Source organism: Trichomycterus rosablanca, chromosome 24 (assembly GCF_030014385.1).
Source record: "Trichomycterus rosablanca isolate fTriRos1 chromosome 24, fTriRos1.hap1, whole genome shotgun sequence".
NCBI lineage: Eukaryota > Metazoa > Chordata > Actinopteri > Siluriformes > Trichomycteridae > Trichomycterus > Trichomycterus rosablanca.
The window spans coordinates 3,956,915-4,018,600 of record NC_086011.1 but is presented as its reverse complement, the minus strand read 5'-3'; the positions used below and the strand labels follow the sequence as shown (position 1 = coordinate 4,018,600).

The 61,686-nt window shown below is 39.9% G+C and overlaps 1 protein-coding gene and 2 long non-coding RNA genes across 3 annotated transcripts; 2 read left to right on the top strand and 1 right to left on the bottom strand.

The window, feature by feature from the left end:
- Positions 1-16,343: 16,343 nt before the first annotated feature.
- On the top strand, positions 16,344-25,492 carry il17rd (interleukin 17 receptor D). Its single transcript, XM_062986657.1, has 10 exons — positions 16,344-16,422; positions 17,114-17,231; positions 17,398-17,442; positions 17,628-17,779; positions 19,688-19,753; positions 19,867-19,921; positions 20,803-20,913; positions 21,900-22,084; positions 22,822-23,773; positions 24,725-25,492. The coding sequence occupies exons 1-10, from the start codon at positions 16,375-16,377 to the stop codon at positions 24,841-24,843; spliced, it is 1,851 nt and encodes a 616-aa protein (XP_062842727.1). The 5' UTR covers positions 16,344-16,374; the 3' UTR covers positions 24,844-25,492.
- A 13,873-nt stretch (positions 25,493-39,365) lies between these two features.
- On the top strand, positions 39,366-42,808 carry LOC134302015 (uncharacterized). The gene is made up of 3 exons (XR_010007504.1): positions 39,366-39,472; positions 42,359-42,459; positions 42,573-42,808. It is a non-coding gene; the product is annotated as an uncharacterized LOC134302015 (long non-coding RNA).
- A 13,398-nt stretch (positions 42,809-56,206) lies between these two features.
- On the bottom strand, positions 56,207-56,642 carry LOC134301763 (uncharacterized). Its single transcript, XR_010007469.1, has 3 exons — positions 56,620-56,642; positions 56,438-56,481; positions 56,207-56,362 (listed from the first exon to the last, which is right to left on the bottom strand). It is a non-coding gene; the product is annotated as an uncharacterized LOC134301763 (long non-coding RNA).
- Between the last annotated feature and the right edge of the window lie 5,044 nt (positions 56,643-61,686).

Genomic DNA, 61,686 nt, shown 5'->3' with positions numbered 1-61,686 from the left:
GTTCAGCGTGAATGGAGCAATGTCATCGATAAATAGAAGTACACTGGAAGTAAATTAAAAAGTCCGGCCACTTTGGTTATCATTGGAAAGCTTGTGATTGGTCAAACACTTAATTTCCTGGTTTAGTTTTCAGACCCTTCTCATTTTAACAAATGTTCTACATTGATGCTCTTTCCCATCTACCATCTGCCATCAGTGATGGTGCTTCACTGATTTATGTTTAATAATAAGACCCCTGATGCATGTTTTTACTTTCTTTCAGCCCCAACCCCACATGCCAAGTATTTTGTGTTTTTAATTGTACTGGTATGAACATTTTAGACCATCTGGGGGGCCCAACCACTAGGTTTGGAAACAAAGTCTGTAAGATATTAAGTAAGTATTTGTAGAGTACCTCAACCAGAGACATTTATGCATTCATAGGTAACACTTTTTTGCTTTTTCCTAGCTTTGCTTTAAACTCACCTTACCTGGTACTTGATGGGCCATCTGAAGGGTTTGTGGACTGACGTAGGACATTAAAACACCTTTTCCAACCACGAGAGATGGCTGAACTATTTGTTTACTTTTAGAATAAACTACAACAACTTTTTAACCAGCCATTAGAAGACCAGAGGTGACCAGTGTGACACAGACTGGCTATCTAATAATCACTGTTTTGGGCTACTCTGTAAGTATAGCGTAAGCAGAATTTAGTAATAGCATAGGTCTCGACTTTATTCTTTTGACTCTGTAGAAAATCTACAGCCAGGGGTTATAATTTGGGTAGGTGAACTAATGTCTAATTAAATCAACATATGATCATTCCTCTTGAGGTAAGCAAGATGTTTGTAAAGAAATGTTATACACCGTCAGAGCTCTGCAGGCACGGCCACCCCTCGGGATGGTAATCTGATACACGTTGGTTATACTTGTACAGAGCTTTTCCTTTGGCCAACAGATTGAAGTCATTAAAATCAATTAGCTGTTCTTTCCTCTGGCCTAATCAAGGATCTGATGCTTAAGAACTTCCTGCTAGCTTTCGGCAATGATTTAAGATTGCAAAGCGTCTCCTTTGGAGGATGAGGTAAAATGGTACACTTAAAACATCAGTGCTCCAGGCTAGGCATGACCGTTTATTCTGTGAAGGCACTTTACAAGTGTCTCGTAACGTTTCTAACCTCTTACTGTGTTTGAAATGGTCATAAAGAGCCACGGTGTCTCAGTCCACCACCATTTGGCTAATTTGTGGCTGAAGCTTAAATAGTCGAGCAGGTTTTGTCTTATTTGGTTTTTTTACACTTTGTTAACCTAAGCTCGAGTTTTATCATCGCCAAGCTCACACTTTTCGGTTTAGGTTTTAGGCTGTAATTTTCTTGGATTGTATCTTTTCTACCAGATGAATTATTGTAATTATTTATTAACCCTGTCTAGAAGTACCATTCTGTCATCGTCTGTCTTCAGATTTCGCATATTCATAAATAGGCAATGTTTTTTTTTTATGTAGTAATGGCTCTCAGTAGGTCAGTGTGCAGTTGCAAGTGCATTGGCATGACCCCTGTTTTTCATTATAAAAGAGCAACCCCTTTTTTTGAGTTCTGTAGCTCATTTATTGTTCTGTAATGTCAACAGGCAGGTCTGTTCACTGCTGAATCACGACGGTGTGTCCACATCAGTCTTCGTTTTTGTTACATTTCTATTCATGTAGGTTATTTTTTGCTTAAAACAATTAATGGAGGTTTAGGAAAGTCAGAATGAAGGGCTTTGAGGAGCTTTGAGGTTCAGTTCCTCTCATGCCATTTCCTTTCAACTGACATGCCTGGACGTGTTTCTCACAGTGTACACGTCCTGTGTTTACACCTCTCTCATTGGCTTTCTTTCATTCAGCCTGGTAAATGGGATATGATTATACGAATAAAAGAAAGCAAACAAAGCCATTCTCTTCTGAAAGGATTTAGAGAGCAACTGTATTCATCTGGCTTGTTTTGTGTCTTGTAAACTGGTATTGTTAGTAATTGTGTGTTTAGAATATTCTCAGAAAGTATTAGGCAAACACGTTACGTTAAGAAGCCTGGGGCATACTTTAAATGTAATATATTATAAAATGATGAGTTTAAGTTGATATAAAAATGCTTTAGTTTCGCTAGGATAACAAAAAATAAAGTTATGTTAAAAAAATTTGTAATAAAAACTTTTGTGATGGAATTTGTTGGTACTAAATGACATTTTACACTGAGATCCAGTGTAGTTCTTGTAAACAGAATAGGTTCAACCATCCCATGCTGCACAATATTAACGTCATCCGTTTGGAGTCTGTTAAACTTGTGAAATATGGCTCCCTGGGTTCAGAGGACAGAACTAAGTGTGCAAGCACCTGTGAAGTTGCTTTGGTGTGGGATTTTTCTGAGATGAGACTGGTTTTTCCTGTAATCCATCAGGTTGTCTTTGTCATGTATCACTGCTTGGGGCAATGTCTGTCCGGGGCTGGAAAAGTAATCGGGTCAGTTGGCTCTGCAGTGAGAAAGTTTTTTGTCTGTTTAAGGAATAAGTACAACGTTCATGAGCTGATCTGTTCGTACTGTTTATACAATATGTCACCCAATACTCACTCACAACATTTAGCAGAACCTTAAATCCAAAGTACTTTACACTTCTGACTGAATACAATCCAAGCAAGTTAGGATTAAGGGTGCTTGCTTAAGGGCCCAACAGTGGCAGATTGGCAGTGGTAAACTTGAAGCAGTGATCTTTTGATTACTAGTCCAGTACCTTAATATTTAATCTACCACTACTAGTCCAGTAACTTAAAATCTAAACTACCGCTACCATTAAAGATGTTGTGGTGGCCAAGTTAAGGTTTTGGACACTGTGTTTTGACAGGTTTGGATGCTATTAAATATTAAATAGCAGAAAATATGACTTTGCATACCATTACTGAAATTCTACCTTTGACTGCTACAACCTTACGTTTATTTTCATCTTATTAGCAGTGAACTAGCTTCCAAGCTAACATAGATTACAATGAATGGCTTTCAAATTGATATTTACCAGGACTTAGCTAGCTTGGTTGATGTAAACAAAGGCTGGATCCCAAACCTCATCAAAACCGTACCACCCTTAGTAGTTTAATAATTTTATTTATTGCTCAGTATAGTTGTATATGGTTTGGAACACAGCCAAGTAGAGACTTCTGTAATTTGAAATAACCGAGTTGACAACAATACAAATAAGTCTGTTTGTAAAATCCTTTCACTTTTATCTTTAACAAAGCAAGCATAGTTAATTAACAGTTAACAGTTAGCTTACTGGTATAAGAAATTGTTGGATGAGTTTTGGTATCTTTAGTAAATGTAAAATATTCCGAGGCAATTTCTTGGTCAATGTCTTGCAGTGTTTCTACAATGATTTGTTATGTGATATTTTATGGATGGCCCTGCATTATGGGTGAATTCAAGGAATCATCTGGACTGTGTGTGAAAAAGTTCCATCAACAGGAATGAGCTATTAAGTTCTTAAGTGCTAATGTCATAGCATATGGTTGCATTTCCAAAAGCCCTGAGTGCGACGGATGGTGATTGGAGTAAAACAGGAAAGGCATTAAGCAAAACAGAGCAAAGGAACTATAAGCCAGACTGCCCTGCAGCATTTGATCAACTGCCATGCAAACCCCTCATCAGCACTGACCCCCTTGACCTCTCATCCTGTCTTTCCCTGTGCTTTCCAAATCCTACTTTCTCAAGAAAACACACCATGTGCTTTGTATCTAGAAATGCTTACCTAGAGCTGAGAGTATTAAAAATACTTTTTGTGCTGTAATGGGACTTGGAAGGAACATTATATCGGACAATCATAATTTTTGGCACTTTCTGTCTAGTCTGTGTAGAGTTTTAGTCATGGTTATCCTGTTGTGATCAGCACAAAACTAAGACAATTTTTTTATTTGCCTTATAAATTATTCGACATTTGAAAGACTAAAAGATACATATATCAATTTAGTAAATACTGACTGTTCAGTCTGCTTACATTAGAATTTTAAATGTTTGATTTCATTTGAACATTTACAGAGAAGATACAAATCTAGGTGGTAAAAATATGTTAAAAAACCCATTTGATTTGAGACACATACCTACAGTATAAACATAGCCTTTTATACAGCCTTTTACTTTGTCTTAATTGCATTTAGATTCCAATACCAACAACTGTTTTGATAGTGACAGGCTCACTATAACAGTTCTGATCATTGTGTGGGCATAAGATTAATTATGCTTACATAATTTAAATGCAGATTTTTGATTAGCCCTAATTTAAGACTACTGTTCACAGACCACAGATGTGCATGAGTGCCTAATGTCAACACCACTCCTTTTCATCAGGATGGCGGTGGCTTCTTGAAGTCATCAGGGTTTCTTTAAGTCCCCCGGTGTTTAAAACTGAGTTCGTGTATCAGGATGTTTGCAATTGCCATCAAGTTAAATACTGGTCCTGAGCTGGGTATAATTGCAGTGATTTGGGCATCTGATACGTAGCTTATTGGGGCCATATGATTACCTACAGCTATGGATGAGATGCAATCCTGCAAATTTATGCATGTGCAGTGCTTGAATGCAAGAGTTTGCATTTAATGAATGACAGACCATGTGAAATTGAGTTATTAAAGAAACTAATAAAATTTACTTTATCTCTGGTTTGTATCACTGAGTCAGTGCGTTTCGTATTTAGGAATGTAGGTGATTTAATTTTTACCCTACGTTACGTTTAGATGACTTAAACCATTCTAGTATGTTCATTAATCAGTGTGCGGCTTGGCTTCCTGTTCTAGCTGTTTTCCTTCAATTAGTCATGTGACTGCAAACCCACCCCCAACAGGCATGGAAAATAAATCCCTTTATCCAAGTGTGCCAGCAAGTCCCTTTAAGTCAAATTTGATTGTGTGCAGGTCCTGAACCTACACAAGGTACATACGATACATTGGATGGGGTGATTCATTTTTGTTAGAGTTTATGGTCTTCATTTGAGAACCTTAAATAAAAGACACCTGTTGTGATGAAGGCAGCATGCTGGTCGAGATTTGTTAACATAAATGCAAAAAATGCTCATTCTTTCACATGGACACTGAATAAAGCATTGGTGTTTATAGTGAGGGTTATGCCTAGTTCACACTACACGATTTTTGCCCTGATTTTCGCTCGGCGACTGGTCGGCGATTGATTTTCCGGGTCGGGAGCAACTCGGCGTTCACTCGGCGATCAAAACTCGGCTCTCAGTCGCTAAGTGTGAACTATCCAACAACTCGACCCGATCGAGTTTTCTAGCACGTCAGATATCTGATCTCAGATGGGCAACTGGGAATGAGTGACATGTCGAACAGCCAATGAGAACACAGGATACGGTGTGAGGGGAAATGCAGAAGAGGATATAGTTTATATCAGGATACACCGGCACACACACGTAGTATTTCTGATTTGATCGTCCTCTACAAAACATAACACCCACGCTAGCGTGCATTACAAAATTATTAATTAACATCCACTTTACTACAGAACAAGCCATATACTGTTTGTGTTGCCAAATCCACTCAGATTCATTTATTTTTCCTCTTTGATTTTACGCTGCACATCAGACCACAAACACTTTGATCACTCGCTACTTGTTGACGTGCATTTTTGGACGTGGTGTCATTAAAACCCTCGTCACTTCTCACGTGTGTTTTTGTTTAAAAGAAGAAAAAAAGAAGACCAGAGAAGCTCGCCTGCGATTCCAGTTGGTGATGGATCGTGTAGTGTGAAACCCCCTATCGCCGATCAGTCGTGTAGTGTGAAATATACACCGACTGAAAGACTCCCGGGTGCAAGAGATTCAGTCGTGTAGTGTGAACTGTACAGCGACCTGACGACTTGGAAAGTCGTGTAGTGTGAACTTGGCATTATAGGCAGAAGTCTTGGAACAGCAAAGAAGCGTGTTACTAAAAGCTGGATGTTTGATTATTTTATTGTGTACATTTTTGTAAAATTTTACTTTAAAATTGAGCTGATTAATGGATGAGTGTGGTTTTGTTCTGAAATAAACTAATAAGTGACTAATCTTTTTTAAAACATGACTTCAAATACCCAACTGTAAGTTTGGGTAAGTAGAAGTACTTTGAAGGCGTTCTTTGATATGGATGCTGGGAAAGGGAAATTCTTAGATGCCCTGCTTCTGCAAATGAGTGCAGATGGTAACATTTCCTCCACCAAATGGCTTGGAAGCAAAGCCAAAAATTCTTGTCCTTTTACAGAACATTTCTTTTTTGTTTTAATCAATGCCACATCCCTGGGCTGCAGTTTAATTCATAAATGTGCATCCCCATGGATTATGGGTTTAAAAATCTTTTTACTTTATTACAATCGATGTACATAGATGCAACATACAGAACCCTAATTTCAATTCAGTATGAATTATATTAATTAGAGTAACCTTTGGTATGTTTAAAGAAAGTGGGCAAAGTCTGGCCAAGTGATCTGACAGCTCTATTGTATTGAAAAAGTTTTAAAAGCTAATTAGTGTACACAACAGATTTAATAAAGAAACATCTCAGGAGATGTATTTTTTTAAACTGGTATAATGTATTTATTTAATATATTATTGGTACCATTGGTTTCTAACTAATTTGGATAATTACAATCACATCAGATCTTTATTGGTTGGATACCACTGGGCAGGGCATCACACATTCACTTGCTTACTCACATCTAGGGACAATTCAGAGCAGCCAATTCACCTCCATCCCATCCCATCCCATCCCACCTCTCAGTAAGAGGTGAAAAAACAATCGACACAAAAATCAAGACAGTCCATGCACTCATCAAAACCTGTTTTTATTTTGTGTCTTTTGTCTTGCCTTTCTCTTGTCTTGCACTATTTCCATATTGATTTTGTATCCAGTTAGATACTCCTGGGAAAACATTTAAATGGACCAAGCTGACTGTTTTTGCAGTATCTACTTTTTCTTTGGTTTTTATACTCTTACCACACATTCTGGTCAAACCTAAGGCTGCTCTGGTGCTGTTAATCTCAGAATCTTGGTAATTTGTTAGGCAAACAGTGATAAGTGGTTTTGTGGCCTTGTTTATTTTTACAGAGCATGGGACTAGCCCAGCGGGAGCAGCTTAACATCATCCGATCAGAAAGATCTAAGAAAGAATAATAGCGTACAACAAAAACTAACTGACTGAGGGCTACAACTCCACCTTTAACCTCATTTAGACCGCACAGCCTCGCTCTTCTTATTTGGACTGATGACTTCAGTAGGAAGTTACTGGTCTGAGCTGCAAAGCCAGTCATTCTAGGTCCTAGAAATAATGAATTGTGATTTTTATAATTTAGATGAGTTTTACTGATGGAAGATGAAGTAAAGTGATGCATAGGATTGATTGGGACATTAAAAGAGGCTCAGTTATTTGTGGTTTTATTCATTTTTCGTAGTTTGTATCATCTGGAAGGCATATGGAGTTGATCCACTGGGGTACAAAGCCACTAAGAGAAGCAGGGGCGATTATAAAGAGTTTGTGGTAGGGGTGAAGCAGGGAGGGCCGTGTTAGATTTGAACCTTGCACATACGTTTAACAAATGTTGCCTTCTAATTAAGCAAGCCCTCACTTCCCCCAGGGCTACCAGATTAGTAGTTGCACCGGCCCTCCAGTTGGGCCCCCTCCTTCAAAAAAGCAGTAATTTTACCCTAATTAATCTGTGTCGCCAGAGTATCCCTATGAGGCCTGTCTTCCATTCGCCAAATAAGAGATGATGGTGTACATGTTTCTTTTCTGAGTGGGAAAAGCATTCATAGCCCATTTACACTCCTTTTTTAGTTTCAGAGGTGTATGTGTATGCAGGATGGGGGGGTGTATAAGCTTTAGAAGCCTGAGGATCAAACGAAAACCTCCCCTTTTGAAAAAGTGGTTTGTTTGGAGTTGTCTCCATATGGCTTGCTGCTAATAGGGAATCTAAAGAGAACCATCTCCACTAGTAAAGTTGCTGGCTGTGCTGTCATTAAATAGTTTCACATGTGAGCTTGGATGCCAAGAACGGGCTGAAACAGGCTTTTGCAAAAGACATTTAACACAATAGGACAAAGTCTGAAATAAAACACTGAAATAAAACACTAATGTTGCTTGATAAAATAAACTTGCATTAAGATAGAAAACAGATTTGTAGACATGATTTCCACCAGGGTGTGGAATAGGAAGAATGAGAGTCTAGATTGACGTGCCGTGTTTTAAAGTGTCTCTCCTCGTATGATATAATTACTGTTATTATTCGACTCAGAGGGAACACCTGGTTGAAAAAAGGCTTTGGTGCGTACTACAGAAAGGACAGATCTGTCAGGCTTCACCTGCTACTCCTGTTTGTTCAGACATGTCGTCTCTCATGAGTCTGCATCATGTGGTACCAGGTCGGTCAAATACTGGTTCATTAGCCACCTAAAATATTCTCAACTGATAATCTTGCTTTGGCGTGGGATTACATAAGCTACCAAATTGTGTGTTTTTGATACTCCAGTCTTTAATTTGGATCTCTGGAAAGTCCACGTCAGCTGGGTGGCTTTAGAACTTCTTGTTTGTGCCTCTGTACTGTTAAAGGCTCAATAAAACTTAAAGATTATATTTGTGCATACATTATTTATGGATAAACATTTAACACTATCATTTTAAGCTTTCTGTATGTGCTAGGTCATCAAGTATACCAACTGTCTGCTTGTAATTGTAATTAATGTGTAAACCAAATTGAGCCGATATATTTCAAACCAAGTAGTGTGATCAAGTACAGTGTAGCTTAAATTAGTAAAATGGATTTTATTCAGGATCTGTGTGTTTTGCCACTAGGCATTGTCTTAAATGTAAGATGTCTGCCATGACCAATTAACATAGCTCACATGTCGAAATGGGGCAAATGGTCTCTGCTGTAATATCTCATTGCACTGTTCATACAGGCACTCTGGTTTGGCCTAGTCAGCAATTGTTAGCACATTAGATAAAAATAAGCCGAGGACAACCACGGTGACCCATACTGTAAAGTTTTTATTCACATAATGCTTCTGTAATACTGAGAAAGTTCATATAAAAACAGTGTCCAGGAGCCGAACGCTACCAAACTAAACAATAAGTAATTACTACCCAGTCTACTTTTATTCCAATAATAACCTTGAAACACTTTAGCCGATGGTTCAGTGTAACATTCATGTGTTTATCAAGTTTTTTGGTTTTCGTCTGAGCCGAGTCATTAAGCAAAGGGCCGAGCATTTCCAAGCACAATCACAGTATTTTCATTGCCTGCCTCACAATCTGTTAATAAGGCCCAATAAAGTGCTGAGACTCTTGTTTGACCGGCGACTGACCTCCTCCTTTTACCTCACGGCCAACGTGTCCACATGGGATGCTGCAAGTTTATGGACCCACGTTACAACTTAACCCCCCTTCCCTTGCCTTGCTTCCTTTTTCTACTTTAAACTGTCCATTTGAAGTTTTAGGATGGCAAACGACCTTTGGGGCTATTAGGAGCGCAGAAGGTAAGGACATCAGAGGGGCCGTCAAAGGTCTTGGAGCCCGATCTCTCTCCCAGCAGGGCTAGCAGGGCTCCTTTGCAGGAACAAAGGAAAGGAAAATGAGGGTGGGGGGGGTTGTTGCTTGTTGTGGAGGGTCATAAACGGGAGGAATCATAGTAAGGCTGTTTGGGGGAGTGTGACAGGCTTGTTAGAAGGTGTTTTGCAACCCCTTACTGCCTTGCGCTACAAACCAGCCAAGGTGTTAGGCTGCGGCAAGGCGCCCTGATTGGCTACAGGTGTGCTTAGGCGTTTTAGGCAGCTGCCTGTCCGCCGTGACCCGCAGGACCCCGCTGCGTCACAGTGTGCAATAAACCACAGGACAGCGTATAAGGCCCTATTAGAGCAGCCCCGGGGAACAGTGTTTTCTTTCATATTTACTGTTAATTAGGATCCATGAAGCCTTTCCGATCTTCAGCGTGGCTACAAACATTCTTTCATGATCAGTCTTGGTCAAACTGATTGTTAGACAGTTAATACTGTCAGCATAATGCTTTAGCTTTTGGTGGACAAACTTGTTTGCCCATGTTTGACGGTCAGTGTGTTCCTTATGTCTGCTGTGATGATCTTGGTTAAAGCTGGGAGACTTTTTGAGTAGTGGTAGTAGTTCTCATCTGAACTAGGGAGAGGAAGGAACAAAATCTGAGTGCAGGTGTTAGTGTTATCTTCTAGAAGTGAAATGCTTCGTGGGAAAATATTTTCTGAATTAGCCTCTTGACCTTTTTGCCAATTTGCCTAGCACGTTACTATGCAAAATGTGTAAATTCAGCAGCAAGAAACATTCCTACTGGAAGAATCCCAGCTTGTATGGATTGTCCTCAGGAGTTACTGCTTAAACAGGGTTTGAAATGTGATATTTTGAACCAGACCACTAAACAATTATTTCCTAATGTGTCAGTCACCCTGGAGAAATGGCTTTACTTCTGAATATTTACTTAAGTGGGCAGATACAGCAGCACTCGCATCAATATATAACCACCGTCTATAGTGTAGTTCTGTATTTCTGACATGAAGAACTTAAGTTAAAAAAACAGACAACTCTGTTGTCGATTTAGCATTTTTAAGTTACGATTGAAGCCTTTCCCAGCAGAGCTCAAATGGGAATCCTGCGCTTGATGAATATGTTTAAAGAGATGAGATGACTGTGGAGGGAATTGAAGGCCACTAGGCAGGGAAAACAAACATTAGAAACAAGGTTTAATGCTAAGTTCAAACAGGTTTATGACTCCTTAGGCAAGTTTTTTGTTTGCAGGGTGTAAATGAGTGCCTTGGCGATCAGCTTCATGTTGCTTGAGGTCTCAAAGCTTGCAGAATAATCACACATGGTCAGGAAACTTTGAATAAACCAAACGAGAACTTTGTGAAATGTTAAGAGATGCATGCTGCAGATGTTCTCGCTTCAGTTGTCATGATACCAACAGTTTGGAAGTCATTTCTAATATAATCCCTGAATTATTTTAGTTATGAAACTACATTTTAATACTCTGTGACTATTCCCAAAGTATCACATACTTGATTTGCATGCACAGAGAAAACTACAATGTTGGCACCTAACAGGGAGTGTTTCCACATTTCCCAAGACAGTTGTAGTCTAGTGGACAGACCTTTGGGCTATTAATTGGAAGGTTGGGGGTTTGAATCACGACTCTGCCATACTGCCACTGTTGGACACTTGAGCAAGCCCTTAACCCTCTCAGCCTAACAAGCTGGGATATAAAGAAAAAATAGATTTATTTATTTATACATGTGCAAATAAAGGCAGTCTATTTGCTCCAGATAATTATATTTAATTCATTTATTTTTGACCCAGGTTTTGGTTACCCTGGTATATTGTTGCCAGGTTGGCATTTTGACGTCCTTACTTACTGCTACTGCACAAAAGTCAAAGACAGACAGTGGAATCATAGCTTACTGTCTCTTATCAGGATGACAACTATCCTGAAGTGATGAGTGTGGTCCTTCCTGTCATCTAAAACTATTTCCTCTAATCATAGAAATGAGTAAATCTGATAAAAATGATACGATCTTAAAGTAAGAGCACTCTAAAACATATCGGCACACAACGTATTGTCTAATTCTCCAAGTAACCCTCAGCCATTGTTGCTCTTCGTGTCTTCGAGTGATGTTTTTCTTTTTTTTCTTCAACCTTTAGTCTTGATCTGACACGCAGGTATAGCTTCCTCTTGTCTCGTTCTGTTGCTGTCACGCAAGCTCATTTGTTATGACTTGTATGATGATGCGCTTTGAACCACTGTTCACGGGCCAGTCCTACCTGCATTTCTAACAGAACTATGTACAGCTGTGCTCATAAACATCTGATTCTGCACCAGTGTGAGAATTGTACGGATTGTTAGCATTGCGCATGTCTTGTTTAGCTATTGTCAACTTAAGGCTTGTTTTTCCAGAATTGGCACCGAGCGCAGCCACTGAGGTTTTGTGCTACTCAGAAGCTTCGTAATTGTAGGATACTTTAGTGTGCCTGTCACCACTTATAGTGCTGGTGGTTTTGTAATTGCTCCTAAGCTGCTGTCTCTGAAGAATGTGTTCAGTGCTTCAGTGATGATCCTTTACTGTTATACTGTTATACTACATCTGCTTGGACAATTATATTATGCGGTTGTTATTGCAATTGGCTGTTTGTAGGGGAGGGAAATGGTTGAGCAGGGGTTCCAGCCTCTGGTGGCTGGTCGAAGTACCTGCACATGAGACAAATGACACTGAGACCCACCTCTGGCAGGTGAAAAAAAGCGGTCTGAAGTGATTAGAAAGAAATTGGATATGAATAGGTAAAATTGGAAAGATCTCCTGAACAGGTGACCTGATTTCACTCCTGGTAGAAATGAGTCCATACTTGCTGATTCTGGACTTGTTTGAGAGGGATACGGTCTAACATGCACAACACTAAAAACAACCTTGAAATTATATAAATAAACAACAGTAATCAGTTTGTAAAATGCCTGAATAATTCTGATTACTTTTGGATTGTGATCATGTGTAGAACAATTATAATCACCATTTGTTATTATTGTGCAGCTTTAATATCCACTAATATTATTTCTCTTTCTTTTTCTCCTCTTTTTAGGGAGTCCAGTCCAGTGTGGACGAGAGTGGACGCAGACTCATTTCTTTTCGAAATGACAGTAAGCCACCATCACTTTTTGTCATTTTATATCTCTACATTTTATCCGTTTTATTCATTTTTGGTCGTCCACTTTCCAGCACCAACTCACCCTGAACCACCAAACGTGCCAAAAAGTCACATTTCTTGCCTGTAGTTAATCCTGATTTTCCGCTCAGTTCCATTGTCCACGATTGTGTACTGGAACGATCATGGCCTAAAAGCTAGTCCTTATTTGCATTACAATAGCAGTAGCTCTAAGATAGAGAGATGGGGGCATAAGTGGCACAAATGAGCTCTCTTCTTACCTACTTGTTCATCTACAGCTTTGATACACTTCCTACCTCAAGTATAATTGAGTGACAGGGACGGTGTCTGATTGCATGCCTGCATTTTGCCTGCCAAAGAATTTAAAACTTACCACTAATTTCATACTTTCTTCATTGTTTCTTGTCAATCTAGACTGCTCACTGAACTGGAACCCGTGGGGGAAGCATGCTATCCATGAAGTGAACAACATCAGCTTCACTCACATGTCCTGTGATAATCAAGCAGCTGTGGTAGTCCACTGGATGCCAAATCCTCTCGGTAAGGCGCCTCTATTGTAAACGCATACACTAAATGGCCAAAAGTATGCAGACACCCCTGGTACGGCCTTCACTTTTTTGTATAGTCCACATATTCTTGATTGTGTTTTTACTTTTACTTCATCACCTGACTTGTAGCCCGTAAAGACCATAGCATGCCTGTGATTGGCTGGCTGCCTGTGTGTTGGAAGAGGTGTGTGTGCATTCTGAGTGGTGTGTTTGGGGAGTATTATTGTGATTGTTCCAGTTCAGTTCTTGAACCAGAACTTGCAAATTACATTTGTTACCCTTTTGGCTACACACACACACACACACACACACACACACACACACACACACACACACACACACACACACACACCTCTGTCTGTAATACATATTCAAACACGGGTCACATTGTGATATTTACAAATGTACTAAAATATATGGTTGATACAACTTTCTATAGTTTTTTATTTCTTTAACATTTAAATGAACTAAAAGCTGTAAATGTCTTTTAAAAAGTTGGACCTTTAAGCCTTCATCCAAACAACCGGTTTGACCTTATCCTGTGTGGACTCAGTAGTACCACCTTACACTCATTTGCCTAATGTGCTGTGAGATGGACAAGGCTCCAAGCAGACTGGGAAAAGTCCATTTAGGACCTGAAACCCAAAACAAAGCAAATGCCTTTTAAAGTGTGTGTCCACCACACCTGAGTGTGCACTAGGGTCATTCCTCTCGCCTGTCTCTGACTGACTGGCAGCGATGGAGAAACAGGAGACCAAACAGGAGAGGTGCACTAAAAGTTAGGCCTTGTCTTCAAAGCGAGTTCCAGGCCTGTCCTGATCAAAGGCGTAGGTTTTTCTCTCCCCCTCCTCACACTGGGAGCTTTTTCTTCAGGCTTGACAGTCACACAAATCTGGCCAAGCAGGAGACGAGACTTGCACTGGGATTTTTGTCCCTGCAGGAAGGTATGCAGTGAGGGAGGGAGGAGCAGTGTGTCCCTGGCTTCCGTCTGTCGAGGCGCTATTGAACTTGGTAATTTGAACCCCTTGTCCAAGCAACAGCACAATGTGCCCTGTTGTTTGCTCGGGGTTAATCCTTTAGACCGGGTCAGGAGTCGAAACAGATCAGGTGTATGTTTAAAGTAACTTTTTACATGTAATTCAAAACTATTAAGAATAATAGCTGTAAAACAATAACAAGTGTTTTATTATCCAGGCACCAGCTACCCGGTTTGTCCCAGTTAGATGCCGTTCAATATAAAATATCTGAACATGCGATTGCATTGCCATATTCTCAGCGATTCATTAATCAAAATGCAAATATTTTAAATAGGGTGACATGTATGATGTTTGGTGAGCAATTTTATTCAATGCAATTCATACAAGCGCCTAAACAGTTTTTTTGGATTGCCTCTCAAATTGCCTACTTCAGTGCTATATGTCAACTGTTATTAATATATTTTAGCCAGCTATCCACATCTACTAAACTGATATTCACGAGGGATCTTCAGAAAGTTTCCGCACTTTTATATTTTGGTTGGACACGGTGAGGGTGGGAGGAGGAGGAGTAATCAGTCGTGTCTGGGAGACTGAGAGATGCTTATAGTCTGGATTTAGCTCCATCTGATTTTCACCTTTTTGGACACTCAAAGAAGCTTTAGGGAGAAGAAGATTTTCATGTGATGATGTGAAAGCAGCGCTGCATCAGTTAAAAAGTTGGTTTGACGCTGGAAAAAATGCAATGAAAGGTGAACATGTAGAAAAGTGATGTCATTTGTTTTCAAAATTCTTAATAAATAAAGTTTAAAAAAAGTGCGGAAACTTTTTGAAGAACCCTCGTATTTAGTACAGGTACAACTAGCTGTTTCAATTCATTTTAGCATGTCTGTAATTTGCTTTGGATGAAATCTTCCTGCTGAATACCATAAATGTAAATGTGCTTCACAGATTTGGCTACGGTTAAAAAGAATACTGTAAATATAAAGATGTAAGTTGCAGCTCAGATACTGAAATCCCCCGTGTCTTTAATTTTAGAGATATAAAGATGAAAGGTAAAAATAAAGACATCCAGCCAAATTAGAAGCTACACAGTATAGAGGAGCCTCAGATTTGCCTACTGGTCGGACAACTTTGTATTTTCTTTATCTTTCGCCAACGGTGGCTTTTTGAGGCAGAGCATGAGGGGCATCTCTGAGCCGGCCCTCTGGAGGTGTGGAGTTACACGGCACAGTGAAGAGTAAACTCTTTCAGCTCCGCTCCCCACCGAGGTAATCGGAACCACATGGAATGTTTGCAGGGCCTAAACACCACCCCCCCTTCCCAACCCAACCCTCTTTCCTCTTTCTCCTGCAACTGATAAGGCAGAAATGTAATTAAAAGGGAGGAAGGCTGGCACACGTTGATGGGTATGGGAATGCTTCCTTGGCACGCACGCTCTTGTCCTGTGTGCGTGTTAAAGACTCGCTTTGATTCTCTGTGGTGCCAAATAAAGAAGAAGGAACAGAAACGTGTTTGGAGATTTCATGCTTTGACTCTGTGTTTGAGGGAATTGGCAGGCAGTTTGGATTAGAAGTAGACAAGTCAGTTCTGTTTTGAACTGATTTGAAGTGCTGATGGGGGTCATTTAAGACGTCCAGCTCAAAACAAAATTAAGTCATTTTCTTTGTTCAGCCTGAGATGCAGTGTGGGACATATATCAGGGATCACATAAGCAAAGTTAAGCCTACAGTTACTATTCAAACTGTTTCAGTTTAGAACTTGAATTGACGTAAGGACCGGCATGCTGGAGGGTTTTCTGTAGAGTTTGTCATTGTTAACAATTCCCATTTAATGTTATTCTCATAAGCAGTCATGTTATGGGAACATTTTTCCTCTGCATTTGTGCAAAATACACTTCAATACCTTTTTAAATGCATTTTACATTGATTGGTTTTTTTTTTTATTGTCAAGTTGTCGCTAATATAGGGAAAACTGTAACCCTTTTCACATTTTGCAACCCCTATATAAACAATTTTTTATTTAAAATTCACCATGAGGTTTTGATGTTCATTTTTTGCAGGAATCGAACATGTTAAGGGTTTCCGGATTTACCTTGAGGACAAAAATCCAGAAGGAAAACAGTGCCAACACATGATCCTGAAGGATCCTCGTCAGCTCAACTTCTCCTTTAAGAATGTTGTGAGTAAATGTATAAATATAAGAATTAATGCCATGTAGCTATGATATATAACAGGATGAGGGTTGAAACGCCTGGTATTTGTACAGTGTTAAAGGATTTTATAGTGTAGTCACATCCTACTTGACCGCTCTACAAATTACACCATGATTGATTGATTGATCCCCGAAGGGAAATTGCAGTGTTACAGCAATTCACGAACAGTTGGCGAAGCCTTCCACTGAAGCGCTATTTCTTTATTTTTTCCTTTGTTGTCTCCTGAAGTAACATAAGACAAATGTATTTCAAGTAAGACTCTACTTTATATCCTGGACTTCTTGAATCGTTTTATTTGAAGCACCTAATGTAGTTACTGCAGCAATCTAACCATTGTGTTAGTTCTACACTGAAAGTGGCAACAAGAATTTGCCACGAAATGTCCCATAAATGACTCAGATGGCAATAAACCATAAATAAATCTAGTGTAGTCTGTACAACACTTACAGTGTACACTAAGTAAGATGTGCGGTAAATGAAAAGCTGTTTTGGAAGTGGCGTAACTGTCATATTTTAAATGTTAATAACAATATTCAGCACCTTTCCCTAGACCTCTAGTAAAAAGGGAACTTGATTTCCTGTAGTACTGTGGTTCTGATACAGTGGATATAAATCAAGAAATTTGACCTGATCTGTCCTGTGATTTCTTGACAGAAGCTGAGCTCGCAGCCCTTCGTTGGCCTGTCTTTCGAGATGGACTACATGGTCAGGATTGTTCCGTTCCCCACCTTCATGAACGACAGCTTTTTTCCTCCTTCCTTCCTGCACACCAACAGTAAGTGACTTCTCACTGCTTTCCAGAGGTCAACAGCTCTATTCAGCACACATTATTTCATTATAATACACATAAATCTCAGTTCCGCGAACTTTTGCTCTTTTAGATCTCTCAGAGTAAAGAATTTTGGAGAGAGTCATGCATCATGTGTGTTTTCCTCTCACAGGTTGTGAAGGGCTTCTTGGCGCAGATAACCTCGTCTGCAAACCATGTGAGTTTCTCAGGGAGGACGGCAATGTCATTCATCCCTGCTGTTTCTTTTCTTTTGTTGTTGTTTTTTTTTAACTGAGGCATGCATCAGACATCATGGCCTCTGCATGCTCTCTCAGAGCTTGACGTCTTTTAGATTGTCTAGTGTGATGCTAAATATTCTTTTTTTCTTCTGTTGTCTGACAGTCTGGAAGCCTAAGATGCTAAACGTCTCTCAGGTCGGCTCAAATCTGCACATAGTGTTCGATCACGCTCCTGCCACGTTCGGCTTTAACGCCTACTACGTTTACTACAAGCTGAGGCAGGACGGCCACTACAAACTCAAACGCTGCAGACAGGTTAGCAAGCTTCATAACATATTTGCAACTTTCATAGGCTAATGGGGTTGAGATCTGAGGACTGCAAATGCGAATGATTTGCACAGTTTTTATACTCGTAAACCCATCATCATTGTCAGCCTAAAGAAAACCACATTGATCAGGATAGAAATGTTCCATCACTACTGTAGACGTTCTCTTATCTTAACTTTTGTTCACTTATATATTCAAGTTTTCTCTTCAATTTCTCACCATTTGTTGAGAAGTTTAGCAGTTAAGCAGATTTAAAATGTATCATCGTGGAGGAGGAGGGAACAGCCTAGGCTAACTAGGAGGGAAGATATTCAGGGTTAATTCATTCAGCAGTGTGTAATGTTCTTCCCAGATGGAGGAATAATATATAGCCCTGTTGGTCGAGTGAGCTAGCAGGTCTGCACCTTATTGGATTGTTCCAGATTCTCATGCCTCAGGCGAGATGAAGCTTTCTAGCTTTTCTTTCTCACCATGATGAAAATACAGAACTAGAGCTGTAAGTTCTTTCCCAGCTTCTCTTTGTTTGGGAGAGACCAGGATGGGAAGTGGAAATAAACTTGCTTCTCTTGGCTCAATTTTGTTAAATGGTGAGATAAGGGACCACTATACTGGAAGTTTGGTTTGGGAAGTTCTAAAAAAGTGGATGCATTTTTTTTCCAATGTCACACAGACTAAACATCAAAATACTTTTTTGAGAAACTAACACGAAAGAAATGACTGGGCTTTCTACTCCACATAAATATAAAGCATTGTATATAAAGATTGACAATAATACAAAAACACAGTTATTTTAGAAGATATGTTTTAAATGTAGCCAAAGATGCTACCACTACTACTTTGGATTCAGAGTAATTTGCTTTGTGGCAGATAGAGGTGTTTTTGGTTGAAGAAGCACTCCAGTTACTTCTCCACCCTCTTTAGTCACGCATTGTTGATTTGGAGTAATGGTAAAAGCAGGGCACGGTTTCACTTTCGGAAGTCTGTACTGTTGTACGTCATGTCTGTTTTAACATGCCATGCATTGTACCACCAATAAAGGGGTGAAATATGAGGTGGTCAAGGATACTGGTGGGGGGATTCCAGTTCTCTTTATTGCTTTTTCACCTGTAAACAAAGAGGATGAATTGAATTCCAGTTTGCTTGTATTTATTCCACATTTTTGTCCGTTGATGCATTTAATGGTCTACTTTACTGTTAATAAAACAATGATTAGTGATTCAAATGTTTGCAGTAATTGTTGTGTATAAATACAGTGTATGTATTTAAACCTTGGTGTGTGCTGTTTGCTTAGTAAGTTATTGGCTAGATTGGTGAGGTTATGCAATTCCAGCTCAGTCTTAAGTCTCCACACTTAAGGTGTCAGGACATCCTAAATGTTCACTTGAGCAGTCTGGGAAGAATTTTGATATTCCACCAAATATCAGATCTGCAACCTGTCATGTAGTGTAAGACCCTAAATAAACAGTAGTAAAGCTAGCACTGATTAATAGCCAGCATGAGATTTGAGGTGCAACTCATTGTGGCTTGCAGCCAGCAGCAGCGCCTTTCTGTATTTCCATGTGCTCCTGAGTTTGCACTGAGTCTCTCTAATACATAACGCTGAGGTGTAATGCCTAGTGCACACTGTAACTTCACACTAATTAGATTTGGCACAGGACCGTGACAAGCACTTCTGTAGTGAACGCTGCTTAGTGACACGATTAACTATGTTGTTTAAAGCAAGTGAAGATTGTTAGCTATATTATCCTCATGGCTCCAGTGCAATACTAATGCAGATGTCTAACACCAACATGCCCTGCATGTATTTTAAATACTTGAAATTTTTAGAAAGCATTAGATGTTTTCCTCTCAGATCCCTACGCAGTATTTATAACATCTTTGTCCTTTATGTCACAGGAGCTGAACGGCCCCAAAACAACATGTATTCTACAAGATGTCGCTCCAGGAACGTATTCAGTAGAGGTAAACACTCTGCCTGTGTTAGAGGTTTTTGAGAAGATCAAATGTAGGAAAAAGATGCAGCTGCATTAACAGACTGTATTTAATACTAATGCAAAATTTCCTTTACTTTATAGCTACGTGATGAAAATAACACTACCAGAAAACAGGCTCAGTATCATGTAAGCCAAGGTAAGACTAAGTTCTGAAATCATTTTTTTTGTGTATTTTAAAAGGATTTAGTTGTCTTTATAGATACAAAGTAAAATGGATATGAATGTGTAATTTCTAGTTGGAGGTACTTTAAAAGGGGTTAACAAGAGGTGCTTTGAAGGAGCTGAATATAGACTTTTTAAAATGTAAGCACTAAAGAACCCAGAAAATCAGAATGGTTGTTAAAGCAGTAATAGTTACTCTTATACACAGTGCAACAGTAGCAGCATGATTTATAGCAACCATACAGTAGCCAGACCCTACAGGAGCCAAACCAGACCCTAGTGATCAGTAGTTTAGACCAAGACCAACTGATTTTTCAAGTAGAGACGGTTTGTGCCTGGTTGGCATAAAAATCATGAACCAGTGCGGTTCTTTGTGTATAAAGGGTTTGAATGAATTGAAGAAATGTAATATGTAACTATCATATACCGGTGTTCTCATCCTGCGGCCCACAGGCGACAGGCAAGATGTGATGCATTGAGATGCGGCCTGTGCTTTTGGCCTATTAACTAGTTGATGTTATTGCATTTGTGCAAAATCTTTATTCAGAGTCTTTCAACATCAGTTTCTAGCTAACGCTACTACAACCATCAAGCATCAGGTGTGTTTGTTGCATCAAATGCTTAGAGCTTCAGAAGCACTGAACTATGTTAGTTCTGAAATTTAACTCATTGCCTATTTAAAACACACATAAGTTCATTTGGAATAATATTTAGGGGCATTAATGCTTGGACCCTACACCCTCTATTTAAGTCAAAACATTATTGTGTAAAAACCCATTTTTGATTTATTTTGCGGGATGTTTATGAAACTTGTGGACTCTGTTTGCCTCATTCTGTTTGTTCTCTTCATTTCAGTGCATTCTCCATGGGCTGGTCCCATTCGTGCCATGGCCATCACAATCCCTCTGGTCATCATGTCCGCCTTCGCCACTCTCTTTACCGTCATGTGCCGCAAGAAACAACAAGGTGCGTGTTCCTCCTCTCTCCACCTCGCCTCATTAGCAGGATCCTGTTACCCCCGAAAACTCGCTTTTGTCCAGAGACTGTAAGCTGAGCTGCGTAATCTCTCAGCAGAGACAAGGATTAATGGCATGAGAAATTTAAGCATTTGTACTCATTCCATTCTACTGTAGCTCTGCTCACAGGGGACAAAGGAAAACTCCTTGTAAGGCTGTTTGCGTGCAGTGAAAATAATGAAGTGATATAATTAAGGCTTCCTGTGCTGTTACGAATGAGGCCTCAGGTTGCTTAAGGTTCAGTCATGTGAGGCTGACCGTGCTGTTTGATCAGGCGTGTGTTCTCCTGGAGAAAATATGTGTAAATGTATTTTAATTATGAAAAAGGTCACATAATTATTACATAATTATACATAATTACATAATTAAATGTTAATGTTATTAATGATATTGGGGAGCTTAGGATGTTAGCATCACTTCTAATTTTTTATTTCTAATATATTTTCTTTATCTGACACCCCTTCAGCAATGGTTGTCTTGACTTTGCTCTTATCATCCTACTAGCACCCACAATCTGTTTTTTCCCGTCAGATGCCCTTTCTAACGCATCCCCCATTTTTACCTGGGTTTGGGACTGGCACTGATGTTGCACTGATAAAAACCCCTCTTCAGTAGCTAGGAATTACATAACGCCCTATGCCTTCTGTATTTGTGAGATCAGCCAGGTATTCAAACTCTGGGAACTCAATCTGAACTCACACGGGCAGCTGTTTGTATTTGGGATTGTCACATAAAATCAAGCTCTTGTATTCTTGTTATCTGTTCTGCTATTTTTCATACGTATTCGTAATCATGTACGTACGATGTTCATGTGAACTTTCCTCATATGGTTCTAATAATTGTCCTGAAGTCATCGGAGAGTTGTACTCCTAATACTGACCACAAATCTTCATCGGGCCCTGCTGAACTCTTCTCTGGCGTTAAATCTTTCCACAGAGAACATCTACTCCCACCTGGATGAAGAAAGCTCTGAATCGTCCTCTCATACCACAGCATTAAACACAGAGAAACGCTGGCTTCGGCCCAAGGTTTTCATCTGCTACTCCACTAAAGACTGCTCCAAACACCTCACCGTCATCCAGAGCTTCGCCTTCTTCCTGCAGGACTTTTGCGGCTGTGAGGTAAGATCCAATCTGGGCTTTGTTTAGTCCCGATTAATTAAAGGAAGAATGATGCTTACAAGAAACACAGCTGGGAGTTGGAAATGACTCGTGAGTGTGTGTGTGTGTTCGTGTGTGTGTGTGTTCGTGTGTGTTCGTGTGTGTGTGTGTGTGTGTGTGTGTGTGTGTGTGTGTGTGTGAGAGAGAGAGAGAGAGAGAGAGAGAGAGAGAGAGAGAGAATAGGGGTTACCAGGCTTGTATATGAAATCCAGGCTTTGGGAACAACATGTACAGACTGCCACCTGCTGGTTAGTGACTGTGAAAATTTTTACTAAGTAATTCTCTGATCTCAGTGGGTGGTTTAGATCATTTAGATATGTTTCAAGAGACCCAGGTTTTGTCCATGATTTTTACCGCGACCCAGTCAACACAAACAATGCATCAAAACAAAACACAAAACCAAATATACTTAATTAATAAAAATAGTGGCAATCTGGTCTCACTGTAGTTTACAAGATGTAACATAAAGCCTCCACAAGGGGTGTTTGTGTACACGTTTGTTTGTTTTTGCTAAAATTTGTTGATTTAATTATTATTATTATTCTCTGTGACCCATTTTTTTGGCTCGCGACCCACCCAAGGTTTTGAAAAACTCAGGTTTAGATTTTTTAAAATAAAAATCCAGCTGTTTTTTTATCAAACAATATTGTGTACAGTTTGGTTTAATGTGACATTTATCCTATTTTCTGTATATATAGGTGGTTCTGGATCTTTGGGAGCATCTGGAGATCTGTAAGGATGGTCAGATGGCGTGGCTGAGCAGGCACATTGACGAGGCCCACTTCCTCATCACTGTCTGCTCCAAGGGCTTTAAATACTTCATCGATAAACTTCACCGCAAAGGCAAGGCCACTTCCAAAGAGAAGAACAAAGAGCTGGTCATGCCAGACCTGAGCAGCAGTGACATTTTTGTTGTCGCTGCGGCCATGATCAGCGAGAAGCTGCGTGAGGCTCAGCAAAGCTCGGCCGACCTTTCACGTTTCATGGCTGTCTACTTCGACTACTCGGATGAGAGCGACATACCGGGCTGTCTGTCACTGGCGCACCGCTTCAAACTGATGGACCAGCTGCCCGAGCTGCTGGCCAGACTGCACTCACGCCAGCACGGTGTCCCGGCCGTCAGCAAGCGCAACTACTTCCGCAGCAAAGCCGGCCGATCGCTTTACGTAGCCATCTGCAACATGCACCAGCACATCAGTCATGAACCTGACTGGTTCGAGCGACAGATGATGCCTCCTGTACCAGCTCCCCCAACCCTTAAACGAGAAAAGCCGGATTCAGGGCTTTCACTGAATGAGGTGGTGCTGAAGAAGCCCGCTGAGAGCGAGCGGCCCATGAGGAATGTCTTTGTACCAGCTTCGTCGCCGAACGCGGGAACTTACTTTCTCGCGTGCGCACCATCAAGTTCAGCACAGAATGAACTCGGGGAAAGTTCATCCCAGTCAGCGTCACACGAGGTGAACAGTTTGGCGAGGCCTCTGTGCCACACGGATGGTTCAGCGAGTCCTCCAGAAATGCCCAGAGACTCTGGGATTTATGATTCCTCAGTACCTTCTTCAGAGCTTTCCATCCCGCTGATGGATGGACTTTCACCAGATCAGGCGGATTCGTCTTCTTTGGCGGAAAGCGAGTCCTCGTCATCTGGGCTCGGTAAGCATCTGATTATTAGATCAGTTTGGTCAGAATGTAATAATATGGTCATTAAAATTGAAAGTCTAGACAAACACAAGTAAAACTTTGGTGCACTGCTGATGCACGCAGAGTTGGCACATCTGTTACTTGAAGTGTTGGCCAAGACGTCACTACTGTCTGGTTGAAGCATAGATGTGTTCCAGGGTTTTCAAATATTGCCGTCAACTTTTATTTATCTTTGACCAAGTCTGCACTTGGTGCCTGTGATTTTTATATCTATATTGCTCAAGCATTTGAAGACCATATGGTTCACTTATTGACTGTCTAAATTGAAATGTTTAGAATGTTGGTACAGTTTGTGAAGGTACTAAACAGCAGAAACGTATGCCATTTACATGTACAGCATTTAGCTAGCAAACACATTTATCCAAATTTATTTAATTATTTATTTTTATTAAGGGCGGCTCTGTGGGTTTCACTGTCGCCTCACAGCAAGGAGGTCCTGGGTTAGATTCCCAGAAGGATCGGTCTGGGTCCATTCTGTGTGGTGTTTGCATGTTCTCCCCATGTTTGTGTGGGTTTTCTCTGGGAGCTTTGGTTTCCTCCCACAGTCCAAAGACACACAAATAAGGTGAATTGGAGATACATGACTGTGCTTGGTATTAAAAGACTTGAACTGATGAATCTTGTGTAACCAGTAACTATTTGTCCTGTCATGAATGTAACCAAAATGTCCAATAATTTCTGTTGTTTTGGGGTTTCATTTGTATGATGTAGGATTTTTTTAGAATGGCAATTTTATTCAGGAGACAAAATATTCATGACAATAAATGTTTAACCAATGTTACTCTTTAGCTTTCTCTAAAGGCATGAATGTTTCTTCTTCTATTTTTCTTATATGAATAGTAAAATCTGTACTATAGAAATCCATGAACTGTAATTCACCCCACTTTTTTGTTTGTATTTTAGGGGATGAGGAGGTTCCGGCTCTAAGCTCACTACACTGCTCCGTCCCCACTATCTGCAAGGCAGAGCTTCATCACATCACTGAGCCAAGAGAAGGACTCATAGTGGCTGCCTCCCCTTAGTGGCCTTAATCTGAACATGCATTGCCACTTTATTGCCTGTACTCTTATTATTAATATATCAGTGTGTGGGGCCTCCTCCGACACTAAGAACCCTGTGATTGATCAGTTTTCCTGAACTCTGTGACTGCTGAGGAAAGCTGATGTACATCGTGCTGCAAGGTGGCGCTACTTAACCAAAGCGGCTGTGAACTGGAAATCCAGCCTTGTGGAGTGTTAAAAGTAAAAGTTACAGTAGTTAGTACAGAAACACGGATTTATCAAACGATGATCGAATAACCAGCTACTACATTTACTGGACTGGACTCGTTCAGCCTGATGCACTGTGCTGTTGTATTTTAAATGTGGAGATGATGGAACTCTTTCAACGTTTTAACATTTTATTTTGGTTTTATTTATTGCTTTGTATTAACTTTTGTCATTGTTGGTTACAGACGTTTGAATGACTCCTGGTTTGATTTACGGCAAAATTGTCTTCCATATTGGTTTTAGTGAGAACTAATTACAAAAGTATTGTTTCTATTTCAGTTGTTTTAATCTGATCATTTAAATTTCAAAGAAATTGAACATTCACATATTTCAGTGCAGACAAAAACGAAAACAAGAAATAATTGGCATCATATTTTGTACAGTTTTTTTTTTTTTAGAGTAATAGACGTGATTTCTACATTGTGTGACATTGTACTGTTTTATAGTACTCTAATGTAGGAACTGTGTTAATAAAACCTACGTTTTTATAAAAGACTGTTTACTTTTGTTTCTGTTTGGTGATGAAAAGGTAACTTTTAGTAAAATTTTTGATAATTTTAAGTCTGTCACTCTGTAAGAGCTCCAACAGTCCTGTGCAAAGATGGGAAAACCTGTTGGATGGACAACCATTTCTGCAGCACTGGGGTGCTTCTTAATGGCAAAATGGTAAGAATCGATATACAGGAAGATCCTTAACAAAAAATTACTGTGCAAACAAACCAAGACTGGGGGGACAGTTCTCATTTCAACATGATTATCACTGAGGCAAGTTTCAGAATGTCATCATCGGTCCAGCCAAAGCCCAGACTTAAACCCTATTGTACATTTGTGGAGAAAAAATGGGATAAACTGCCCAAAACTAGGTGTGCAAGGCCAGGACTTGCAGCTGTAACTGCTGACAAAGAAACTTCTTATAAGAAAAAATACACTTAAAGAAAAACACAAAAAGGTAAACTGTCTCTAGGTGGAAGTGAGGAACTAAGTAAGCCAAAGTATGTGATGCCTTGGGTGCCTTGTCCAAGATGTATTCCTGCCGTGTGCCCAATGTTTTACACTTGGTGCAGGACCCACTGCAACCCTGACCAGGGTAAGTGTAAAAAAATTTTATACCATACAGAGTTTTCCTCACTCTGGTGGGACAGTGGGTGTGTATGAGCCACTTGGAGCTTTTGATGCATTTTCCCATCCTTCCACTGGATGGAAACAGATGCATCTGCTGAGGGAGGCCAACCATCAGGCTGTTGTCCGCTAGCTCTTGTTCTTGTGAGGTTTACCACTACTATTACTACAGTACTACTACTACTGCTAGGAAGTACAGTATTCATTTTTATGAACCAGTTCATCCTGATCAGGTCCAGTGGGTCCAGCACGGCCTTGAAAACAGTGGGTGCAATGCAGGAAAACATCCGCAGGGTGGTGCACACACATTCTATCACACATAAACCCACACATAAGGGGTATTTAGTGCAGCAAGTTCATCTTCTGCATGTTTTTACCTAGACACCGAAAGAACGCGCAAGATTTTTCAGAGTGACTTTAATCAAATAAAGCACCTTAGAAACCACGTTTCTGTTTATCAGCACCACTTTACCAGGATTTAAATGATATCAATCAAAGCTGTCACGTGTCAAAGTTCTTATTTTCTTAGGGGTGATGGGTTGAATACTTCTTTTTACAATTGAATGTTGATCATATATTTAACGTTACCAGTGTGTGTGCTTTAGTTGTTTTGATTCTGTAGTTGCAAGAATGGGCGTGGCTTGTGTGCTTGGCCCCGCCCCCTGTGACGGTTACGCGCTTTGAACAGTGCACGCGGATGACAGCACTAAGGTAAAGAATGAGGAAAAAGTGGAGTGAGGGTTTATAACCGGCATTTAAACAAACCGTATAATTATCAAGTTTTTATAGGAATAACTTGTATCATAGGCTTTATTATATTTTGTTTCATGGCTTTTAATTGAATTTCAGGATAGACATTCAGTAGAAGAGTAGGTGGACTGTCAGTTTACACTGTTTGTACCTCGGGTTCGTTTATACTGGACATACAGGAGAACTGAACTGGATGTCAGTATTTTTGGTTGGATTTAAAAATATAAAGTCCTGCTTCAATGCAAACCGGTGACGACAATGATGAAGAATCCAGGTAAGATAAAAACATTATTTGTCTGGGGTAAAAAACCACAAACTTACCCCAGGAAACAGCTTAGTTATAATTATGGGTAAGTTCACGGTGTTCCGTACACTTTGACCAAAAACATGTCAGACTGATTAAAAAGTACCTGAAGTAATATCCTCAACTACTGCTGTAATGGTTTAGATTATTTTACTTCTTAATATCATGTAATTTGCCCTGTCAGTTTAAAATTAAACCCCAACAATGTTAACAGTAATCCATACAGTGACAGTAAATCTATTTATTGTAATGAAATATGACTTGATCAGTTACAATACAAATAACTGAGATGAAATTGAACCTCTGATTGACTCACTCAGTTCACTAAATTACCCTGTAATTTTATCATGTATTCATTTATTCATGGTCAGGTTGCAGTGGGGAAACCAGCAATACAGCCTGGAGAGAGAGAGCACCAATCCATCACAGAGCACAGTCACTAACACCTAGGGGCAATTTAGAGTCGCCAGCCAACCTACCGGCATGTTAGATATAAAAGGAAATATGAGCACCCCAAAAAAGCCATAAAGACATGTGGAGAACGTACCAAACGTCTTACAAACAGTGATCTGCAGCTCCCTAGTGCCGAACCCACTGCACCATCTATATTACGTTGCTACCTGTATTAGTCTGTTTTATATCATAATTATATGTGACGCACAACTGTGGAATTGGGTTCAAGTAACTGTGTTATCAAGGTTTTACACAAAGCACACTAACAAAGACTAACACACACTAACACAGATAGTTTGTGGCACACAGACCACATGTACTGTCACATTCAGTGAAGGTTTAACATTCTATTTTCCTTTGAGTTCTACCCATATGGTTCTCAAAGCCAGACACACACACACACACACACACACACACACACAGCGCTTTTATTTATGGGTCGGATGTTTGGGTTTTCTCTAGCCACCCTGACAAGAGCAAACATAATACATTCCTGTAAAATGCTAGGGTCACTGGCTTAACATGATGTTTTTTAATGGCAGGGGTTGGGACCTGTCTGGCAACATTTTAAGGATTTTTTCATCTATCCTCTGTGCCCTTCAGAGACTTCTGTGACTTCTGTAACTGCAGATATAAGATAAAACGAGCCTGATTTATATTTAGATACTGGAGCAGATGTCTGGAGTTAGGAGGCAAACTTATGTCAGTAAATATGATAAGCTTGTAAGCCTTAAAGACAGATGACCGATTCGGGCTGATTTTTCACCTGTTGTTTCATCAGCTGTATAGCATGTCTTGGCAGAGGAACGACGAGGGCATGCAGACTCATTATTCCCATATTAATTCCTGATAAATGTTTTTTAATTCATCTTTTAACCAGGAGTGACTGGCAAGTCTGGGCTGCCAAATCTCACTTCTTTCTTGGTTTTCTCCGGTCATTACTGTCTGACCTAATCACGGGGGTCAGATTAACTTAGAAACATGTTTAACATGGAGCCACTACTGTAATACTTTGGTATCATATAGTTTTTGTAATACATACACTATAAGGGCAATAGTATGGGCAAACCTCTTATTATTGAGTTGAGATATTCTGAACACACCCATTTTGATAAGATGGACATTCCCTTTCCTTTTTCATGGTTTGACAAGTTTGGTGTGAGATACTATACAGAACCCTGATTTTAACCCTGTTATAAAGTGCTGGGATAATTTGAAATGTTAATTCCAAGCCGGGTCGTCTTGTTCAACACGGGTGCCTGATCTCACAAGTATTCTTTTGACTAAATAGGTATAAATTCCAACAGACACTCCAAAATCCTGTGGAAAGCCTTAAAAAAAGAGGGTGGTGGTTTAAAGGGTGTTGCTCTATCCATACTGACAGGAAACTTTTGGTGTAGTAGGAATAATAATAAGTCTGTCCGGAAATGTCTTTTCATTTTTTACATTTACGGCATTTAGCATTTTATCCAAAGCAATTGAGGATTAAGGGCCTTGCTCTGGGTCCCGACAGTGGCAACTTGGCGGTGGTGGGGCTTGAACCGGCAACCTTCTGATTACTGGTCCAGTACCTTAACCACTGAGCTATTACTGCCCTGGGAAATGACATTCCCAATTTTAAATGATCTTCATGATTTAAATGTTCATGATTTGCTGCTGATTTTGGGCGTATAACAGGTTTACTTTTCTATATGCAGTAGAAAGTAAAGTCAGGTGATATTTCTGGAATATCCATGGACACCATGAAAGTGAAAGCTGCAACAATCATAAAATCCCTACTAGAGAAGTGAAATCATTATAAAATGCTAACAGGAAACAACGGTATTCTTCAGATGAACTTTCTCCATTACTGCATGTACTGTTCCGGGTGTGCACTAACCCTGGTTTATTCTGTGTATGATTAAATATGTCTAAATGAACTTGGGTGAGTGCCTAGTGACATTACGGTAGAGTAAAGCATATTTGATGTAGTGAATAAAGCAATTTTTATTTTACACATTATATTTTCAGCTCTCTTTGGCCATCGTGGGGGTGGTGCAAGCTTTCTCCAATCTTTTTATGTGAAAGATGTGAAACTGGGGTGTTTTAGGTACACTTGTTAGCTACAGTTAGGTAGGTAGGTAGGTAGAATTATCTTAGTAGTAAGAATAATGGTAGACAGCAGCATCACTTCATGTACAGTAGGCATGTCAATAATCTTTCTAATAGGGCGTGTTGGCTGTACATAGCTCTACACCTTTTTCATTTCATTTTATTTTAATCAACCGCTTTATCCTGGTCAGGGACGCGGGAGGGAATACCCTGGACAGGCCGCCAGTCCATCTCAGGGCTTCAGCCACCCCCCCTTCAGACATATGCAATAATGTATATATACTGTATATGTAGACACCTGACCTGTGTTTTCCAGTAGGCTAGAGTACTTGACCGCTGAGCCACCCGAGCACCTTGAGTTTTTAAACGTAGCGTACTGAGATAAGGAACAATAAGTAGGCAGTCCAAGAACATTTCGTGTAATCAGTTACAGCTTTAGTAAGTTCAACATTTTTAAGACATCCTATGAATGTACATTATAGGTCAATCAAAGTGCGTTTTTGATCCAGCCCTGACTAACTGTTTAAGCCATTATTAAACCTAATCATAATTAGACTTTTCCAGTTCCTGTTTTATTTATGCTGCTTGTATTTTTCTAATTTTAGCTCAGCAGCTGTGTGAGATCAGCCCTGTAAGTTCGCCATGTCCATCTCTCATTTTTTTCTCCTGGTTGCTGTTTGCCACCTGTCATCCCAAACACACACTGTGGCCCTTGAACTCGGTCAGCTGTGATGAAAATGCATGCCTGTCATTAGCAGCCAGGTGGATTTCTTTGGCTTATGAAGCCTTATCATATCTATAAAGCTTCATATATATTCATATAAACCATATATAAGACCATATATCAACCATATGTAATGAGGATGGGATTAATTCCAAGCATCCAAAACATTGTATTCAGACTTTTAGCATTTAAGTAGTCACAAACCAGTGTAATTAAATGACATTTAATAGTACAATCTGAGGTTTGAGGTTTACAGGTTATTATTTGTGCCAAAAAATACATAATGTGCTTACAGAGATTGGTGTAAATATTGTGGCTGGGATGACCTGTAAGTGTAGGGTGGAGTATCAGTATATCACAGTTCATGATGTAATGAATAGTCTAGTCTTTTAGCATGGCAGTCTGACTGAAATTGTGTGTGTGTGTGTGTGTGTGTGTGTGTGTGTGTGTGTGTGTGTGTGGGCCTCAGCTTCCTTTTCTGTTTGGTGGAATATTGATGTAGTTGGAAGGAATGAGCAACAGGTCCCATAGGACTGGGTAGTGGTACATAGCCATGACTAACATATGTCACACACACACACACACACACACACACAAAGCAAAAAGTAGTTATACTCAGATATTTCAGATTGTCAAACTGTCTTCAGTTCTTACATATGTGTGGACACGCCTTAAATAATTCTATGGTTTATTAATTTCCTAAATATAAATTAACACCCCCTTTTAAGCTAAACTGCAATGGCCAAACACTCACCCACAGGCATAGCCAATTATGTCTGTGTAGACACCCGACCGGATGCAACTTATTTTTATTTAAAAAAACAATAAAACACAAAATCTGACCAAGATTTTCTCATGTTTTGCATGAATCTATACATCTAGACTCTTACATAACTTTTAGCCAGAGGCACAACTGATGAACGTCTCTACTCAGAACCGCCTTCATAGAAGAGAAAGGCAGAATCAGCTGAGGAAAGATCTGACATGTAATAACCTGTTATGGGTATTTAAGCACTGAGGATTTTAAATGAACATAAATGCCCTGATTTTCTCCTCCACAACACACACAACCTGTACTCAGAGGACCTGACTGCCAGCATGGCACCGAAAAGATAAAAGAACAAAGGAACAATCATAAAGCCTTCACCCTTCACCCTGTTTCTGTCCATGGTGAAGATTTTTATTCTTTATTACTGTCACATTCACAGCAGCATCAGATTAAACTGGCACTTTTAACACCTAGGCAAGAAGGGGAATACACTGGACTGGGTGCTAATCTAAAACATAGCCAGTCATGTCTATGTAGACACCCGGCCGGCATGTGGTGGGCTTGCATAATAGATTACCGTGCCACCTTTTTTGTGGTCGGAGAAAAGTTCTTTGGCCACAAAAATTGTGAGGTGTTTAAGTGGTCTCAGTAAATTGTATTTCCAGTTTGCAAGAGGAATAATAAAACGTGTGTAGTGGGCACACAATGACAGCAGAGGGAGACAAAGATCAATTAAGATATTAATTCAAAAACCTGCACTTAAAGGGGAAGGTCTTATTAAAAAAAGTTTGGACACCTCTGTTTAAAATGCATTAATACAACCTCTACAGGAAACAACTACAATATGACATTTATGCTTATTTAAATGAATTTGATTAAATGTTGAATTTTCTGTACTGCATGATCTAAAGTATCTGTAATAGCCAATAATTAGAAGGGGCGTTCAAATACTTTTAAGCCATGTTATAACATTTTTATATGATTTAGTAAATACTATAGCTACAGTCCTCTCCACAATTATTGGCACCCCTGTTAAAATGAGTAAAACCGGAATTATATGAAATTTACCTTTTGGTGAATCTCACACTGTAACGCTATTGAAGCATCTTATAATGTTGAAGAATACAGAGGAGGAGATTTGAAATTAGATGATTTATAGTACAAGGGTCCTCTCTTGTGTACTTCCTCTTTAACTCACCTTACAGGTAAACTATTGGTTTAGATTAGGGGACTGTGATGGAAATTTTGTGTTGATCTGGACATGTTTTGGATCATTGTCCTGCTGGAAGATCCAGCAACTACTCATATATTAGGGACATATACAGTATCACCGATCAACTCCATCATTTCTTTATTATGAAACACTGTGTTGAAAGCTCATTGATTAATTGTTTCAACCATCAAAAGACATTTTGCTTTTATTGTGATCCTAACTGCAAAACAACATTGGTTTGAACCCCTCCTCTGAGCAGTGTTTCTGTTCTTTCTCTGTGTCCAGGTGGGTTTCCTCAGGTGAGTGTGTGATGCCCTGTCCAGGGTTTACGTCACGTCACCACGAACCTAATCAGGATAAAGCAGGACAAAAAATAGGAGAATACAGGGCTGAACGAATACATTTCATAGAAAAAACTTGTATTGTGATGTGATTATGTTGGTATATCCCCCACCCTTAATTACAGCTGTCGTTTATCTTGTTTTTGTCTTTCATCTACTCAGTGATGTCTTTTTGAAAGAGACGGTCGCCATGCCAACCTTTGTTTGGTCTGGCAGAAGGTGTCTAGGGTAAATGTGTGTGTGTGTGTGTGTGTGCAGGTAAGAGGCTAGAGTTCAGGAAACAGCTTTATGTGGTTCTCTCCACCGAAAAATATAAAACTGTCTGATGTGTAAACTGTTCTGATCATTTATCTTAAAGCCTCGTTTAAAAAATCACCTCGAATGGAAACTGCTGTATAAAGACTTTTCTAAGCTGTTCAGCAAATCGGGTTCCTGATATGCTCCGGTTTCCTCACAGTACAAAGACGTGCAAGTGAGATAAATTGGAGATACTAAACTGTCCATGACTGTGTTTGATGTAAACTTGTGTGAACTGATGAATCTTGTGTAATGAGTAACTAACGCTCCTGTCATGAATGTAACCAAAGTGTAACATGACATTAAAATCCTAATAAACAAACAAACAAACAAACATGAAGCAAAATATGTAGACACCTTATAATTGGACGGTGGTAGCCTAGTGGGTAGAGCTTTGGGCCATCAACTAAAAGGTTGAGAGTTCAAATCCCAGCTCTGCCATGCAGCCACTGTTGGACCCTTGAGCAAGGCCCTTAACCCTGTCTGCTCCAGGGGCGCTCTGACCCCAGCTCCCAAACAAGGGATATGCGAAGAAAGAATTTCGTTGTACTGTACATCTGTATATGTATATATGACAAATAAAGGCTTCCTGTTCTATTCTATTCTATTCTATTCTATTCTATTCTATTCTATTCTATTCTATTCTATTCTATTCTATTCTATTCTATTCTATTCTATTCTATTCTATTCTATTCTATTCTATTCTATTCTATTCTATTCTATTCTATTCTAATGAAACCTTAGCTATTTAGCCAAAATAACATAGTCAACTTTAAGTTCTGTTATTGTGAAAAGGAACATCTAAAAGCAACAGCTTAACATTAAACCACACGCCCTCAGAATGTGACCCCTGTGTGCTGAGGAGCTTAACGCTAATTAAGGATGTCAGAAATATTTACAGTTTCTTTTTAATTTATTGTTAGAACAAAATAACTAATGACAATAATCTTGTCTATCTGACAAGAACTTAAAAAACCATGAAGTTTCATGCTTGTAGTTTACATCTCACTAAGTCTCTGTGATAGGTGTTGAGTGTTAAGTGACTGTAAGGCTTAATTTGAAGTCCATAAGGCATGAAAGTAGCATAAATAAAAGAAGCGTAAATAAACACAAGGCGAGTGTTTAATGCTAAATTACTAGGTATCAAATGCTCACATCAGACAAACATACTTCTGTAACTTTTGCCCTGGAATAAAGCTGGCGATCTTTCGAACGACTCTTTGCATTACGACATTAAGCGCAGTCGTGTACGTTCTGCTTTGACATGTGGCAGCGTTTTACAGAGCGCTCGGGTTGCAGGGGGTTTTCTCATGAGCCGAGTGTATAATTAAAGGACAGCTTGCTTAATCTTCCCTGGCTTTTTTTTAAACTGCAATTAAAACATCCACACACACAGTTGTTCTCATGCAAGCCCGGCCTCGGCTTTTATCTTCTCCCACAGTGCAACTCTGATCTGGTTTTGAACAAAGAGATCAAAAGTCCTGCTTTGAATTTAATAGGATTTTGAGAGCTTGCTGACATTTAGTCCAGAACTGGTACTGGTATTTTTGTGGGGGATTGCCCTTATATTTCATTATTACAAAATGCACTTTAAAACAGGAAACTGCCTTTTTTGAAAGCACTTGACTATTCGCTATTCTCTAGAAAGTCAGTGTGGGCTGTAGCATAACCATTTCTCTTACTGGAACTAATAGGCTTAACCCAAACCACCCAAAAAACCCAAACACAGATTATTTGTATTATTCCTCCTAAATCTAACTGTACAGCTGATTCTGTCTACTTTAGCCGTCTGTTAAAATCTGACAAACCCAAAATCTTCAGTTAGATTGCCAGTTGTGGAGTGTTTAGACCTCTAGAATGGTGTTTTCAATGCTCTTGAGTCTAGCGCTGTTGTGCTTTACGCCCATGAAGTCACTACTCAACTCAATCGCCAACGAAAGGTCAAGTACTGCCCAATTTTCACCAACACATAGCGGCTACTTACAAATGAAACATTAAAACTCTACATGTAAGTGTTGGAATAGTGTAAAAATAAAAAGAGACCAACACAGAGTTCAGCACAGACTGGTTCTTCGAGACAGATCATTATCAAGACTGCAGTACATAGGCCGAAGAAACAAAGAGTCTACAAAATAGTCACTTTAAAAAATATATATATTTATGCATTTTCTCCCTTTTTCTCCCTTTCAGTGCGTCCAATTGCCCGATTGCGTCATGCTTCCTCTCCAGCAATGCTGATCCCTGCTCTGATTGAGGAGAACGAAGCTAACCCACGCCCCCTCCGACACGTTGCCAGCATGCCGTATGCATCTTTTCACCTACACTTTGACGAGTGCAGTGCAGCTCAGCGTTGTGTACGGAGAGACACACCCTGAGAGCACTCTTTTCTCATCTCTGTGCAGGCGCCATCAATCAGCCAGCAGAGGTCGTAATTGCATCAGTCATGAGAGAGAGACCCCATCCGGCTTAATCCCACCCATATCTGAACAACAGGCCAGTCGTTGTTCATGTGGCTGCTCAGCCTAGCCGGCAGGCAGAGCCGAGACTCGATAAGATGTATTCGAGATCCCAGCTCTGGTTCCAGTGTGTGTTTTTACCACTGCGCCACCTGAGCAGCCAAAATAGTCACATTTAAGAACTCGGCGGTGCTGTTGGCCAGCCATGTGTCTACACAGACATGATTGGCTATGTCTGAGCAAAGGGTGTGGGTAGCTGACGGCCTGGCATTGATTGACGCCGCCGTCCAGGGTATTCCTGTCCTGCGCCCATAGTTTCCTGGTGGAACCTGACTCACTGCGACCCTGACCAGGACAAAGCTACTGATGAATATGCAGGAAAATAAAATGTATGTACCATGACGGTGTTTAAAAAATTACTCAGACAAAAAACAGTGCACCAAAAACGGGAAGGTGTTTCTAAAATTGTACGGTTTGATTGCAATCTCCACTCAGATTGTTTGTTGTACATTCACTCTTAATTGTGGGTTGAAGAACCACTAGGTGGACTCTTTGTGCATGAACAAGTCACACAAAACACTTGAGGTGATGCTGCCTGGCAGAGCATGCCTTGGTTCAAATAGCTTATATAAACAACGTGCTACACTCCCTTTCTAACAAACCTGAAAACCCCCCGACAATTATTTTACTGTCATCAACTGCCATCATCTCTTTTTTAGGACACACGAACCCTTTCGAGCCTCTCGCACGTCTTTTTAAAGCTCCACAGAGCAAACAAAGCTACTCCGTGTCATGTGGTGTAGTGGGTGATCTCATACGTTAGCCGCCTCCACTCGAGTGCTGATTACACGGTACCTCACCAAATCACTGGATAATAAAAGCCCAAGTGCACAAAGGTAAGTGGCTATGACAACAGTGCGGCCTACACGTGCTTATTAGACTCCCTAGTGTTTATATCAGAGATTCTAAAGTAGGTGTAGCTGTCCATTTATGGTGAGTTCCTGAGCACCTTGTCCTGAAGGTCTCAGTGGGGTCCACTGCTGAGGAGATGCTCAGAGTTAGTTGAAGCTCTATTTCTTACTCTTTTAGAACTTCCACTATCATGCAGTGTGTATGCTTTAAAATTTGGGTTGAGCCCTAACATCCATCTAAACATATTAAAGCTAAGGTCACATAACGCCCCCCTCCAACCCGAAACTTGAAAACAAAATGAAGATCTAATGTAAACAGACCAACGTATCATCTAAATAATATCATAGAATTATATAATGTTTGTTATGTGGGCGTTTGATGGTGCAGAGGTACAATACTGGATTATAATCGCAGCTGTGCTATCGGCTGGTCGGGCGTCGACACAGACATGGTTGGCTTAGCCAATGGGAAATGTGATTGTCAGTGCGCTTCCAGTAGGGCGGCACGGTGGCTAATTGGGTAGCACTGTCGCCTCACAGCAAGAAGGTCCTGGGTTCGATCCCACAGGTGGGGCAGTCAGGGTCCTTTCTGTGAGGAGTTTGCATGTTCTCCCCGTGTCTGTGTGGGTTTCCACCGGGTGCTCTGGTTTCCTCCCACAGTCCAAAAACATGCAGCCAGGCTAACTGGAGACACTGAATTGTCCTATAGGTACCCGGCCGCTAGGATGCATAAACCAGTGCATTGTAGTGCCGGTCCCAAGCCCGGATGAATAGGGAGGGTCGTGTCAGGATGGGCATCCGGCGTAAAAACTGTGCCAAATCAATAATGCGGATCACAATCCCCCGGCGACCCCTAACGGGAGCAGCCGAGGACATACAGAGTGCGCTTCCAGTACCGGTCCCAAGCCCGTATAAAATAATGAGGGTTGCATCATAAAGGGCATTCAATTGGTTTAATTATGAAGTGTTGGCATAATAGCATATCAGGTTGTGATGTTGTTTGGATATTGGCATATTTTTTCCATGTCTTTTCCATGGATTTTCTCTGGGTGTTCCAGTTTCCTTCTACTTCCCAAACATGCCAGTAGATTAACTGGCTCCTTTAAATCACCTCTCGGTGTATTAATTTGTGCAAATAACTGATATGTGATGGTAGTAGACAGACGGGTACCTGTTCATGATGTTTAGCTTCCAGTGTTTGTTTATATTTGTCATTAAAAAAAAAGTAAGTCTCAGTTTTACCTGGATAATTCGTCTGTGTTCTTAGTTGTTCGTTATGTTGATCAGCTTAGGTCAGGTTATTGATAACTCCCCACCAAGTGAGGAGGAAGTACCAGAAATAAAGATGTGGTTTGGTGTGTGTCTGTGTGTTTGTTTGTACCCTCTAATGTCTATCTGAGGATGTGTTTATCAATATCAGAGCTCTCTGTGGGTTCTGCTCAGCGTACAGTTATCACACTAGTGCTGCCGATGATGACCTTTAAAGGCTGCGGGAAAGACGATTGATAGATAAAGTGGGAAGAGACGGCTGCATCCGACATGGGAGGAAGACTAGGTGTCTGACAGATAACACATTACTGCACATTTCCAGTCGAAGGGTCGAGATAAGGGTCTTTTAATGGGTTGTAATAAAACCGAGAAATCAAGCGCTGTCCGGTCCAATTATTACCACATGGAGTTATTGATCATCGTTTCAGTAACACCAGGGGGATTTTGGAATCGGGAGTATCAACAAAGCACAGGTCAGCTCTTTATAGGCTAAACAAATGCTTGAACGAGAGAAGCAAAAGTACCAGTAGCGAAGGTATCAACCTCCAGACCTGATGATATGAGGGTTAGTGATGGTTTGTATATTTTAATGATGCGCGCTAAGCTTATTGCTTATCGGTTAACCTTTAAAAGGAACTGGCAAAATGTGCATCCCTATTACAAATAAAAAACCAAATCACTGGATAATAAAAGCCCAAGTGCACAAAGGTAAGTGGCTGCGACAACAGTGCAGCCTACAAGTGCTTATTAGACTCCCTAGTGTTTATTTGCTGTCCATTTATGGTCCTGAGAACCTTGTCCTAAAGTCTCAGAGTTAGTTGCACTAATTCTAAGCATCTAACAAAAAATGTGAATGTTGAGAATTAATGTTATAAAGAGTTGGATAAAGTTAGGAAGCTTGTCACATCTCAAGAACTACAGAAGAAATCCTACAGGAAGAAGGATAATGCTCGCGGCTCAGCGGGAGGCTTCCTCGAACACTGATAAACAGGCAGACTGATTCCCTCAGGGGGGATGTGAACCTAAACAAAAGCTCCTGACACACTGAGCTAGGCAAAGTGATTGTGCTTAAGACGACTAAAGTCTTGCAGCTTACTGCAGAGTGTAACTGAAACCGAAAGTGGCCGGATACAAAGCCAGGACCACACAGAGAGGTACAAATAATAAAGTTTTTCATTTTTATATCATTACTTCTAAATCCTTGTCCTGACATGCAATCACAGTGATGCGAGATGTACGTTTATTAAAAGAACAAAGGTTTCCAACATACACATCACCCTGCTTAAAAAGTAATGCACCACCTTTTATAATCTAATATCAGACTTTCACATTGTTATGGTCCTTTATTAAACAAAACCAAACTCTAGATATATTGAAGATTGAATTGAAGATTCATGTCTCACTACAGCATCTCTACTATTCCAAAATGTAATATGGTTTCATTTCTGTAAGGACCTTCCTTTGTGCATAGGGTATTAGATTTAAAACTCATGTGCGCTAACGGAAAAGCGGAGCGAATCAAGCCCGGCATCACGGTTCCGAAATAAAGGGTGCCAACAGAGGAGCCGGTGTTACGGAGAATTCAGTTCCCCCTGTTTCCCCTTTAACGCGCATGTGCAAAAATCATGACGTTTTTTTCAGTCGCTTCGTTGAGCGTCGGTTTATTTGGAATATGTATTTATAGCGGTATGTTCTTTTCACATTTCATGTTGTATGTTAGGTAGTTTGTGATTAAATACATACTTTAAAGTATTGAATGAACTACTGTCAGAGGTTTTATTGCTCCACCGCAAGTCAGAGGTTTTCACACTGCTGTCTTCAGCCTTGCTGTCAATCAACTAGAATTAACGTGTCAGATTTATTTGTAAATAAATCCTAATACAGGACATGCTCTTATTCACACACTAGTTTAAGGTTATTCATCTCAGCTGCACTACCATTTACTTTCAAGAATAGTTTCATTCATGGTGATCTCTCTCGTTCATTTAAACTTCACAAACTGCATCCATGTGATTTTAAAATTAACAAACAGTATGTAGAACAAGTTTAACCTATAGATCAGTCCATTATACTAACAACACAGGGGGGAACACATTTACCTGGAGACCTGGGGAATATGGTTCCCCACATGTATATTACTGTGTGTGTAATTATAAAACACTACAGTGATGCTGGTGATGTTAACTGTTGTTATTATGTAGAACAAGTTTAACCTATAGATCAATCCATTACACTAACAACACAGGGGGGAACACATTTACCTGGAGACCTGGGGAATATGGTTCCCCACATGTATATCACTGTGTGTGTAATTATAAAACTCTACAGTGATGCTGGTGATGTATTTAACTGTTGTTATTATGTAGAACAAGTTTAACCCATAGACCAGTCCATTATACTAACAACACAGGGGGGAACACATTTACCTGGAGAATATGGTTCCCCACATGTATATCACTGTGTGTGTAATTATAAAACACTACAGTGATGCTGGTGATGTATTTAACTGTTGTTATTATGTAGAACAAGTTTAACCTATAGATCAGTCCATTATACTAACAACACAGGGGGGAACACATTTACCTGGAGAATATGGTTCCCCACATGTATATCACTGTGTGTGTAATTATAAAATACTACAGTGATGCTGGTGATGTATTTAACTGTTGTTATTATGTAGAACAAGTTTAACCTATAGATCAGTCCATTATACTAACAACACAGGGGGTTAACACATTTACCTGGAGACCTGGAGAATATGGTTCCCCACATGTATATTACTGTGTGTGTAATTATAAAACACTACAGTGATGCTGGTGATGTATTTAACTGTTGTTATTATGTAGAACAAGTTTAACCTATAGACCAGTCCATTATACTAACAACACAGGGGGGAACACATTTACCTGGAGACCTGGGGAATATGGTTCCCCACATGTATATCACTGTGTGTGTAATTATAAAACACTACAGTGATGCTGGTGATGTATTTAACTGTTGTTATTATGTAGAACAAGTTTAACCCATAGACCAGTCCATTATACTAACAACACAGGGGGGAACACATTTACCTGGAGAATATGGTTCCCCACATGTATATCACTGTGTGTGTAATTATAAAATACTACAGTGATGCTGGTGATGTATTTAACTGTTGTTATTATGTAGAACAAGTTTAACCTATAGATCAGTCCATTATACTAACAACACAGGGGGTTAACACATTTACCTGGAGACCTGGAGAATATGGTTCCCCACATGTATATTACTGTGTGTGTAATTATAAAACACTACAGTGATGCTGGTGATGTATTTAACTGTTGTTATTATGTAGAACAAGTTTAACCTATAGACCAGTCCATTATACTAACAACACAGGGGGGAACACATTTACCTGGAGACCTGGAAAAAATGGTTCCCCACATGTATATCACTGTGTGTGTAATTATAAAACACTACAGTGATGCTGGTGATGTATTTAACTGTTGTTATTATGTAGAACAAGTTTAACCTATAGATCAGTCCATTATACTAACAACACAGGGGGGAACAGATTTACCTGGAGACCTGGGGAATATGGTTCCCCACATGTATGTCACTGTGTGTGTAATTATAAAACACTACAGTGATGCTGGTGATGTATTTAACTGTTGTTATTATGTAGAACAAGTTTAACCTATAGATCAGTCCATTATACTAAAAACACAGGGGGGGAACCCATTTACCTGAAGACCTGGGGAATATGGTTCCCCACATGTATATCACTGTGTGTGTAATTATAAAACACTACAGTGATGCTGGTGATGTATTTAACTGTTGTTATTATGTAGAACAAGTTTAACCTATAGATCAGTCCATTATACTAAAAACACAGGGGGGAACACATTTACCTGAAGACCTGGAGAATATGGTTCCCCACATGTATATCACTGTGATGATTCTTTTTTTTTTTAATGCAAACTACAGGCACACACACATTTTAAGAACAAAATATCTGTATTAGAAATTAGTGTTAAACTAAATTATGCATATATTACAATTATGCAAATATATAATAAAGAAATCCACCTCAATGCAAATTAAAACTTAAATACATATTTATAGCTTAATAGAAATATATATATTTTTAAACGAAATAAAATAAAATCTGGGATGGTGCCCTGGGATTGACTAGCATCACATCCATAGTGCACTCCTGCCGTACGTCCAGTTTCCCCAGGAACAGTTCTGGATCCTCCACGGCCATGACCAGGATAAAGCAGTTACTAAACAGAAATGAATGATTAATTTACTATCTACTTTATAAATAAACTAAAAGAGCAACATAAAATAAAATACAGCAACAAGCAAACTTTTTAGAAATAACATCCCAGTTAACCTTGGTCTAATCTTCAGTACATGCCGGACAATGAAGGTCTTCCTCTACTGGTGGGTTGCCAACACATGACTGGTGGTACCAAAGAAATAGTAATAATGCCTTAATTTTATTGGCTTTTTCATTGCACCATGCTATTATATATGTATGTCCTTGACTTTCCCTCTGGGATTAATAAAGTGATCTATCTATTATAGCCTGTGATGGATGTGACAGATGGTACCACCAGTCATGTGTTGGCAACCCACCAGTAGAGGAAGACCTTCATTGTCTGGCATGTACTGAAGATTAGACCAAGGTTAACTGGGATGTTATTTCTAAAAAGTTTGCTTGTTGCTGTATTTTATTTTATGTTGCTCTTTTAGTTTATTTATAAAGTAGATAGTAAATTAATCATTCATTTCTGTTTAGTAACTGCTTTATCCTGGTCATGGCCGTGGAGGATCCAGAACTGTTCCTGGGGAAACTGGACGTACGGCAGGAGTGCACTATGGATGTGATGCTAGTCAATCCCAGGGCACCATCCCAGATTTTATTTTATTTCGTTTAAAAATATATATATTTCTATTAAGCTATAAATATGTATTTAAGTTTTAATTTGCATTGAGGTGGATTTCTTTATTATATATTTGCATAATTGTAATATATGCATAATTTAGTTTAACACTAATTTCTAATACAGATATTTTGTTCTTAAAATGTGTGTGTGCCTGTAGTTTGCATTAAAAAAAAAAAGAATCATCACAGTGATATACATGTGGGGAACCATATTCTCCAGGTCTTCAGGTAAATGTGTTCCCCCCTGTGTTGTTAGTGTAATGGACTGATCTATAGGTTAAACTTGTTCTACATAATAACAACAGTTAAATACATCACCAGCATCACTGTAGTGTTTTATAATTACACACACAGTGATATACATGTGGGGAACCATATTCCCCAGGTCTCCAGGTAAATGTGTTCCCCCCTGTGTTGTTAGTGTAATGGATTGATCTATAGGTTAAACTTGTTCTACATAATAACAACAGTTAACATCACCAGCATCACTGTAGAGTTTTATAATTACACACACAGTGATATACATGTGGGGAACCATATTCCCCAGGTCTCCAGGTAAATGTGTTCCCCCCTGTGTTGTTAGTGTAATGGATTGATCTATAGGTTAAACTTGTTCTACATAATAACAACAGTTAAATACATCACCAGCATCACTGTAGTGTTTTATAATTACACACACAGTGATATACATGTGGGGAACCATTTTTTCCAGGTCTCCAGGTAAATGTGTTCCCCCCTGTGTTGTTAGTATAATGGACTGATCTATAGGTTAAACTTGTTCTACATAATAACAACAGTTAAATACATCACCAGCATCACTGTAGTGTTTTATAATTACACACACAGTAATATACATGTGGGGAACCATATTCCCCAGGTCTCCAGGTAAATCTGTTCCCCCCTGTGTTGTTAGTATAATGGACTGATCTATAGGTTAAACTTGTTCTACATAATAACAACAGTTAAATACATCACCAGCATCACTGTAGTGTTTTATAATTACACACACAGTGATATACATGTGGGGAACCATATTCCCCAGGTCTCCAGGTAAATCTGTTCCCCCCTGTGTTGTTAGTATAATGGACTGATCTATAGGTTAAACTTGTTCTACATAATAACAACAGTTAAATACATCACCAGCATCACTGTAGTGTTTTATAATTACACACACAGTGATATACATGTGGGGAACCATTTTTTCCAGGTCTCCAGGTAAATGTGTTCCCCCCTGTGTTGTTAGTATAATGGACTGGTCTATAGGTTAAACTTGTTCTACATAATAACAACAGTTAAATACATCACCAGCATCACTGTAGTGTTTTATAATTACACACACAGTGATATACATGTGGGGAACCATATTCTCCAGGTAAATGTGTTCCCCCCTGTGTTGTTAGTATAATGGACTGGTCTATGGGTTAAACTTGTTCTACATAATAACAACAGTGAAATACATCACCAGCATCACTGTAGTGTTTTATAATTACACACACAGTGATATACATGTGGGGAACCATATTCTCCAGGTAAATGTGTTCCCCCCTGTGTTGTTAGTGTAATGGATTGATCTATAGGTTAAACTTGTTCTACATAATAACAACAGTTAACATCACCAGCATCACTGTAGTGTTTTATAATTACACACACAGTAATATACATGTGGGGAACCATATTCCCCAGGTCTCCAGGTAAATGTGTTCCCCCCTGTGTTGTTAGTGTAATGGATTGATCTATAGGTTAAACTTGTTCTACATAATAACAACAGTTAACATCACCAGCATCACTGTAGTGTTTTATAATTACACACACAGTGATATACATGTGGGGAACCATATTCCCCAGGTCTCCAGGTAAATGTGTTCCCCCCTGTGTTGTTAGTGTAATGGACTGATCTATAGATTAAACTTGTTCTACATAATAACAACAGGTAAATACATCACCAGCATCACTGTAGTGTTTTATAATTACACACACAGTAATATACATGTGGGGAACCATATTCCCCAGGTCTCCAGGTAAATGTGTTCCCCCCTGTGTTGTTAGTATAATGGACTGATCTATAGGTTAAACTTGTTCTACATACTGTTTGTTAATTTTAAAATCACATGGATGCAGTTTGTGAAGTTTAAATGAACGAGAGATCACCATGAATGAAACTATTCTTGAAAGTAAATGGTAGTGCAGCTGAGATGAATAACCTTAAACTAGTGTGTGAATAAGAGCATGTCCTGTATTAGGATTTATTTACAAATAAATCTGACACGTTAATTCTAGTTGATTGACAGCAAGGCTGAAGACAGCAGTGTGAAAACCTCTGACTTGCGGTGGAGCAATAAAACCTCTGACAGTAGTTCACTCAGTACTTTAAAGTATGTATTTAATCACAAACTACCTAACATACAACATGAAATGTGAAAAGAACATACCGCTATAAATACATATTCCAAATAAACCGACGCTCAACGAAGCGACTGAAAAAAACGTCATGATTTTTGCACATGCGCGTTAAAGGGGAAACAGGGGGAACTGAATTCTCCGTAACACCGGCAACTCTGTGATGAATAGAAACACTTCCATCTGAAGTGTATTAACACTTAACCAGGCTCAGGTGACTGTCAGTTCAGAGGAAGCAACATGTCAATCATCTCTACCGGCCATAAATGGCAATGCAGGAGGGTATGATTCTGTAATCTTGCCCAACTTTAGTTCTAGTTTCATTACATGTTGCACTGTATAAAGAAACAAAACTTCTCCGATGGTAGACAGTAGGGATGTAACGATACACTCTAATCACGATGCGATACGATTCACGATACTGGGTTCACAATACGATTTTTTCCCGATTTTTTTTAAACAAAATGAAATTAAAGACAAATTATGACAAAGTTTCCTTTTATTATTTCTCTACAATAAATAAAATACTGTATTTGTGCTTATCTTTTATTTATCTAAATAATGAATGCACTTTTATTTCTAAGGTAGGTACAAACTATGCCAAAAAATGCTTATTGTGTAAAAAATGAAATTTTAATAAATGAAATTTTAAAAAATGAAATTTTAAAACAAATCCAACATTATTTAAATAAATGAATAATACAAATAAAGAAAGTATCCTCACATAAATAAATTTGGCTGGAAAATCCCCTACCTGGCAACTTTGTGAAGTGCCGTCAACCAGGCGAGGTGAATAGCGCCAGTGTTGTCTGCTGTTTAAAGTAAATATCGATTCATCTTAAATGAATAACAGATTCAAATCGTGGTACATGTGCACCGATTTTTAACTGTCTTGTGGTGCATCGTTACATCCCTAGTATGTCTAAATGGTTGCATTCTTCCATTTAGCTTTCTCAAAGGTTTGTACTTTTAAAGGTGTGAGCGGTTAATGTTGATCTCTCTTCTTGTAAAGGAAACACTGTCAGTCATCAGCTAAAATGTTTGTCTCAGCTAAAAAAGATGAGACAATACAGTGTATGCGGTAGTACACTTTTGTCAGACTAGTGATGATTTATAAGCTTACCCTTTATAACCCTTTAATTTTCTTAAATACCACATTTTATTTTAGTATTTATTCATGATTTATGTGAGCTGTGCTTTTAAAGAGAGATGGAGCTTTACATGTCTTAAAGAAAACGTGTCCACTATTGCAGGTTAATGTTGATGGGAATCAGACGGCGCTAATATTGCTGAAACATAAATACAGAATTTTCTAATGTAGCCGTTTAGCTGCTTACTGTTTTTATGTGGATATTTTTAATGTGCAAACACACTCTGATAAAATATGAGTGTTTCTCCGTTACCTTTTTCCTGTTCTCGGAAGAACACACTCACAACTGGGAGTGAAAGATAAACTCACTTTAGCCACACGACCCAGGAATGAAGGAACGCTGTTTATATTAAAAATCTTATTACAGTAAATCTCAGTTTGTCATGAGTCACACTTTGGTTGAAACCCTCCGAATGTACCTAACATCTTCTCTGCTGAGCTAAGACCCGCTGCTCAAACATCAAAGTGTGTTCCAAAATCCATCCTAACCGCTCTGTCATTTCTGCCGACTTTAAGCCTGGCTTCTGTAAACACACGGGTCATTCCTGCGGGCTTTTGATGTAGCTCACGTGCCCGTATGACATGTAGACGTTCAGACCTTTGCTTTGTCCATTAGCCGGGCTTCAAAGCTTCATGCTAATGGCAGCGGTGTGAGTGGCTTCCTGAGGTTAAAGTGTTTCTAAAAGCTGAATGGATGAGGGTCTCACTCACTAACTTTGTTTGACATTTTAAACGTTGCAGCAAATGGGACTGAAACTCGTTTTGACATGATGTCCTCTTTGGTCTCCACTTTTAGGCCGACGCTCCAAAGAAACAACGTTTTCTCTCTGTTCTCATCGGTGGAGAGCCGGATATTCAGAGGGGTGAGTTCTGTCAGAACTTCTTCTAAAGGTTATAGTGTAGTGTGAACGTGGTCGGGCTGGATGGATTTATTTATTTATTAGGATTTTAACGTCACGCTTTACACACTTCAAGTTTTTAATGTCAAACACGGTCACAGACAATTTTGTATCTCCAATTTACCTCACTTGCACATCTTTGGACTGTGGGAGGAAACCGGAGCTCCTGGAGGAAACCCACACAGACACGGGGAGAACATGCAAACTCCGACAGTGCTGCCCCAGAATATGTATTAAAAATACATATTATTTATCTTCAGAAGTTGGGGGGGCACGGTGGCTTGGTGGGTAGCACTGTCACCTCACAGCAAGAAGGTCCTGGGGTCGATTCCCAGGTGGACCGGTCTGGTTCCTTACTGTGTGAAGTTTGCATGTTCTCCCCATGTCTGTGTGGATTTTCCTCTGGGCACTCCGGTTTCCTCCCACAATCCAAAAACGTGCAGGTGAGGTGAATTGGAGATGAATCTTGCATAAGCAGTAACTACCTATCCTGTCATGAATGTAACTGAAGTGTAAAACATGACGTTGCAATCATAATAAATACATAATTAAAAACAGGCACAAACAGCTTAGTACATTTAGCCCCGGAGTTTTTACCAGCACCAGCCCGCAGTTCACTGCAGCACCACGTTGACTTAATACACACAAAATCTACAGCTTATAGCTGCCAACATAAACACGTTCAGCTCCTGGCACCTCACACTCCGAGCACCAGAGGAATCCTGGGTGAGCAGAGGCTGGGTTCAGCAGCAGGGGATCTTCAGCTGCTCCAGCTGCCAAGTGTTGCTGCATTCCTGAGCCTGGCAGGGGAAGCCTGTGTGCCCTTTGTGGGTTTTATTTATGAATCCAGCTGATTGTGATTTAAACCACAACCTCCACACGGAGTGTTAGCGCTAAACTAATGGAACAGAAACTGCTCAGATAATCAGCGGTAAAAACACGCGCTGGAACCAGAGCTGGGATCTCGAATACATCGTATCGAATCTCAGCTCTGCCTGCCGGCTAAGGCTGAGCAGCCACATGAACAACGATTGGCCTGTTGTTCAGATATGGGCGGGACTAAGCCGGATGGGGTCTCTCTCCCATGACTGATGCAATTACGACCTCTGCTGGCTGATTGATGGTGCCTGCACAGAGATGAGTAAAGAGTGCTCTCAGGGTGTGTCTCTCCGTACACTGCACTCGTCAAAGTGTAGGTGATAAGATGCATACGGCATGCTGCCCACGTGTCGAATGGGGCGTGGGTTAGCTTCGTTCACTTCAATCAGAGCGGGGATTGGCATAGGTGGAGAGGAAGTATGACGCAAATTGAAATTGAAGTAGGTTAAAAAAGTTCTCATGAGGTGACTTCCTGTACAGTAATGCATCGTCTGTAAAGACCTTTAAATGGAAATGTACCTAAATTGACAAGCAGGGTTTTACAGAAGCGTGTACATATATTTTACATGTGTGTTATAAAAATACGCTTTATTTCTCTCAGCACAGATTCCGTTTAATGCTTCTACTGAAGTGTAGAGCCAGCTGTCGTTGTTTGAAATGATGCAGACTGCCATAATGAGATTTTTCATGGTGGGATCACCTCCAACAAATGTTGCCTTTCATGCAGCGTAAACAAGTTAATAATAATAATAATACATTTTATTTATATAGCGCTTTTCAAGATACTCAAAGACGCTTTACATAAGACAAATAATCAAAACAAATACGTACATACACCATACAAATCATAGTACAAAATCAAAATAGTACATCAACATCAAGAATAATTAAGATAAAAACAAAGAGAGCAGCATAAGACAGTTCATTAAAAATTAGCTAAATTATGAGAGAGAACAACAAATATAGAACAATTTCTTAAAATTAGACAGAAACAGGACAGATTTACATGCAATCAGGAAACTGAAAACTTTACAAGTTTTAGGATCTAGGACTTCACATTTCTGTCGTGATCTAAGTATAAAAACTATTAAAAAGAATAGCAAAAATAAAAGCATTTATTTTGTGTTGTTACAAGTTAAATGCCACTCTGAATAGATGAGTTTTGAGAAGTGACTTGAATTTGGACAGGTCAGGACAATCTCGTAGGTGTTTGGGGAGAGCATTCCATAAAGATGGAGCAGCTATGGAAAAGGCCCTGTCACCCCAGGTCCGGTGCTTGGTCCTAGAGGGTATGGACAGTAGGTTAGCCTCAGAAGAGCGAAGGCTACGGGAGGGAATGTGCTGATGGAGCAGGTCGGTGAGGTAGGATGGGGCCTGATTATGGAGAGCTTTGTGAGTGAATAGAAGAATTTTGAATTGAATGCGTTGAGCAACGGGAAGCCAATGAAGTTTTTGTAGAACAGGTGTAATATGATCACGGGAGCGAGTATGAGTAAGGAGGCGAGCAGCTGAATTCTGGATATACTGAAGTTTTTTTAGGATTTTGTTAGATGTACCATAAAGGATGCTATTGCAATAATCAATTCTGGATGTAATAAAAGCATGAATCAAGGTTTCGGCGGCAGAAAAGGAGAGTGATGGACGTAGACGTGCTATGTTTTTTAGATGAAAGAAAGCAGTTTTGGTGATGTGATTTACATGGCGGTCAAAAGAGAGGTTGCTATCAAAAATTACACCAAGATTTCGGATGTTAGAAGACGGAGACAAAGTGTCATTATCAATGGTAATTTGAAAATTTTTTGTGGTTTTTGCCAGGGTTGTAGGACCTACGATGATCATATCTGATTTTTCACAGTTTAATTTGAGGAAATTAGCTTTCATCCACAATTTCATTTCAGTGATGCAATTTGTCAGAGTGGAGTGAAGTTCAGTATTAATGGATTTGGAGGAGATGTAAAGCTGAATATCATCAGCATAGCAGTGGAAATGTAAACCATGCCGACGTATGATGTCACCAAGGGGGAGCATATAAAGAATAAACAAAAGGGGACCTAACACTGAGCCTTGGGGAACGCCTTGGGACAGTGGAGCAATGGCAGAACTACAATTGTTGATATTAACAAACTGTTGTCTGTTTATGAGATATGACCTTAACCACAAAAGGGCAGTACCAGTGATGTTGACAGAGGATTCAAGGCGGGACAGAAGAATGGAGTGATTAATGGTGTCAAAAGCTGCAGTAAGATCAAGGAGGACGAGAATATTAATTTGTCCAGAGTCTGAGGAAAGAAGAAGGTCATTTGTGACTTTGAGGAGGGCTGACTCAGTGCTGTGCTGGGGGCGGAAACCAGACTGAAATGATTCAAATAGATTATTGGAATTTAGGTGATCTTTGAGCTGTGAGGCAACAACACGTTCCAGTATTTTCGACAGAAATGGAAGATTGGAAATGGGCCGAAAGTTACTCATAATGTTAGAGTCAAGTCCAGGTTTTTTAAGTATGGGAGTAACAGCAGCCAATTTGAGTGATTGAGGGACTGAGCCAGAACTAAGAGAGGAATTGATTATCTCTGTGATAAGTGATGAGATAACTGGAAAACAACCCTTAACAAGTTTTGATGGAGCAGGATCCAAAACACAAGTGGAGCTTCGCATCCCTGTTAAGATCTCAGATAGGTCCAAAAGAGACACAGGTGAGAACTGAGACAGAGGCTGGGTAATAAATTGAGATGAGATAGGCGGAGAAACAGAGATGACAGGGGAAACTGTCAGAAAATTGTGGATATTCTCAACTTTTGTTTGAAAAAATGAGAGGTAAGAGTTACACTTGTCAACTGTAAAGGAATTGGTAGTATTGTCAATTGGTTTGAGAAGTTTATTTATTGTGGAAAAGAGAGTCTTAGGATTTGTTGATCCAGCATGTATGAGTTCGGAATAGTAAGTGGATCGGGCTGCCGTAAGAGCGTCTTTGTAATGTTGAAGATAATCAGAATAAATCTGATAATGTACTGTTAGACCGGTTTTCTTATAAAGTCTTTCAAGCTGGCGTTTACGGGATTTCATTTGGTGAAGCTCAATTGTGTACCATGGTGCGGAATGACTAAATGAAACAAATTTGGTTCTCAAAGGAGCCAGCTCATCAAGACATGAGGCGAGTATGTCATTATAGTAATCGACAAGGTCAGATGAATTACTAGACAGTACAGGACAGACAGACATCTTTTTAACAAGAGAATCTGAGAAAGCAGAGGGAGAGATATATTGAAGATTCCTGAAGGATATTTTACGTTTAGCTCTAGTGATGGGCCTAGTGACCTCAATGTCCATGATGATTGTCAAATGATCAGAGACAGTAAGGTCATGGCTGGACGGCTGATGAACTAGGACACCAGTAGAGCAGACAAGGTCAAGAGTATGACCTTTTTTATGAGTTGGAAAATGTATATGTTGTGTGAAATTAAAACACTGTAACAATTCCAAAAATTCCCTGGCAAATTTACAGTTGTTGTCATCAATATGGATGTTAAAATCACCCATAAGCAGTACAGAGGATGAGAGGGCACTAAGCTGGGTTAAAAAATCTGAAAAATCAGAGAGAAAGGAAGCGTTGTTTTGAAGTTGTGTGTAAAAAGCATCCAGGATGATTTCCCAGTAGCCCCCGGCACGCTCTGTCTCTGATTAAGCCTTTTCAAAGGAAGCTGATTTAGATGGAAAACAAACACGACTGTGAAAATCATTTGGCTAAAATCACTGATTGAAACATCTTGGGATATGTATCCTCAAATTAGTTTAACACAAGACTTGTTTTCTTGTTGTTTGAAGTGTAAAACCGTTATTGCTTCCTAACAAATTATAACAACCCGGACATGATCCACTGGCACTGGGGTATTACACTGTTTCTTAGAGGCTTTTCCATAATCAGATTTTACTACACTTTAAAACTGAGTTAGGTCGAGATAAAAAAAACTGGGATGTCGGATGGACTAATTTGGTCAGATCCTAATCTATATAGTCAGTCATCTCACATCATCATTGTTTTTACTCATCTTCTCCCAGTTACATTGTTAGCGTTTGTAAGCCGATGCAGCGTGGGTGCATGTTGATGCATCTACACGTGGAACCCATTACCTGCCCCACAATCACACAGTTAATCGGCTTGGTGAACAATAAAATTTCACGTGGAAATACAACCAAAAGAATTGCCAGGAACGTTGCCACCTGGAATTACAGGGAACTTACAAATAGATCCCTAAGGCAGCATGGTGTTTAGAGCCATTACTTGACAAAATACATGCATTTTTGAAGTGTTGAACAGCACAGTGGGACAAATAAACTATTTGGTAGCTACAGTTCAGTGTAATCTTCTGTCTAAGAACCTGGTTACATTAAAAACGTGCTGTTTGTCTTACTCTGGCAAGTGGACACTGCAATCGATCTGTGACTTAGCATTTTAATTATCCATTAATTCATCATATCAAAATTAAATCTAATGACCAGTTCAGGTCCTACGTGTACACAAAGTTTACAGATCTATCTGCCTTGCCTGTCTGCTTTGAGCGTCCAAAAAGATGGAAATCAGATGGAGCTAAATCCGGACTATAAGCGTCTCTCAGTCTCTTAGACACGACCGATTACTACTCCTCCACCCTCACCGTTTCCAACCAAAATATATACTGTACATTATATACACCGATCAGCCATAACATTAAAACCACCTCCTTGTTTCTACACTCACTGTCCATTTTATCAGCTCCACTTACCATATAGGAGCACTTTGTAGTTCTACAATTACTGACTGTAGTCCATCTGTTTCTCTGCATGCTTTGTTAGCCCCCTTTCACCCTGTTCTTCAATGGTCAGGACCCCCACAGGACCACCACAGAGCAGGTATTATTTAGGTGGTGGATGGTTCTCAGCACTGCAGTGACACTGACATGGTGGTGGTGTGTTAGTGTGTGTTGTGCTGGTATGAGTGGATCAGACACAGCAGCGCTGCTGGAGTTTTTAAATACCGTGTCCACTCACTGTCCACTAGTTGGTCCACCCTGTAGATGTAAAGTCAGAGACGATCGCTCATCTGTTGCTGCTGTTTGAGTCGGTCATCTTCTAGACCTTCATCAGTGGACACAGGACGCTGCCCACGGAGCGCTGTTGGCTGGATATATTTTTGGTTGATGGACTATTCTCAGTCCAGCAATGACAGTGAGGTTCAAAAACTCCAGCAGCGCTGCTGTGTCTTATCCACTCATACCAGCACAACACACACTAACACACCACCACCATGTCAGTGTCTCTGCAGTGCTGAGAATGATCCATCACCTAAATAATACCTGCTCTGTGGTGGTCCTGTGGGGGTCCTGACTATTGAAGAACAGGGTGAAAGGGGGCTAACAAAGTATGCAGAGAAACAGATGGACTACAGTCAGTAATTGTAGAACTACAACGTGCACCTATATGGTAAGTGGAGCTGATAAAATGGACAGTGAGTGTAGAAACAAGGAGGTGGTTTTAATGTTATGGCTGATCGGTGTATAACTAAGACATGAAGAGTTAAAGAACCTAATGAATGTGGAGACTATTGATCTTCTGAATCTGTCCATTGAGCAGTTCTGTGAAAGCAACCTGCTACAGATCGTACTCCTCTGCTTTATGATAATGATACACTGAAAATAGAACATTACTTTTTATACCACCGGGAATAATCAAAAATAGAAACTTTTAACTTGCATTCTCCTTTAAGGTTCAGAACCAGGGCCAAAAAAGTTTGTGCCAGAAAACCAATAGTTCACCCTTGAGCAAGACCTGTAATCCTAAATTCTGCCGTTCTTGTCTCCTTGTCTGTTTGGATTTCACCGTTTACTGGAACAGATATCATCAGACGTGATGAAATGAATTTCCACAGGCAGTTCTTGATCACTGGAGCACCTACATGTAACACTCAGCAGGTCATAATTACTATTCAGACAGTGCAGCAGAACCCCCAACACACACACACACACACACACACACTTTCGGAGGTTATTTCCTTTGCACCTCTGCAGCATTCACACTGAAACATGTTTTGACTTATAACTGTTCCATCTCCCCGCTGGCTGTTCATACTTTTCTGTACCGTCTGATCATCACAGAAACGTAACAGACTAAGATTCTGACCTGAGGTGCTGAAGTGCTGAATCTTGTTTTATTGGACTGCAATACAATACACACTAGTATAAATATTCACCTCTCTTACGCTTCTCCTCATTTTGTAGTGTTACAACTACTAAAAATAGACTAAATCAAGATTTTAACCTTTTGATGGAGTCGGTACTCGGTGAAACCACCTCTGACTGGAATTACAGTTCACACAGATTCTTTCACTTTGCACATTTGAGTCCTAATTCTTGTCCATTCTTCTTTTGACAAAATCGCTCAAGTTTTTGTCAGATTGTATAAAGTACGTTGGTGAACATCAGCCTTCAGCTCTAGCCTCAGATTCTCAGTCTTAATGAGGATAGTGCTATGACTTGGCCAAAGCTGAACCTCTGACCCAGCCTTAATCTTCCTGCAAACTCGGGACAGTTGTTTTTTCTAGGATCGCCCTCTATTTTAATCCATCCATCTTACTTTAAAGATTATTTCACGGCTGACAAGTTTCCTTGTTCATGCTGATTAAAAACATCCTCACAACATGTTGTTACGATGTTATCTCCAGCATGTTTACCTGTGGGGATAGTTAAAGCCCTGCAATGTTGTGGTGCCCTGTCCAGGGTATCAGTGTTTTTGGAGAAAGCTGACCCACTGCAACCCTGACCAGGACGAAGTAGTTGATGAAAATGAAAGAAAAGGAAAATAGGTTTGAGAGAATTGAACTTCTTCTTTTCTATAATATTGATGCTCTGTCTTTAATCTTTCTTGTAGCTGTTCTTTTGATTCTCCAGTTCAACTCTGCTGGCTTTTATTCCCTCCAGGATTTCTGCTTTTTTACTATATTTTGTATTCGTTTGTCTCCCATTTTCTCCCAATTTGGCATAGTCAACGTTCACATTTCTGCTCATTTAAATCTGACCAAACGTGATGTGATAACATCTCAGGGCAGGACTACAATCCTCAAACAGGAAGTGCTCATGGAAAACCGCTTTGTTTCCAGGGAGAGAGGTTTACAGGGATTTTCCAGTTTCCAACTCGCACAAATGCAGTCAACAGTAAACAGTGTTTAACTGGAGCAGCGTTTTAGTTTTACTGGTTTATCACTGTTTTTCAGTCGCCTAAATTATTTTCATTGTATTTTACTGTCTAAGATTAGATGTCTTGAATTCGTCTGTGATAATGTGCAACCAGTATTTTAATTTTTTATTTTTTTATAAAAAATAGCCAGTCTAGACGCTCAGTAGCCAATATCACTGCTGAGACTCGGACCCCAGACAGTGGTAGTGAGCCAGCATATGTTCTTATCAAATATAAATATATTTAAAATACTTATGAATAAAAATGTGTACATTGAGTGCACCATTCTTCCATCAGTTGATGCATGCTCAATTCCATCACTTTTTTATTTAATTATTTAATCAAAATCACATTTAGACTTTCTTCTTTTACCAATTAGCTTATTTCTGCCACTCGGCCTCTGCCAAAAAAAGGTTCGTCTGCGTGTATGCCTCTACCCCGATATAGCAGTTTCCCCTTTCGCACATCCTGTTTGCTCCACACTGGGCCTGTCTCCTTTGTGTGCTCAGACACACAGCGACTTGTGCCTCACTGCATCCTGTGCCGGCTCATGGGTGAGGACCGTGCTGACTTTCAGACCCGGCGCCAGGGGTGCGACGTAAATTCGAGGTGATTTTAGGAGTTACCGTAGTTCCTAATGATGGGGTGCTGTCTTTTTGTGCATCACAAGGTGAGTGGGCACCTTAGTACGTCTGGTACAGCTGGAGCATTCGATTGTATCTATTTTACTTTTATAGTTGTACGCTGATTTGCTTTCTGTGTTCCCTCAGGTTGTGTTTGTAATTGAGATATTTTGCATTAAATCTGCGTCTTTTTGTTTTCTAAATTTATAAATCATAGCAGGAAGCTCAGCATAATCTCTTTATGTTTTCTTTACTGAATCAACATGGAGAAATAAATTCCAGAAATGTACCTTAATATTGGTAGTACTTACAGCCAAGTATAATGAACCTGTACATTTTTTTAACAGTTAAAAAGCTATAACTTGGGCGCCCAGGAGGCACCACGAGATAATTTGCTAGCACACCAGCACCGAGATTCTGAGCTCCCGGGTTCGAATCTTGGCTCTGCTACTGGTCGGCTGAATGCCCTCTGTGGTCAAATCCACTGAACTATGGGAGAATAAGAGGGGATTGGTGGACTGCACACACGTCGGAGGGAGTGTGTGTCTGGCAAATATCACGAACCGTTCTTGGACGCCATCAGGATGCCCAGCAGCAGATTGGTTACACTAAATTGGAAAAACAGGGGGTAAAATACATTAAAAATACTTCAAAAAAGCTATAACTACTGACATACACTTTTTTCCCCTCCTTCTTTCGGGCCCGCCTGTATTTAGGGGTCGCCACAGCGTTTCAGGTCCATTTACCTGACTTGACGCAGTTTTAGTCATTGGCTCGGTGGGTAGTACTGTCGCCTCACAGCAAGAAGGTTCTGGGTTCAATTTCCAGGTGGGGCAGTCCAGGTCCTTTCTGAGTGGAGTTTGCATGTTCTCCCTGTGTCTGTGTGGCTTTCCTCCGGGAGCTCCGGTTTCCTCCCACAGTCTAAAAACATGCAAGTGAGGTGAATTGGAGATACAAAATTGACCATGACTGTGTTTGATATTAAACTGATGAATCTTGTGTAACCAGTAACAACCTGTCCTGTCATGAATGTGACCAAAGTGTGTAAAACATGACCTACTAAATAAATAAATAAACCTGTTAGCTTCAAACATGTCTGGCTTATTCTACTGCCTGAAAGAAAACATGAGCATTTCAGTGAAGTGATTTGTTGTCCCAGCCCTAAAAAAGCTTTTAACTCAATGAGATTTTTTTTTTTTAACTATAATGCATTATAGAAAAATCTCCTTCTCTAAACCTGTATGATAAATCCTGTAGAGTTTTACACTAAAAGTGGGGGCATTAAGAGCCTCTGAGAGCCTGTTGTTATCTGTACAAATGATGCTCTCACCACAGATCGATGATGTACAACAAATTTTTTCAGCCTTTCTTCTTCCAATTTTGCTGTTCGAACTACAGTGTATTTACATGCACACTAGCGATCTGATCAAGGTCGGGTTCTGACGGTAATCTGATTATTCACATGGTCATGCTGTGATTGTATTGATTTAATCAAGACATCGTATTCCGATTGAAAGTAATCTGATTAAGTTACCTGGATTTCTCCCCAGTAATCGTTTTATTCGTGTCTCTGCGTCCGCTCAACCGCTGCGTCTGCGCATGTGAGATATTAATCCACGTAGAAACAGTAAACACCACATAAGGTAAAGAGGTAAACACTGACACCTTTACTTTTAATCAGCAGGTATTTACATCATAACATTCCCTGAATACACACAATCAGTGATGTCATACAACATCAGGCACACCTGGACTGTTTCCACACACTTGCACGTGTTTTACACTTTGGTTCCATTCATGACAGGACAGGTAGTTACAGGTTACCCATGATTCATCAGTTCAGGTTTAGTATCAAACGCTGTTTAAAGCAATTTAGTATCTCCAATTCACCTCACTTGAACGTCTTTGGACTGTAGGAGGAAACCGGAGTTCCCGGAAGAAACCCACACAGACACGGGGAGAACATGCACACTCCACACAGAAAGGACCCGGATTGCTCTACCTGGGAATCAAACCCGGGACCTTCTTGCTGTATATAATTTGCTGTCGCAGTGCTACCCATCGAGTAATAGCAATAAACATACATACATAGGTTCAGTCTACACTAAGCTGCATACCGGAAGGCAAGGAAAGCCGTATTTCATGCAAAGAGCAAAGCCAGTTAGGATCACTAGGACAGTAGAGCTTTGGGCTATCAATCGAAAGGTTGAGAGTTTGAATCCTGACTCTGCCATGCTGCCACTGTTGGGCCCTTGAGCAAGGCCCTTAACACTCTATGCTCCAGGGGCGCCGTACAGTGGCTGACCCTGCGCTCTGACCCCAGCTTCCAAACAAGCTGGCATATGCGAAGAAAGAATTTGGCTGTACTGAACATCTGTATATGTATATATTAGAGATGGAACGATCGATCGGCTATAAATCGATATCGGACGATTTTTAATCAAATTATGCTATCGGCGATATTTCCCAAATGTAGCCGATTCGATCGTGTGATACGTATATAAAGACCATGTTAAGCTTAACAGCTCAGTGGATTGATCCAGACTTTGAGCTACAAAGCACCAACCATCACGTCACCATTCATCAACCATCGTACAGAAACCATCGTGAAAGCTCTTCACGACCTAAAATAACATAATTAACGTTGTGCATCATACATAGTTCAGGATCATCTGCTCTGACTGACAGAAAACTTTTAGCTCCACAGATGGAACAAGTCTGACTTGGTTACAGATCTGTGGTAATAGCACTGATGTAAGTAACGCGTTACTTAGTAACGCGTTACTCTAATCTGACCACATTTTTCAGTAACAAGTAATCTAACGAGTTACTATTTCCAATCCAGTAATCAGATTAAAGTTACTTATTCAAGTTACTGTGCGTTACTATTTTTGCAACTCAGGGAGTGACGTCTGGCCTATGTGACAATTAAGTCACGAGCTGCGTCCGGAATCGCATACTTACAGAGTATGCACTAGATTGGAGGAAGTATGCAGTACTTGGCCAGTAAAGAAGTACATACTTTCAGTACAGAAGTGTGCAGTATGCACACAACACCGTAGCGGTACTACACGTGGGGACGTGATGACGTAATATCACCATAGTTACAGACTCATTACAAACCCCACTCGCCAAAATTTTGGATATTTATCGTCTTTTTGTTATTTATTTGTCTTTAAAAATTTTCTTTTATTTATCTTACTTACACTTGTGAACAGAGGACTCAGTTTTCCGCGTCTTTCTTGTTTCTTATTCCGCTTTAATTGCCTACGCAGCTCCAGTTGCATTACGGCAGCTGCTGAATGTAACTAATAAAGTAACTTGTAATCTAACTAAGTTACTTTTAAAATCAAGTAATCAATAAAGTAACTAAGTTACTTTTTAAAGGTAACTATGCCATCACTGGGTAATAGCAGTTTAATTAAGCTTTTTAATTGAGCTTTTTAATGTAAGAGAGTCACACAGAATGTTCTGTAGTAGCTGGTGTTTATTTAAAACCACGACATTAATTAATAACAGTAAACACGGAGAGATAACTGAGAAGAGAAACTTACGCTTCGCATAAAGTGAGTCATGAATCACTTATATCGATACTGTGAACAGAACGTCTCTCTTAAAGGCACACACACGTCAATGCTTTTGTCACCGGTTTATCTTCACTGTTCGTCCTATTTTTAAGTTTTTTTCAGACTGAACTGTATAACATCTAACCTGCGTGCGTGTGTGCGTGGTCAGTTAGACTAATGAGATATGTCTCCCGTGGGTGAAAAATGAAGTTTTAGAAGTAAAAAAATCTCGCAATGCCGCCACACCCCCTGGTCAGGCACTCGCGCCCCACAGGTTGAAACTCCCCCCATCGGAATCGGCTATCGGCCGATCACTCTGAAAAGAAATCGGAGATCGAAATCGGCGTCAAAAACCCAGATCGGTACATCTCTAGTATATATGACAGTAAACACATTCTATTCTACTAGCTCTAGCATAACTAGGATTCAAACTCAATCCCCCAATAATAAAGGGATATTTGCACCCCCGGGAGCCCAGGTAGAGATATTTGTTTTTGAATTCCATCTTAATCTCAGGAGCTCCATTAGCTGAAGCTATACATCAAGTCATGTACAGTCTGAATCCATCTGGTCCTGATGAACGGAGGTAAATAAGGGTTAAAAGGCTGTGGGAGGTGACCTGCACATATATTACGGATGACTTTTTTTTTTACCGATCCCTGGGAGCAGGGCCACATCCCTGAAGGATTGCGTGTGTTACTAAATGGAAGTTGTTCATTAAGGTTGAGCCTTTCCAGTCGCTCTTAAATCCAGTCGATCCCTCTGGCTAGAGAATTTAACCTCAGCCGCCGTGTGTGTGCTCCCAGTGGGTGGCGAGGGAAGAACGGAGAATCTTAAAGATGCTTCGGGGCTTACAGTCTGCAGATGTTTAATAGCAGAAAGAGCAAGTCGTGAATCAAATAATGAATCAGCTGCCAGAGGTGTGGTACAGAGGTGTAAGATCGTGACTTGTTTTTACAAAACGTTTCCATTTTCACACCTGGAGTGTGGTTAGCATGAGTTGAGGATGCTGGAATGTGTTTTTTTTTGGTTGTTGTAGACTTGGAAAAGCACTTGATGTCCACTTAGGTACAGCTACCTCGTACATGCAATTATCAGGCACTTACCTATCTGCCTACTTGTCAGTGCACACAATTTTTACATTTATGACATTTAGCAAATGCTTTTATTTAAAGTAACCTGCAGATTTGACCGAATACAATACATGCATTTGAGGGTTAGGGGTCTTGCTCCGGGGTCCAACATTAGAAACTTCACTATAGGTAGGGCTCTTCTAAATTCACTGGAAAATTTGCTTAATTCCACGGACCTCATTCTTTAAAAATCACAGATTTCACAGATTTTTACAGAAAAGAGACACACTTCACAGCAGTCATTAAATTACACTCATAAATTGAATGACAGAATAAATAGAAGCTACAATACACAGCACAGCTACTTTGATAGTTGAATGTAAACCTAAAACATCCAGTGACTGTCTCAAATACAAAAATTCACTCTGTGTCCACAGAATTGTTTGGGAGTTTTCCAAACTCTAAGTCGTGTTTTTGCTGCTTTACACTTTGACATCCTGGACATTTTAACTGAGCGATTGCTAACTGAATTGCCGTAGGATTGTTAGGACTGCTCCATAGTCTTAAAGTAACCAGTAAACGTGATAAGCTTAAATGCTTTGCGAATGAAAAATGTTAAATCGCTAAACACATCTCTTACATTTTGAATTTCACAGCAAATCTTTTGACATTTTCTGAAGGCTTCATGTGTCCCATAAAGAAAAACTCTGTCAATAGAAAAACACCACAGAGAAAATCAATGCTCTCCAAAATAAAAAGCATATTTGCACTTTGCAATAGTCCACCTGATGTTCCTGTAACGTTTTGTGTACAGGGGAAACAACAGCTGGTTTTAGCAAATGTACCTAATTAATATGCTAAGAAATGTAGGAGGAAGGGCGGTGTGTAGTGTATATTTTTTACGCTTGTTTTTTTGTTGGTTTCCTGTCTCAGTTCACTCTCACTTCTCTGCCTGGCGCTCACCTCTTTCATGAGGACTGTCCTCAAACCGCCGTTTAGTTTGGTTTTTACTCGGGTGCAGCTTTTTCTTTCAGAGTAAACGCGGTAAACGTGCAGCATACGTGTGGGTTGACGTGCTTTTTTTACACTGAACTCCCTGTCTGAATAGCTCAGATAAAAAAAATCTGTTGAACATTTCTTGATCTCTTGCTCTGATTCTAAAAGACATTGATAA

What these genes read in the sequence shown, in the direction of transcription:
- il17rd (XM_062986657.1), top strand. Translation starts at nt 16,375, where the DNA reads ATGATCCTGAAGGATCCTCGTCAGCTCAACTTCTCCTTTAAGAATGTT. An exon ending in TTCCTTCCTGCACACCAACA is followed by an intron (nt 17,232 to 17,397) that starts GTAAGTGACTTC and finishes TTCCTCTCACAG; the next exon opens with GTTGTGAAGGGCTTCTTGGC. An exon ending in TCAGTATCATGTAAGCCAAG is followed by an intron (nt 19,922 to 20,802) that starts GTAAGACTAAGT and finishes TCTTCATTTCAG; the next exon opens with TGCATTCTCCATGGGCTGGT.